The sequence below is a fragment of the Lolium perenne genome, chromosome 1, assembly GCF_019359855.2.
Source record: "Lolium perenne isolate Kyuss_39 chromosome 1, Kyuss_2.0, whole genome shotgun sequence".
Classification (NCBI taxonomy): Eukaryota; Viridiplantae; Streptophyta; class Magnoliopsida; order Poales; family Poaceae; genus Lolium; species Lolium perenne.
The window spans coordinates 176,004,449-176,076,537 of record NC_067244.2 but is presented as its reverse complement, the minus strand read 5'-3'; the positions used below and the strand labels follow the sequence as shown (position 1 = coordinate 176,076,537).

The following is a 72,089-nucleotide window of genomic DNA, read 5'->3' as shown; positions in this document are numbered from 1 at the left end:
CGTTTCTTGGAGTATCATAGTGATGAAGAAGTATCCAAGAGATGTATCCAATACTTGTTGGGTCAATGATGAGATAAAATATTGATGTCATTATATTTTTGTGGATTATGCTTTAGTGACTACCGCTTTTACACTGAATAGAGCATCATCATGATCCGATGAAATGACACCATACAAGTTATGGCATGGGTATAAACCCTAATAGTCCTTTCTTTAAATTTTGGTCTAAGAGTTTACAACCAAAATCGGATGAATGTCTTTGTTGGTTATCCCAGAGAATTTAATTGGGAATTCTTCCCATGAGACAAAGACAAAAGTGTTTGTCAATGTTTCTTATTTCCGAGAAATTGTTTCTAATGAAGTATTTGAGTGGGAGGACAATATAATTTGATAAGGTTTATGAACCTGAGCATAATGATCAGAGTAGCGCAGCATCGAATTGGTTTCGAAGCGGCCACGACGATCATGGCTCCCATGACTACAAAGTGTTTTAGCCATGGAGATCGAAGTACATATTGAACCTTGTAGATATGGTTTACTTTGTGATCAAATAAATGATTTGTGGACAAAGGATTGATTTTGAACAATGATAAACCAACTACAAATAAAGAAGTTATGATGGGCCCTCACTCCGTTAAAATGGCTATACACCATGAAATCCAAGATAGATGAATACTTTTTGAAAGTAATTGGATCTTTGAAATTGATGGACTTGGATGAAATATCATTGAAGAAGCTCAACTTGTCGAAAAGTTGTTTACGACAAAGTTCAAAGAGTTGACTACGATAAGATTAGATCTTCCGTAGCAATGCTTATAGTCTATGTGGATTATTCTAGTAATCACTACATATTTCTTTTATGAGATATGCTAGTAGGATGGCAAAATACACTACTTAACAGAAGTATGTATACAAGATACAACCAATTGTTTTGCTAGTCCGTAGAATACTAGATAGGAATACGAACTTCAATTGGATGAAGTGAGTATTACGGAGTTGGAATCTTCACCAGATGAAATAGTCAAAGAGTTTTTGATTTCATCAGAAATGATGAAGAGGCTTGCATTTGCAAGAAATTAAGTGGGAGCGCTGAGACATATTTATAATACTTTATGTAGATGACATATAGTTGGTTATAAATAATGTAATTATATACTTGATTAAAATGTTTCATTGAAAATTAACTTCAATGAAAGGATATGGACTAAAACATATTTAGTGTCAAGATCTATGAAGATAGATTGAAACACATGATAAGTTTAAGTCAAAGTACATAGAATGGATATTGAAATAGTTCAATATAGAAATATTAAGAAAATGTTCTTGTCATGTGAAGTTTTAACAAGACTTGAGTGTATATGACACTCAATGAGTAAAAACACATGAGTGACTTTAGATCACGAATAATATGTACACAATCAGATATCTTGTGCTCTAAAATGTTATGAGCATATACCAGAATGATTCATGAGATGATCATTGAAAAACAGTAAGAATATTCTTGAAGTACTTAAGAAGAACCAAGAATATATATATATATATAGTTTTGTATGGAGAAATGACAAACAAATCGCTGTAAGATGTTGCACCGATATTTGTTTTGTCACATATAAAAATAAAATTTCAATCTCAAATTAGACTAAGTGTTGTTTTAAAAGGTAGCACAATGAGCTAGAAGTTGTCTATGCTAGATTTAGAATAGATCTAAATATTGTGACGGATTCTACAAAAGAAGGCGAGTATGTCATTGTTTTGACAATGACAAAGGATGTTAAGTCAAGAGGTTCTTTGAGAACTTGGTGTAGTTCCGACGTAGTCGAATTTTGAAGCTATATTGTGTGTGACAATATAAGTGACATATTTCAGACAGCGGAATTAAGGTTCCACCAGAAGATCAAACATATATAATGCCAACTCGTTTGGAAATGAGTGATGCGTTGAGACGCAAATGAATTACAAAATACATACGTTAATGACCGTGTCAGATCCGTTGACTAAAGCTCTCCCTAGGGCAAAGCATGACCAACACCAGAATGCCATGGGTGTTAGGTATATTACAATGTAATCTAGATTATTGACTCTAGTGCAAGTGGGAGACTGAAGGAGATATGCCCTAGAGGCAATAATAAAGTGGTTATTATTTATATCTTAATGTTTATGATAAATGTTTATATATCATGCTAGAATTGTATTAACCGAAACATTAGTACATGTGTGATATGTAGACAAACAAGAAGTCCCTAGTATGCCTCTTAAACTAGCTTGTTGATTAATGGATGATTAGTTTCATAATCATGAACATTGGATGTTATTAATAACAAGGTTATGTCATTGTGTGAATGATGTAATGGACACACCCAATTAAGCGTAGCATAAGATCTCGTCATTAAGTTATTTGCTATAAGCTTTTGATACATAGTTACCTAGTCCTTATGACCATGAGATCATGTAAATCACTTATACCGGAAAGGTACTTTGATTACACCAAACACCACTTTGCGTAAATGGGTGGCTATAAAGGTGGGATTAAGTATCCGGAAAGTATGAGTTGAGGCATATGGATCAACGATGGGATTTGTCCATCCCGATGACGGATAGATATACTGGGCCCTCTCGGTGGAATGTCGTCTAAATGTCTTGCAAGCATATGAATGAGTTCATAAGAGACCACATACCACGGCACGAGTAAAGAGTACTTGTCGGGAGACGAGGTTGAACAAGGTATAGAGTGATACCGAAGATCAAACCTCGGACAAGTAAAATATCGTCGCGAGACAAAGGGAATTGGTAATATATGTGAATGGTTCATTCGATCACTAAAGTCATCGTTGAATATGTGGGAGCCATTATGGATCTCCAGATCCCGCTATTGGTTATTGGTCGGAGTGAATACTCAACCATGTCCGCATAGTTCACGAACCGTAGGGTGACACACTTAAAGTTGGATGTTGAAATGGTAGTACTTGAATATGGAATGGAGTTCGAATATTTGTTCGGAGTCCCGGATGAGATCCCGGACATCACGAGGAGTTCCGGAATGGTCCGGAGAATAAGATTCATATATAGGATGTCATTTTATGTGAAATAAAATGTCGCGGAAGGTTCTATGGAAGGTTCTAGAAGGTTCTAGAAAAGTCCGGAAGAAACCACCAAGGAAGGTGGAGTCCACATGGGACTCCACCTCCATGGCCGGCCAGCCCTAGATGGGGTGGAGTCCCAAGTGGACTCCACCATAGGGGGCCGGCCACCCCCCACATGGGAGGTGGAAATCCCACCTTTGGGTGGGAGTCCTAGTTGGGCTAGGTTTCCCCCTCTTATGGAAGGTTTTGGTTTCGGGTCTTATTCGAAGACTTGGACACCAACACTTGGGATCCACCTATATAATGAGGGGCCAAGGGAGGGGGCCGGCCTACCCCAAGACCATAAGCTGGCCGCCCCCCTTGAGTGGCCGGCCACCCCCTCCCAAACCCTAGCTTTGCTCCTCCACTCCATATTGCCCGCGTAGCTTAGCGAAGCTCCGCCGGACTTCTACACCGCCACCGACACCACGCCGTCGTGCTGTCGGATTCAAAAGGAGCTACTACTTCCGCTGCCCGCTGGAACGGGGAGGTGGACGTCGTCTTCATCAACAACCGAACGTGTGACCGAGTACGGAGGTGCTGCCCGTTCGTGGCGCCGGAACCGATCGTGATCAAGATCTTCTACGCGCTTTTGCAAGCGGCAAGTGATCGTCTACCGCAGCAACAAGAGCCTCATCTTGTAGGCTTTGGAATCTCTTCAAGGGTGAGACTCGATACCCCCTCGTTGCTACCGTCTTCTAGATTGCATCTTGGCTTGGATTGCGTGTTCGCCGTAGGAAAATTTTTGTTTTCTATGCAACGTTATCCTACACCATAATGGCTCCCACATATTCAACGATGACTTTAGTGATCGAATGAACCATTCACATACATTACCAATTCCCTTTGTCTCGCGATATTTTACTTGTCCGAGGTTTGATCTTCGGTATCACTCTATACCTTGTTCAACCTCGTCTCCTGACAAGTACTCTTTACTCGTACCGTGGTATGTGGTCTCTTATGAACTCTTTCATATGCTTGCAAGACATTAGACGACATTCCACCGAGAGGGCCCAGAGTATATCTATCCGTCATCGGGATGGACAAATCCCACTGTTGATCCATATGCCTCAACTCATACTTTCCGGATACTTAATCCCACCTTTATAGCCACCCATTTACGCAGTGGTGTTTGGTGTAATCAAAGTACCTTTCCGGTATAAGTGATTTACATGATCTCATGGTCATAAGGACTAGGTAACTATGTATCAAAAGCTTATAGCAAATAACTTAATGACGAGATCTTATGCTACGCTTAATTGGGTGTGTCCATTACATCATTCATATAATGATATAACCTTGTTATTAATAACATCCAATGTTCATGATTATGAAACTAATCATCCATTAATCAACAAGCTAGTTTAAGAGGCATACTAGGGACTTCTTGTTGTCTACAAATCACACATGTACTAATGTTTCGGTTAATACAATTATAGCATGATATATAAACATTTATCATAAACATAAAGATATAAATAATAACCACTTTATTATTGCCTCTAGGGCATATCTCCTTCAGCCCTTGTCACTCAACCATTGGATATGGTAAGGGTGAGGATGCTTGCGGAGAGTGAGGTTGAGCTTCTCACACAACTCGGTGCTTGCAAGGTTATGGCAACTTCCACCATCGATGATGACCTTGATCGATTTGCCACCAATTCCGGCACGGGTTTGGAAGATGTTGCACCGTTGTTCTTCCATAGCTTGAGGTTGCGTTGTTAGCACCCTTGTGACCACAAGTGAGGGACTTGGGTCATGCTCACATAAGAGAGGATCTTCTCCACTTTCTTGCTCATAAGCTTCTTCACTTTCCACGGCGGCTTGCACAAGGGCCTCGTATTCATCTTCATCGAGCGTCTCAATGTCACCATTCTCCATAGTGATCATAACCTTGGTGTTCTTGCACTCAAACAATTTGCGGCCTTGGGTGCCACACTTGAAGCAAGTGACACTAGAGGGTCCCGTGGATGCCTTAGAGGAGGCGGTGGAGGAGACCGTTTGCTTCATGCGACTTTGGATAGTCGGTTTCTTGGATGTCGTAGATGACACGTCGAGCTTGGCACTTGTAGTAGGAGGAGTTGATGTAGTCGGAGGAGTTGATGAAACGAGCTTGGAGGAGAAGTAGGTCTTGACCTTGGAGTACTTGATGTCCTCAATCACTTGGCGCTCGGCCTTCGATGCTTGGTGGACCAACTCAACCATGTTGGAGTATGGTTGGAACTCCACAATTCTCTTGATGGGGTAGTTGAGGCCATTGAAGAAGCGAGCAATGTTTTGTTCCTCGGACTCTTGGATGTTGGCTCGCATCATAGTTAGCTCCATCTCCTTGTAGAACTCCTCAACGGTCTTGGTGCCTTGCTTCAACTTTTGGAGCTTGTTGAAGAGGTCGGTCATGTAGTGAGTTGGGACAAAGCGAGCATGCATCTCTTTCTTCATTTCTTCCCAAGTGTCAATTGGAGGTTCACCCTTTTCTTCCCTAAGAGTGAGTACTTGCTCCCACCAAGTGTTTGCATAATCCTCAAACTCAAGAGACGCCATAGCCACTTTCTTGGCACCGGAGTAGTTGTGGATGCGGAATATCTTGTCAACCTTGAGTGCCCATGAGAGGTAGGCCTCGGAATCTTCTTCTCCCTTGAACTTTTGCATGGTGAACTTGAGCCGTCGAAACATGTTCTCTTCATCCTCCAAGGTTCTTCGGCGAGGACGGATGCCTTCTTCTCTTGCGGCTTGAGGTGGGATAGGGAGTCTTGCACGACCAACCATAGCATTGGGTTGGCGTTGAAGGTGGACACTAGCTTCACTTGGTTCACGGTGATGATGCTGTTGAAGATCTTGTCGAGGTTGTTGGCGAGGCTCATTGTTGGCCCTCTCATCTTGATCATGTGGTGGATCTCCTCTTCCACGTTGATCATGGCGAGGATGGCGCCGAAGGTCTCGTCGAGGTGGATCTTGAGGACCTTGGTCTTGGGGTTGGCCGTCACGCCCATGGTGGGTATGGCGGTCCGCTTGGTGACGATCTTGTTGTAGGACGCTGATACGTCTCCGACGTATCGATAATTTCTTATGTTCCATGCCACATTATTGATGATATCTACATGTTTTATGCATACTTTATGTCATATTTATGCATTTTCCGGAACTAACCTATTGACGAGATGCCGAAGGGCCAGTTGCTGTTTTCTGATGTTTTTGGTTTCAGAAATCCTAGTAAGGAAATATTCTCGGAATCGGACGAAATCAACGCCCAGCATCTTAGAATCCCCGGAAGCATCGAGAACACCCGAGTGTCGCCAGAGTGGACCCACAGGGGGCCCAGGAGGTAGGCCGGCGCGGCCCAGGCCCTGGTCGCGCCGCCTTATGGTGACACCGCCTCTTCGACCCTCTGACGCCGCCTCTTCGCCTATTTAAGCCCCCTCGACCTAAAACCTCGAGACGGAAAAGCCACGGTACGAAAAACCATCCAGAGCCGCCGCCATCGCGAAGCCAAGATCTGGGGGACAAAACTCTCTGTTCCGGCACGCCGCCGGGACGGGGAAGTGCCCCCGGAAGGCTTCTCCATCGACACCACCGCCATTTTCATCACCGCTGCTGTCTCCCATGAGGAGGGAGTAGTTCTCCATCGAGGCTAAGGGCTGTACCGGTAGCTATGTGGTTCATCTCTCTCCCTATGTACTTCAATACAATAATCTCATGAGCTGCCTTACATGATTGAGATTCATATGATGATGCTTGTAATCTAGATGTCATTATGCTAGTCAAGTGGGTTTTACTTATGTGATCTCCGGAGACTCCTTGTCCCACGTGTGTAAAGGTGACAGTGTGTGCACCGTGTGGGTCTCTTAGGCTATATTTCACAGAATACTTATTCACTGTTATGAATGGCATAGTGAAGTGCTTATTTATATCTCTTTATGATTGCAATGTGTTTTGTATCACAATTTATCTGTGTGCTACTCTAGTGATGTTATTAAAGTAGTTTATTCCTCCTGCACGGTGTAATGGTGACAGTGTGTGCATCGTGTTAGTACTTGGCGTAGGCTATGATTGTGATCTCTTGTAGATTATGAAGTTAACTATTGCTATGATGGTATTGATGTGATCTATGCCTCCTTTCGTAGCGTGAAGGTGACAGTGTGCATGCTATGATAGTACTTGGTTTGGTTATGTTGATCTGTCATGCACTCTAAGGTTATTTAAATATGAACATCGAATATTGTGGAGCTTGTTAACTCCGGCATTGAGGGTTCGTGTAATCCTACACAGTTAGTGGTGTTCATCATCCAACAAGAGAGTGTAGAGTCTAGCATCTATCTATTTATTCTGTTATGTGATCAATGTTGAGAGTGTCCACTAGTGAAAGTATGATCCCTAGGCCTTGTTCCTAAATACTGCTATCGCTGCTTGTTTACTGTTCTACTGTATTTCTACTGCCTGCAATATTACCACCGTCAACTGCACGCCAGCAAGCACTTTTCTGGTGCCGTTGCTGCCGCTCATACTTATTCATACCACCTGTATTTCACTATCTCTTCGCCAAACTAGTGCACCTATTAGGTGTGTTGGGGACACAAGAGACTTCTTGCTTTGTGGTTGCAGGGTTGCATGAGAGGGATATCTTTGACCTCTTCCTCCCTGAGATCGATAAACCTTGGGTGATCCACTTAAGGGAAACTTGTTGCTGTTCTACAAACCTCTGCTCTTGGAGGCCCAACACTGTCTACAAGAATAGAAGCTCCCGTAGACATCAAGCACTTTTCTGGCGCCGTTGCCGGGGAGGAAAGGTAAAAGGCACTCATACTTCGGTTCTAGGTAACAGTACTTTTCTGGCGCCATTGTGTGTGTGCTCGAAGCTATTTCATTTAGATCCTGCAATTGCATCTTTTTGTTTCTTGTTTACACTAGTTAGGCATAATGGAAAACAACAAAAATATGAGAGATCTTTATGAACTTTATCTTGAATTAGGACATCATGTGTTTGAAGAGAGAATTAAAAAACCCATGGAACTTTATATGCATGCTAATGGGAATGTTATTAATATGAATGCTTTGAACACTATTGTTGCTAATGCTATGGAAAATTCTAAGCTTGGGGAAGCTGGTTTTGATGAGCATGATCTTTTTAGTCCCCCAAGCATTGAGGAGAAAATTTACTTTAATGATACTTTACCTCCTATTTATGATGATTATAATGATAGTAGCCTTTTGGTGCCGCCTACTATGGAGAGTGAATTTGATTATGATTACAATATACCTCCTATATTTGATAGCTACTTTGTTGAATTTGCTCCCACTACAATTAATAAAATTGACTATGCTTATGTGGAGAGTAATAATTTTATGCATGAGACTCATGATAAGAATACTTTATGTGATAGTTATATTGTTGAGTTTGCTCATGTTGCTACTGAAAGTTATTATGAGAGAGGAAAATATGGTTGTAGAAATTTTCATGTTACTAAAATGCCTCTCTATATGCTGAAATTTTTGAAACTACACTTGTTTTATCTTCCTGATCTTGTCACTTTGCTCTTCATGAATTTATTTGTGTAGAAGATTCCTATGCATAGGAAACATGTTAGGCTTAAATTTGTTTTGAATTTGCCTCTTGATGCTCTCTTTTGCTTCAAATACTATTTCTTGCGAGTGCATCATTAAAACTGCTGAGCCCATCTTAATGGCTATAAAGAAAGAACTTCTTGGGAGATAACCCATGTGTTTATTTTGCTACAGTAACTTTATTTTATATTTGAGTCTTGAAAGTTGTTACTACTGTAGCAACCTCTCCTTATCTTAGTTTTGTGTTTTGTTGTGCCAAGTAAAGTCGTTGATAGTAAGGTTCATACTAGATTTGGATTACTGTGCAAAAATAGATTTCTTTGCTGTCACGAATCTGGGCAAAATTCTCTGTAGGTAACTCAGAAAATTATGCCAATTTACGTGAGTGATCCTCAGATATGTACGCAACTTTCATTCAATTTGAGCATTTTCATTTGAGCAAGTCTGGTGCCTCAATAAAATTCGTCTTTACGGACTGTTCTGTTTTGACAGATTCTGCCTTTTATTTCGCATTGCTTCTTTTGCTATGTGGGATGTATTTCTTTGTTCCATTGACTTCCAGTAGCTTTGAGCAATGTCCAGAAGTGTTAAGAATGAATGTGTCACCTCTGAACATGTGAATTTTTGATTATGCACTAACCCTCTAATGAGTTTGTTTCGAGTTTGGTGTGGAGGAAGTTTTCAAGGGTCAAGAGAGGAGGATGATATACTACGATCAAGAAGAGTGAAAAGTCTAAGCTTGGGGATGCCTCGGTGGTTCATCCCTGCATATTTCAAGAAGACTCAAGCATCTAAGCTTGGGGATGCCCAAGGCATCCCCTTCTTCATCGACAAATTATCAGGTTCCTTCTCTTGAAACTATATTTTTATTCGGCCACATCTTATGTACTTTGTTTGGAGCGTCTGTGTGCTTTTGTTTTTGTTTTTGTTTGAATAAATGCTTGTGTGGGAGAGAGACATGCTCCGCTGTAGCATATGGACAAGTATGTCCTTAGGCTCTACTCATAATATTCATGGCGAAGTTTCTTCTTCGTTAAATTGTTATATGGTTGGAATTGGAAAATGCTACATGTAGTAAATTGCTATAATGTCTTGGATAATGTGATACTTGGCAATTGTTGTGCTCATGTTTAAGCTCTTGCATCATATACTTTGCACCTATTAATGAAGAAATACATAGAGCTTGCTAAAATTTGGTTTGCATAATTGGTCTCTCTAAGGTCTAGATAATTTCTAGTAAAGAGTTTGAACAACAAGGAAGACGGTGTAGAGTCTTATAATGTTTACAATATGTCTTTTATGTAAGTTTTGCTGCACCGCTTCATACTTGTGTTTGTTTCAAATAGCCTTGCTAGCCTAAACCTTGTATCGAGAGGGAATACTTCTCATACATCCAAAATACTTGAGCCAACCACTATGCCATTTGTGTCCACCATACCTACCTACTACATGGTATTTCTCCGCCATTCCAAAGTAAATTGCTTGAGTGCTACCTTTAAACAATTCAAAATTTATTACCTCTGATTTGTGTCAATGTTTTATAGCTCATGAGGAAGTATGTGGTGTTTATCTTTCAATCTTGTTGGGCAACTTTCACCAATGGACTAGTGGCTTCATCCGCTTATCCAATAATTTTGCAAAAAGAGCTGGCAATGGGATTCCCAGTCCCAAATTAATTAACAAAAAAATAGACACTCCTCCATGGTATGTGATTGTTGGACGGCACCCGAAGGATTCGGTTAGCCATGACTTGAGAAAGCAAAGGTGGGGAGGAGTGTCATCATAATAAAACTAAAATAAAAAGGCACTCCTTCATGGTATGAGATTGTTGGCAGGCACCCGAGGATTCGGTTAGCCATGGTTTGTGAAAGAAAGGTTGGAAGGAGTGCCACCCAAAAATAAAAATAATTCATGGGAGCCGCTCTTTGAAGGTTTGTCTGGCAAGGGGGTTAGAGTGCCCACTACCATTCGTTGACAACAACAAACACCTCTCAAAATTCTACTTTTATGCTCTCTTTATGTTTTCAAAACCAAAGCTCTAGCACAAATATAGCAATCAATGCTTCCCTCTGCGAAGGGCCTTTCTTTTACTTTTATGTTGAGTCAGTTCACCTATTTCTCTCCACCTCAAGAAGCAAACACTTATGTGAACTGTGCATTGATTCCTACATATTTGCATATTGCACTTGTTATATTACTTTGCATTGACAACTATCCATGAGATATGCATGTTACAAGTTGGAAGCAACCGCTGAAACTTAATCTTCCATTGTGTTGCTTCAATACCTTTACTTTGAATTATTGCTTTATGAGTTAACTCTTATGCAAGACTTATTGATGCTTGTCTTGAAGTGCTATTCATGAAAAGTCTTTGCTATATGATTCATTTGTTTACTCATGTCATTTACCATTGTTTTGATCGCTGCATTCATTACATGTGTTTACAATAGTATGATCAAGGTTAGGATGGCATGTCACTCCAGAAATTATCTTTGTTATCGTTTACCTGCTCGGGACGAGCAGAAACTAAGCTTGGGGATGCTGATACGTCTCCGACGTATCAATAATTTCTTATGTTCCATGCCACATTATTGATGATATCTACATGTTTTATGCATACTTTATGTCATATTTATGCGTTTTCCGGAACTAACCTATTGACGAGATGCCGAAGGGCCAGTTGCTATTTTCTGCTGTTTTTGGTTTCAGAAATCCTAGTAAGGAAATATTCTCGGAATCGGACGAAATCAACGCCCAGCATCTTAGAATCCCCGGAAGCATCCAGAACACCCGAGAGTCGCCAGAGTGGACCCACAGGGGGCCCAGGAGGTAGGCCGGCGCGGCCCAGGCCCTGGCCGCGCCGCCTTATGGTGACACCGCCTCTTCGACCCTTTGACGCCGCCTCTTCGCCTATTTAATCCCCCTCGACCTAAAACCTCGAGACGGAAAAGCCACGGTACGAAAAACCATCCAGAGCCACCGCCATCGCGAAGCCAAGATCTGGGGGACAGAACTCTCTGTTCCGGCACGCCGCCGGGACGGGGAAGTGCCCCCGGAAGGCTTCTCCATCGACACCACCGCCATCTTCATCACCGCTGCTGTCTCCCATGAGGAGGGAGTAGTTCTCCATCGAGGCTAAGGGCTGTACCGGTAGCTATGTGGTTCATCTCTCTCCCTATGTACTTCAATACAATAATCTCATGAGCTGCCTTACATGATTGAGATTCATATGATGATGTTTGTAATCTAGATGTCATTATGCTGGTCAAGTGGGTTTTACTTATGTGATCTCCGGAGACTCCTTGTCCCACGTGTGTAAAGGTGACAGTGTGTGCACCGTGTGGGTCTCTTAGGCTATATTTCACAGAATACTTATTCACTGTTATGAATGGCATAGTGAAGTGCTTATTTATATCTCTTTATGATTGCAATGTGTTTTGTATCACAATTTATCTGTGTGCTACTCTAGTGATGTTATTAAAGTAGTTTATTCCTCCTGCACGGTGTAATGGTGACAGTGTGTGCATCGTGTTAGTACTTGGCATAGGCTATGATTGTGATCTCTTGTAGATTATGAAGTTAACTATTGCTATGATGGTATTGATGTGATCTATGCCTTCTTTCGTAGCGTGAAGGTGACAGTGTGCATGCTATGTTAGTACTTGGTTTGGTTATGTTGATCTGTCATGCACTCTAAGGTTATTTAAATATGAACATCGAATATTGTGGAGCTTGTTAACTCTGGCATTGAGGGTTCGTGTAATCCTACACAGTTAGTGGTGTTCATCATCCAACAAGAGAGTGTAGAGTCTAGCATCTATCTATTTATTCTGTTATGTGATCAATGTTGAGAGTGTCCACTAGTGAAAGTATGATCCCTAGGCCTTGTTCCTAAATACTGCTATCGCTGCTTGTTTACTGTTCTACTGTATTTCTACTGCCTGCAATATTACCACCGTCAACTGCACGCCAGCAAGCACTTTTCTGGTGCCGTTGCTGCCGCTCATACTTATTCATACCACCTGTATTTCACTATCTCTTCGCCGAACTAGTGCACCTATTAGGTGTGTTGGGGACACAAGAGACTTCTTGCTTTGTGGTTGCAGGGTTGCATGAGAGGGATATCTTTGACCTCTTCCTCCCTGAGATCGATAAACCTTGGGTGATCCACTTAAGGGAAACTTGCTGCTGTTCTACAAACCTCTGCTCTTGGAGGCCCAACACTGTCTACAAGAATAGAAGCTCCCGTAGACATCAAGCAGACGCTCATGTGGACGAGCATGGCGATGGATCTCTCCGCGCCTAGAGTTGGAGCAAGAGTCTTCATGACGAGCTTGTGGGCGATGAGGTCGATGATGGTCTTCATGCCTTGAAGAGGAGCTTGAGGACGAAAAGCCACCATGAGAGTAGTAATCTTGTGGCGAGCTTGATGACGATGAAGTAGAGCGGTGTCAGCGATGGCGACCCAAGTTGGTAATGGCGCGCTCGAGGCTATCCATGCGCCGCTCCATGTTCGCATCATTGGCCGCCATTTGGCCATTCAAGTTGTCTGTAGCTTCACGAAGGAGAGCCAAGTCTTGGTTCACGGCGGAGAAGTTGTGAGCCACCTCATCGTATTGCTCATCGATGCGCGTCTCGAAGAGGGTGAGTTGCTCCTTGAACTCTTGTCGTTGCGTCCATAGGTTGTGTTGAGTAGCCAACCTCTCGGTGTTGCGGAGGATTTCTTCATCCCTTGTGGTATCTCCGTTCCTATCCATGATGGAAAGACAAGAACTATGTTGTGTGTGTTAGTGGAAGGAGACTACCTCGCACTCTTACCAAGGTAAGATAGTATTGAGGCAATCCACCAAGTCAAAAGCAAGATCAAGTGTATCGGGACACACGCAAAACCACACGCAAAAGCTAGCAAATATGGTGTTAGGCGAGTGTTGTGGAAAACCAAAAGACAAATCCAAGATCGAGTATGTTGTTAAAAGTGGGTAAGGTCCAAAAATCCAAATGTCGATGTGAAGATCACTATAAACACGGAAAAGTTGTGGAACACACACACGGGATAAGCGGGGTTAGTGCAACCAAAAGTGAGCGGACAAGTGTATGTATAAGTGCTCGGTGTCACACTAACACAAGGAGAGCCAAAGCTTCGGTTGCAAAGGAAGAGACAACAAGATTCACACGTGGCCTCTCTTCTCTTATCTCTCTTTTGCTTAAAAGCTTTTTCTCTTTTGTATATGGTGGCACTTGCACTCGTTTGTATCTATGGTGGCACTTTAACACTTTTTGTATGTATGGATGTATGGTGCGACTTGCACTATTTTTGTGTTTTTGGGGCTTTTTCACACACTATGTTAGCGTTAGCCTCGCTTTTGCTATCTTGCCACACGAGTGTTTGCTTGGATGCTTTACTCAACACGACACACACACCTCACAATGCGGGGCCACGTGCAATGTCTCGCAACACTAAACAAGCAATGCTCGATGGGATAGATCGCAAAAGGAAGAGGGTTACAAGGGAAAACTGCAAGTTATACCTGCGATGATGGTGGTGGTGGTGATCGCCGGGAATCGAGCTCGAAGGAGGGCGCGGAGCTGCGCCCGGTCTGGGGCCGGTTGGACCGAACCGAGGACCGGATGGATCCGATTGCCGCCCGGTCGACCGGGTTCTGGGCCGGCCCATCCGGTCTGGGGTCCGGTTGACCGGGTCTCAACCGGGTTCGTCGATTTCTCTCTCCTGTTCTTCCCCAAACCAAATCCAAAGAGCAAATCGATGGGAAAACGATGGAATTGGAGGCTCAAAGTTGGGGAAATAGTAGATCAAGCACAACAACACCAGATCCACGGACCAAAACCACTCAAAACGCAACCAAATCACAGATCGGTCAAGAGGCAATTTGGGGCTATTTTTGGGGATTTTTTGGAAAATTTTCTAGAAACGAAATCGGGTGGGTGGAGGGTCAAATCCGCGGTAACCAAGAGCTGCTGATACCATATGATGAGATCTAAGATCCCGGGAGTGGCCCGATCTAGCGATTTGACCCCGAAGACCAAGGGGAGAGGTGGGAGAACGCGAGGGACACGAAGAACACGAAGAACGCCGGTACTCACGCACGCACGCCAACCCGATACACCCGATACTTACCCCCGTGGCTCGATGGACCACGCCAATAGAATCTCCTGGAAGAGGCACGCGGCAGAATTCCCGGAGAGAGATTGGGGTTGGAGAAGAAGAGCTTGATGAGGGAGAGAGAGTAACTTGTACTAGAATCTCACTCAACAAGATCCAAATCAACAACCAGGATGCCTTGATTACAGAGGGATGATAACCCTAGGGAGACTAAGCTCAAAGGTAGGTTTGAGTTCAAAACAAGTCTAAGGGGTAAAGGAGGGGTCCAGGCTACTTATATAGGCATACATGGCCAGCAAGGGCGAACAGGTACGCGAATGGATAACTTAGGCAGTTTGGTGGGTCATTCCCGTCAAACCCGGTTTGGGTCCGGTCTGACCGGGCCTATGACCGGGCGGTCCGGTCCTGGGTCCGGTCGACCGGGCGCCAACCGGGAATCTGCGAGGTTTCCGGTTTCCTTCCGGTACGATGGAGCTGCGCCCGGTTGGGCGCCCGGTTGACCAGGCCTGGGACCGGGTTGTCCGGTTGTGGGGCCGGTCTGACCGGGTCCTGGACCGGCCAGCTCTCTTCTCTTCCTTGGAGCGCTTCAAGCGACGTCGGGTTCGGCTTCGTGATCATCTCCATGTCCAGCTGCTTCTCTCCTTCCCTTGACCTTGGCGTGTCCTCCTCTCCGGGGTCTTGATGCGCCTTGTACCTAATGACACATAGCACATCAGCATGAGGTAGCATTCCATCCAAATGGGTACCAAGATCAAGAGTGGTGAGGAGCGAGTTCACCTCATCATGTAGAGCTTTAACTCGGGCTCGTGTCATCGGTCCACTTGGGGGACTTGTTGGTCTTGGTGTGGAGGTGTCCGAAGGCCACCCCACATCAATGCGGGGTCGCGGGAAGTCCTAGTGATTGGCTATGAGTTATACCTAGCCCCATACCAAGGAATTGTGGACGAGCCTGCAACTTGGATGTGCAACAAGGATAAGATCTCTTATGGGTACAGAAACACACATCTGCAGAGTGTATCAAATTGTGGCTTGTCAATCCCTATTTCGGGTTTGGAACTGCGAACGCTGCTGGAAAGAAACTCCATGAAGTTCTAGACACCCGGTGAAGGCTGACGGACATAGTTCTTCAGAATAAAAGAAACCTTTTGAAGAAATGATTACAAAAACTTGCATTGCCTATGAATTTGTAGTCCATGGCTGTAGTTCGTGCATTAAACACCTCTTTCCTATGATGAACTTGCTACATGATATAAACAGTGAAGGAGGATCTACAGTGAAGCTTGAAGACAGAGGAGTCAACCATTTCAAGAGAAATGACTCTGCTAGCGGAGTCAACAAAGTCAGCCACTCCATGATATAAACCTAGACCATGAGTAGAAGGGAATCAATTCCCTAATCCTAGAACCTAAATAGGTAGAGTTGATCTATAGCTCTGTAGTAAGCCAAGTATCTCTATAGATATAGTTCGTGATAGGTTAGACTACGAGTTGTTCTTATGAATATTATTTATCGTTTTACCTCATTGTAAAGTAGGAGGCTTTGTTGATCTTCTGTAAAAAGTCTGTGTTATAACTCTATAGACATGCCTTGGACCTGCATATGTTTCTGTTGTAGCACTCTGAGGGATGTAATACTAGTGGAACGATGTTTCATTGGTGTTATGTCAACGACTTGCATACTACACCATGCAGTGGTATGCTGGGTGACCACACTTATTTCATCCATGGATGGAACGGGTTGGTTCTTAGAAATCTTGATGTCCTTGTTGCAGGGCCGGAAAAATTAGGGGCCCGGATTTTCTATATAGGCTTACTATACATTGTAGAAAAACGATTTTAGATGGGCTTGGGGCCATAGTTGGATCTTTTCTTTTTCGATTGAATTCCAATCCAGCCGGCCATGACTTGAGTCAGATATGGTTCTGTTCCATCTAGTACCAAACGTGAGTTACATGGAACATCGCCAATTAATACGTCTCCAACGTATCGATAATTTCTTATGTTCCATGCTACTTTATTGATGATACCTACATGTTTTATACATACTTTATGTCATATTTATGCATTTTCTGTCACTAACCTATTAACGAGATGCCGAAGAGAAAGTTGCTGTTTTCTGCTGTTTTTGGTTTCAGAAATCCTAGTAAGGAAATATTCTCGGAATTGGACGAAATCAACGCCCAGGATCTTATTTTTCCACGAAGCTTCCAGAAGTCCGGAGAGGAAACGAAGTGGGGCGACGAGGCCGCCACACACCAGGGCGGCGCGGCCCAAGCCCTGGCCACGCCGGCTTGTGGTGTGGGCCCCTCGTGGCGCCCCTAAACCTACCCTTCCGCCTACTTAAGCCTTCGTCGAGAATAACTCCAGTACCGAGAGCCACGATACGGAAAACCTTCCAGAGACGCCGCCGCCGCCAATCCCATCTCAGGGGATTCAGGAGATCGCCTCCGGCACCCTGCCGGAGAGGGGAATCATCTCCCGGAGGACTCTTCACCGCCATGGTCTCCTCCGGAGTGATGTGTGAGTAGTCTACCCCTGGACTATGGGTCCATAGCAGTAGCTAGATGTTCGTCTTCTCCTAATTGTGCTATCATTGTTGGATCTTGTGAGCTGCCTAACATGATCAAGATCATCTATCTGTAATGCTACATGTTGTGTTTGTTGGGATCTGATGAATATGGAATACTATGCTATGTTGATTATCAATCTATCTATGTGTTGTTTATGATCCTGCATGCTCTCCGTTACTAGTAGAGGCTCTGGCCAAGTTTTTGCTTGTAACTCCAAGAGGGAGTATTTATGCTCGATAGTGGGTTCATGTCTCCATTAAATCTGGGGGAGTGACAGAAACCTCTAAGGTTGTGGATGTGCTGTTGCCACTAGGGATAAAACATCAATGCTATGTATAAGGATGTATTTGTTGATTACATTACGCACCATACTTAATGCAATTGTCTGTTGTTTGCAACTTAATACTGGAGGGGGTTCGGATGATAACCTGAAGGTGGACTTTTTAGGAATAGATGCATGCTGGATAGCGGTCTATGTACTTTGTCGTAATGCCCAATTAAATCTCACAATACTCATCATAACATGTATGTGCATGGTCATGCCCTCTTTATTTGTCAATTGCCCAACTGTAATTTGTTCACCAACATGCTTATTCTTATGGGAGAGACACCTCTAGTGAACTGTGGACCCCGGTCCATTCTTAACATCAAATACAATCTACTGCAATACTCGTTCTACTGTTCTCTGCAAACATCATCATCCACACTATACATCTAATCCTTTGTTACAGCAAGTCGGTGCGATTGACAACCTCACTGTTACGTTGGGACAAAGTACTTTGGTTGTGTTGTGCAGGTTCCACGTTGGCGTCAGAATCCCTGGTGTTGCGCCGCACTACACTTCGCCGCCATCAACCTTCAACGTGCTTCTTGGCTCCTACTGGTTCGATAAACCTTGGTTTCTTACTGAGGGAAAACTTTCCGCTGTACGCATCACACCTTCCTCTTGGGATTCCCAACGGTCGCGTGATGTACGCGTATCAAGACTGTTTTCTGGCGCCGTTGCCGGGGAGATCAAGACACGCTGCAAGGGGAGTCTCCACTTCCAATCTCTTTACTTTGTTTTTGTCTTGCTTTACTTTTATTTACTACTTTGTTTGCTGCATTATATCGAAAACACAAAAAAAAAATAGTTACTTGTTTTACTTTACTTAATATCATGCATGTTTTTATTTCACTAGTTAAGCATAATGGAAAGTAATAGTGAGCTTTTGAAGCTATTTCCTGAGTTAAGACATGGATGGTTTGATGCGAAAATTAAAAAACCCATGGAACATATTAGTATGAACACTTTGAACACCATTGTTGCTAATGATATGGAAAATTCTAAGCTTGGGGAAGCTGGTTTTGATGAGCATGATCTTTTTAGTCCCCCAAGTATTGAGGAGAAAATTTACTTTGATGATACTTTGCCTCCTATTTATGATGATTATAATGATAGTGGTCTTTTGGTGCCGCCTGTTATGGAGGATAAATTTGATTATGATTACAATATGCCTCCTATATTTGATGATGAGAATAATAATGATAGCTACTTTGTTGAATTTGCTCCCACTACAACTACTAAAATTGATTATGCTTATGTGGAGAGTAATAATTTTATGCACGAGACTCATGATAAGAATGTTTTATTTGATAGTTATATTGTTGAGTTTGCTCATGATGCTACTGGATATTATTATGAGAGAGGAAAATATGGTTGTAGAAACTTTCATGTTACTAAAACACCTCTCTTTTTGCTGAAAATCTTGAAGTTGCGCTTGTCTAGTCTTTCTATGCTTGTTGCATTATGCTTCATGAACTTGTTTATTTACAAGATTCCTTTTCATAGGAAGTGGGTTAGACTTAAATGTGTTTTGAATTTGCATTTTGATGCTTGATACGTCTCCGACGTATCGATAATTTCTTATGTTCCATGCCACATTATTGATGATATCTACATGTTTTATGCATACTTTATGTCATATTTATGCGTTTTCCGGAACTAACCTATTGACGAGATGCCGAAGGGCCGCTTGCTGTTTTCGCTGTTTTTGGTTTCAGAAATCCTAGTAAGGAAATATTCTCGGAATCGGACGAAATCAACGCCGAAGATCTTAGAATCCCCGGAAGCATCCAGAACACCCGAGAGTCGCCAGAGTGGACCCACAGGGGGCCCAGGAGGTAGGCCGGCGCGGCCCAGGCCCTGGCCGCGCCGCCCTATCATCTCACCGCCTCTTCGACCCTCTGACGCCGCCTCTTCGCCTATTTAAAGGTCCCTGACCTAAAACCTCGACACGGAAAAGCCACGGTACGAGAAACCTTCCAGAGCCGCCGCCATCGCAAAGCCAAGATCTGGGGGACAGGACTCTCTGTTCCGGCACGCCGCCGGGACGGGGAAGTGCCCCCGGAAGGCTCCTCCATCGACACCACCGCCATCTTCATCAACGCTGCTGTCTCCCATGAGGAGGGAGTAGTTCTCCATCGAGGCTAAGGGCTGTACTGGTAGCTATGTGGTTCATCTCTCTCCTATGTACTTCAATACAATAATCTCATGAGCTGCCTTACATGATTGAGATTCATATGATGATGCTTGTAATCTAGATGTCATTATGCTAGTCAAGTGGATTTTACTTATGTGATCTCCAGAGACTCCTTGTCCCACGTGTGTAAAGGTGACAGTGTGTGCACCGTGTGGGTCTCTTAGGCAATATTTCGCAGAATACTTATTCACTGTTATGAATGGCATAGTGAAGTGCTTATTTATATCTCTTTATGATTGCAATGTGTTTTGTATCACAATTTATCTGTGTGCTACTCTAGTGATGTTATTAAAGTAGTTTATTCCTCCTGCACGGTGTAATGGTGACAGTGTGTGCATCGTGTAGTACTTGGCGTAGGCTATGATTGTGATCTCTTGTAGATTATGAAGTTAACTATTGCTATGATAGTATTGATGTGATCTATGCCTCCTATCGTAGCGTGAAGGTGACAGTGTGCATGCTATGTTAGTACTTGGTTTGGTTGTGTTGATCTGTCATGCACTCTAAGGTTATTTAAATATGAACATCGAATATTGTGGAGCTTGTTAACTCCGGCATTGAGGGTTAGTTGTAACGGCCCAGGAAAAACACCCTATTAGATTTTATTTGTTGTTTTTCTTTTTATGCATCAACATGCATCATGCATCATATCATCCATGTTTTAACAAATAAAATTATTTCGTAAAACCCTATTTCAATATTTTTTCCTCTCATATGGTTTATGTAATAAAACTCCTCTTTCTATTCATTTAACAAACCCTGAAACAAAACTATCAAAACAAAATAAAATTGTCATTTTAAATATTTTGTTTTCTCTCTCAGATGGATCTATATAAAACCGTCTCTCAATTTGTTTCTCTCTTTGATTTCTATCCTTCTTCCTCTTTTCCTTTATCTTTGTGTATCTTGCTATCTCTTTGCAAATTGCAACTTCCTGGATTTTGGAGAAATGACCGGCTGCTCACAGTCTAGTCCATCTCCTGCTTTGTATCCACCTCCACCATCAGCCCAAATCAAACCAAAGCCCACCTTAGCCTATTTTAATCCACCGAAGCAGCCCAACCTCGACCGAACCCCCCTGGCATCCTCTTCTTCCTGTACGGCAGCTCATCCATGGTGTCCACGTTACCCTGTTGACTGATGGGACGGCCACCACGCATCGTTCCCCCTCCTATAAAATCAACCGGTGCTAGCCCTGCAACCCTAGCTCGCTGCTCCTTCCTCCCCGCCGCCACTTTCTCCTCTGGTGGTTTGTTTCCCTGGTTCTCCGCTCCTCCTCTATCTCGCCTCCGGCCGCTTCATCCCGCTCGACTCTGCCAAGATCGACGTCGCCGGCAGCAGCTCCTGCAGCCTCACGACGCAAACGTCCTCGACCTCCATGCTCGCCTCCTCGGTCTCCAAGATCGTCCCGCGTTCGGCGTCCAGAACACCGGCCAGCCTCCGCTGCTCGCGGCCGCGCGCCGTCAAGGTCGTCTCCGACGTCTGCGACCCCGTCGACAGGAACTGCGTCTTAGCCTTGTGTCCTCCACCTCCCCGAGCTTCACCAACGCCACCTGGGCCTCCTTCGTGCTCGTCCGCGTCTCAACTCCAACCAGTACGTCCGTCAAGTTCTCCGGCGCTGCTCTTCGTCGACCTCGCGTGCACCGCCAAGCTCTGCGAACGCCGGCGTCTGCTCGACCAAGATGCTCCCGACGTGCTCTACCGCGCGCGCGTCCTGCGCGTCGTCCCGGTCCCGGCGCCTCGGCAAAGTCTCCGTCATCGCTCCATCACAGACGTCCACGACCATGTCCGCCCTCAGCAGCCGCGAGCGCTCGCTGTCTCTCTCGGCCTCTTCGTCACCAATTCCATCCGGCTTCTCGAGGACGTACGTGGCGCTCCACGCCATCCCCTTCACAGTGAGCATCGCTTACCCATCTAGCTCTATCCCTCTGTTTGCTGTCGTTCCTTGCATGGTCGGCATGGAAACGAGTTTGATCTCGTGTTGATGCTGCTGTTGTATTCGCGCATGCAGCAGGCCAGCAAAGTCCGTCAGTATCCAAGCCACGGCATGGCCAAGCGCAGACCGCCGTCGACGCCTCTGGCCGGCTGGCTCCGTCTGCTCCCGTCGCTCCTCCATCCGTGGGAATCGCGTGCAGCAGGAGGCAAAGAGCTGCTTTGTTGGTTCAGTTTGATGCAGTACGTGATCTCGCCCAGCTGGTTCGTTCCATCCAATGCATGCATCAATCCCGTGATCCATTCCCAGCACATGCAAAGCCATCCATTTTTAATCCTTTTATTCTTTGTTCTGCTGACAGATGGGTACCACCCGTCAGTGTCTTGGGCTAATCTTCCTCCGGTGACAAATATAGTAGCATCCAGTACCAGTCAGCTTCTTCTTTGGTCCCGCAGGTCAATCTCTGAGACAAGCTTTTTCAGAGTAACAAAGGTTTTACAGTTTTTTCTGAAAATTGCATAAAATGCCTAAACTTGATAAATTCATATCTCTCAAACTATAACTCAAAATAAAATGTTTTATATATGAAAGTTTATCACAAAAATATGAAGAACATTAATATACCATCTATATGCTTGTTTGCATCTCGCATCATGTCACGCGTTGATAGTTATGCATGTTCACCCCACATATATGCGGAGTATTTCGGATGTCCACCTAAGGTTTCCCCGCTCCGTTTAATATTGAAGTAGCTCACCCCTGCCTTCTTATGTCATGCTAATCAACCATTAAATTTGCCGGTAGAAATGCTACTCCAACCTTAATTTGTTTGACCGGGGTTCCGACTCCGATTAATTTGGATAAGTTGCATCGCCGCATCATGTTTGCCATATCATGCATGTCATGCATATCATCTTGATCATGCTGGATCTTCTTTATCCGTAGAAGTAAGACTTGCATCCATTGTTTGTCCAGTATTTGCTTCTTCCCGGATAGGATCGCGAAGTGGTGTTGCGAGATACGACGAGTTCTCCGGATGTTCCTCGGCAAGCTTTAACAGGCAAGCATTTTCCCCTATACTTCTGCCCCTGCAGAAGTCGCTCACCTATTTTATTTTGCCTTCTCCCTTATGCTATCCTTGAGTTGCGTTCTTGTCACGTATCCCTTCCACTTGTTACCTCAAGCAGCCTATACTGCCTCCACCAAACCACCTACAACTATTGTTTGGTTATCGGGTCTGCCTTGCGAGTCGTAGTGCATGCTAGTGCTGTTTTATCTCGTTACCGTTACCGCAATCTTATCGGGTTATCTGTTGGGAAATCATGACACATGCTACATGGTTATATCTGTGGAAGTATCATGGTTACTTGTTAATAATTGTTAAGCGGAGACATCGGTGGGTCAGTTGCTCGTTTTATGGCGGCTCACTTGTGTTTCTTTAAAGCTTAGGACCCGAGTTCCTGTTATCTGTTCCGAGACTGAGCGCTCTAACCACACGTGGGTATGCTTCTGGGTCTCCCCTCGACCACTGCCGGAATCTACAGCTTTGTCCAGTGGCCACAACTAGTTCGTAATGTTTTACCATTTGTTATTGCGTGCATGCCAGCTTGTTACTTATTTACTTTGGGAAGCCCCTGGGTGCCTTGTATCCCTTGTTTCTGGTATGCACGTATAGGTGCGGCACGAGCGTTTATTGCGTGCTGAAGCGGGTCATTCGCCCCAGTGTGTGTTTTGACCCTCGGAAGTCGTGGTCGCAAACAGCTAGGTCCGTCTCGGAGAGTCGGCCGGACTTCGATTCGGGTTCAACTTAGTTAGGTGGCTTCCTGGACATTGTTGTCGTGAAGGAGAGTGCGAGTCGTGATATCCTTCCCTTGCTAGGTTGGGTTGATCGTGCGTGTGGGCACATTTGGGCACCCCTGCAGGGTAAAATCTTATCGATAAGCCGTGTCCGCGGTTATGGACGACTTGGAGCTGTATGACTCGACCATAGACAACTTACACCTGTTATTTATTAATAATAACTTGCGTAGTAAGGTAGTACAACTTCAACAATAAATGGTTAAAACTGGTCAACCGTGTGAGTGCCCTTGTAAGTACTTCTTGGCGAAGGGGGAACGCATCGGCTGTGTTATGTTTGTAGAGTATAGAACTGTTAGTTATGCGCTCTCTCACCTTCTCTGATAGACGACTGTTGTAGAGTGTCTCTATAGGTTTTTAGTGCTTGCGCGCTGCCGCTTAACCCCACCATATTGCCTATGACGTTCCTCTTGCGTCTTCTAAGTCCCCTGCGTGCCTCAAGTACAAAGGACGACTGGTTGACGAATGCTTATACGTCTTGAAGTCTTGTTAAGTACGAACCCGTACTTATTGCTGCTTCTACGGGATATAACCGGGCAGGTATGAAGATATGTTCGATGAAGACGACGTTAGCAAGGTTACCCTTCCGGCTTGGCCTGGGCAGGGTTATGGACGCCACTGGTTATCTTCAGGACTCTTAGTCCAATTTGTATCTTGTCCGTACTCGGATGTATTTGATCTTTTGTATGGTTTGGATCTTTGTATGTACCTATTTGTATCTTGACTCGTTGGAGTCGTTGTTGTAATATATATTTGTTTCTTGTGGGCTCTATTGTAATCCTGTTGTAATGTTACCGCTCGTGATTGATTCCACCCGCATCGCGTGCATGCTTCGGCGTGTACGAGGCGCTTGGTGGTGCGTCTCCTAAAATCGATATCGGCCGGATTTCGGCGAATTCACTGGGATCCTCATGGTACCGGTTTTGGGGCGTCACATTAGTGTAATCCTACACAGTTAGTGGTGTTCATCATCCAACAAGAGAGTGTAGAGTCTAGCATCTATTTATTTATTCTGTTATGTGATCAATGTTGAGAGTGTCCACTAGTGAAAGTATGATCCCTAGGCCTTGTTCTCAAATACTGCTATCGCTGCTTGTTTACTGTTCTACTGCATCTGTACTGTCTGCAATATTACCACCATCAACCACACGCCAGCAAAGCACTTTTCTGGCGCCGTTACTACTGCTCATACTTATTTATACCACCTGTATTTCACCATCTCTTCGCCGAACTAGTGCACCTATTAGGTGTGTTGGGGACACAAGAGACTTCTTGCTTTGTGGTTGCAGGGTTGCATGAGAGGGATATCTTTGACCTCTTCCTCCCTGAGTTCGATAAACCTTGGGTGATCCACTTAAGGGAAACTTGCTGCTGTTCTACAAACCTCTGCTCTTGGAGGCCCAACACTGTCTACAAGAATAGAAGCACCCGTAGACATCAAGCACTTTTCTGGCGCCATTGCCGGGGAGGAAAGGTAAAAGGCACTCATACTCCGGTTCCAGGTAACATTACTTTTCTGGCGCCATTGTGTTTGTGCTCGAAGCTATTTCCTTTAGATCCTGCAATTGCATTTTTTTGTTTCTTGTTACACTAGTTAGGCATAATGGAAAACAACAAAAATATGAGAGATCTTTATGAACTTTATCTTGAATTAGGACATGATGTGTTTGAAGAAAGAATTAAAAAACCTATGGAACTTTATATGCATGCTAATGGGAATGTTATTAATATGAATGCTTTGAACACTATTGTTGCTAATGCTATGGAAAATTCTAAGCTTGGGGAAGCTGGTTTTGATGAGTATGATCTTTTTAGTCCCCCGGGCATTGAGGAGGAAATTTACTTTGATGATACTTTACCTCCTATTTATGATGATTATAATGATAGTAGTCTTTTGGTGCCGCCTGTTATGGAGGATAAATTTGATTATGATTACAATATGCCTCCTATATTTGATGATGAGAATAATAATGATAGTTACTTTGTTGAATTTGCTCCCGCTATTACTAATAAAATTGATTATGCTTATGTGGAGAGTAATAATTTTATGCATGAGACTCATGATAAGAATGCTTTATGTGATAGTTATATTGTTGAGTTTGCTCATGATGCTACTGGACATTATTATGAGAGAGGAAAATATGGTGGTAGAAATTTTCATGTTACTAAAACACCTCTCTATATGCTTAAAATTTTGAAGTTGAGCTTGTCTAGTTTTCCTATGCTTGTTACTTTGCTTTTCATGAACTTGTTTATTTACAAGATTCCTTTTCATAGGAAGCATGTTAGACTTAAATGTGTTTTGAATTTGCTTCTTGATGCTCTCTTTTGCTTCAAATACTATTTCTTGCGAGTGCATCATTAAAACTGTTGAGCCCATCTTAATGGCTATAAAGAAAGAACTTATTGGAGATAACCCATGTGTTTATTTTGCTACAGTAATTTTGTTTTATATTTGTGTCTTGGAAGTTGTTACTACTGTAGAAACCTCTCCTTATCTTAGTTTTGTGTTTTGTTGTGCCAAGTAAAGTCTTTGATAGCAAGGTTGATACTAGATTTGGATTACTGCACAGAAACAGATTTCTTTGCTGTCACGAATCTGGGCAAAATTCTCTGTAGGTAACTCAGAAAATTATGCTAATTTACGTGAGTGATCCTCAGATATGTACGCAACTTTCATTCAATTTGAGCATTTTCATTTGAGCAAGTCTGGTACCTCAATAAAATTCGTCTTTACGGACTGTTCTGTTTTGACAGATTCTGCATTTTATTTCGCATTGCTTCTTTTGCTATGTGGGATGGATTTCTTTGTTTCATTGACTTCCAGTAGCTTTGAGCAATGTCCAGAAGTGTTAAAAATGATTGTGTCACCTCTGAACATGTATATTTTGATTGTGCACTAACCCTCTAATGAGTTGTTTTGAGTTTGGTGTGGAGGAAGTTTTCAAGGATCAAGAGAGGGAGATGATACAACATGATCAAGGAGAGTGAAAGCTCTAATCTTGGGGATGCCCCGGTGGTTCACCCCTGCATATATCAAGAAGACTCAAGCGTCTAAGCTTGGGGATGCCCAAGGCATCCCCTTCTTCATCGACAACATTATCAGGTTCCTCCCTTGAAACTATATTTTTATTCGGTCACATCTTATGTACTTTACTTGGAGCGTCTGTATGTTTTTGTTTTTGTTTTTGTTTGAATAAATGATTGTTTGGGAGAGAGACACGCTCCGCTGGTTCATATGAACACATGTGTTCTTAGCTTTTAATGTTCATGGCGAAGGTTGAAACTGCTTCGTTAATTGTTATATGGTTGGAAACGGGAAATGCTACATGTAGTAATTGGTAAAATGTCTTGGATAATTTGATACTTGGCAATTGTTGTGCTCATGTTTAAGCTCTTGCATCATATGCTTTGCACCTATTAATGAAGAAATACATAGAGCGAGCTAAAATTTGGTTTGCATAATTGGTCTCTCTAAGGTCTAGATAATTTCTAGTATTGAGTTTGAACAACAAGGAAGACGGTGTAGAGTCTTATAATGTTTACAATATGTCTTTTATGTGAGTTTTGCTGCACCGGTTCATCCTTGTGTTTGTTTCAAATAACCTTGCTAGCCTAAACCTTGTATCGAGAGGGAATACTTCTCATGCATCCAAATCCTTGAGCCAACCACTATGCCATTTGTGTCCACCATACCTACCTACTACATGGTATTTCTCCGCCATTACAAAGTAAATTGCTTGAGTGCTACCTTTAAATGTCTATCCTTTACCTTTGCAATATATAGCTCATGGGACAAATAGCCTAAAAACTATTGTGGTATTGAATATGTACTTATGCACTTTATCTCTGATTAAGTTGCTTGTTGTGCGATAACCATGTTCCTGGGGACGCCATCAACTACTCTTTGTTGAATATCATGTGAGTTGCTATGCATGTCCGTCTTGGCTGAAGTAAGGGAGATTTACCACTTAATGGTTAGAGCATGCATATTGTTAGAGAAGAACATTGGGCCGCTAACTAAAGCCATGAATCATGGTGGAAGTTTCAGTTTTGGACATATATCCTCAATCTCATATGAGAAAAATTAATTGTTGCTACATGCTTATGCATTGAAGAGGAGTCCATTATATGTTGTCTATGTTGTCCCGGTTTGGATGTCTAAGTTGAGAATAATCAATAGCGAGAAATCCGATGCGAGCTTTCTCCTTAGACCTTTGTACATGCGGCATAGAGGTACCCCTTTGTGACACTTGGTTAAAACATGTGCATTGCGATAATCCCGGTAATCCGAGCTAATTAGGACAAGGTGCGGGCACTATTAGTATACTATGCATGAGGCTTGCAACTTGTAGGATATAATTTACATAATACATATGCTTTATTACTACCGTTGACAAAATTGTTTCTTATTTTCAAAATAAAAGCTCTAGCACAAATATAGCAATCAATGCTTCCCTCTGCGAAGGACCATTCTTTTACATTTATGTTGAGTCAGTTCACCTATTTCTCTCCATCTCAAGAAGCAAACACTTTTGTGAACTGTGCATTGATTCCTACATACTTGCATATTGCACTTGTTATATTACTCTATGTTGACAATATCCATGAGATACACATGTTACAAGTTGAAAGCAACCGCTGAAACTTAATCTTCCTTTGTGTTGCTTCAATGCCTTTACTTTGAATTATTGCTTTATGAGTTAACTCTTATGCAAGACTTATTGATGCTTGTCTTGAAGTACTATTCATGAAAAATCTTTGCTATATGATTCATTTGTTTACTCATGTCACTTACCATTGTTTTGATCGCTGCATTCATTACATATGCTTACAATAGTATGATCAAGTTTATGATGGCATGTCACTCCAGAATTTATCTTTGTTATCGTTTACCTGCTCGGGACGAGCAGAAACTAAGCTTGGGGATGCTGATACGTCTTCGACGTATCGATAATTTCTTATGTTCCATGCCACATTATTGATGATATCTACATGTTTTATGCATACTTTATGTCATATTTATGCATTTTCCGGAACTAACCTATTGACGAGATGCCGAAGGGCCAGTTGCTGTTTTCTGCTGTTTTTGGTTTCAGAAATCCTAGTAAGGAAATATTCTCGGAATCGGACGAAATCAACGCCGAAGATCTTAGAATCCCCGGAAGCATCCAGAACACCCGAGAGTCGCCAGAGTGGACCCACAGGGGGCCCAGGAGGTAGGCCGGCGCGGCCCAGGCCCTGGCCGCGCCGCCCTATCATCTCACCGCCTCTTCGATCCTCTGACGCCGCCTCTTCGCCTATTTAAAGGTCCCTGACCTAAAACCTCGACACGGAAAAGCCACGGTACGAGAAACCTTCCAGAGCCGCCGCCATCGCGAAGCCAAGATCTGGGGGACAAGACTCTCTGCTCCGGCATGCCGCCGGGACGGGGAAGTGCCCCCGGAAGGCTCCTCCATCGACACCACCGCCATCTTCATCAACGCTGCTGTCTCCCATGAGGAGGGAGTAGTTCTCCATCGAGGCTAAGGGCTGTACCAGTAGCTATGTGGTTCATCTCTCTCCCTATGTACTTCAATACAATAATCTCATGAGCTGCCTTACATGATTGAGATTCATATGATGATGCTTGTAATCTAGATGTCATTATGCTAGTCAAGTGGATTTTACTTATGTGATCTCCGGAGACTCCTTGTCCCACGTGTGTAAAGGTGACAGTGTGTGCACCGTGTGGGTCTCTTAAGCTATATTTCACAGAATACTTATTCACTGTTATGAATGGCATAGTGAAGTGCTTATTTATATCTCTTTATGATTGCAATGTGTTTTGTATCACAATTTATCTGTGTGCTACTCTAGTGATGTTATTAAAGTAGTTTATTCCTCCTGCACGGTGTAATGGTGACAGTGTGTGCATCGTGTAGTACTTGGCGTAGGCTATGATTGTGATCTCTTGTAGATTATGAAGTTAACTATTGCTATGATAGTATTGATGTGATCTATGCCTCCTTTCGTAGCGTGAAGGTGACAGTGTGCATGCTATGTTAGTACTTGGTTTGGTTGTGTTGATCTGTCATGCACTCTAAGGTTATTTAAATATGAACATCGAATATTGTGGAGCTTGTTAACTCCGGCATTGAGGGTTCGTGTAATCCTACACAGTTAGTGGTGTTCATCATCCAACAAGAGAGTGTAGAGTCTAGCATCTATTTATTTATTCTGTTATGTGATCAATGTTGAGAGTGTCCACTAGTGAAAGTATGATCCCTAGGCCTTGTTCGCAAATACTGCTATCGCTGCTTGTTTACTGTTCTACTGCATATGTACTGTCTGCAATATTACCACCATCAACCACACGTCAGCAAAGCACTTTTCTGGCGTCGTTACTACTGCTCATACTTATTTATACCACCTGTATTTCACTATCTCTTCGCCGAACTAGTGCACGTATTAGGTGTGTTGGGGACACAAGAGACTTCTTGCTTTGTGGTTGCAGGGTTGCATGAGAGGGATATCTTTGACCTCTTCCTCCCTGAGTTCGATAAACCTTGGGTGATCCACTTAAGGGAAACTTGCTGCTATTCTACAAACCTCTGCTCTTGGAGGCCCAACACTGTCTACAAGAATAGAAGCACCCGTAGACATCAATGCTCTCTTTTGCTTCAACTCATATTTCTTGGGAGTGCATCATTAAAATTACTGAGCCCATCTTAATGGCTATAAAGAAAGCGCTTATGGGAGACAACCCATGATTTTACTACTGCACTTTTATTTTATATTTGAGTCTTGGAAGTTGTTAATACTGTAGCAACCTCTTCTTATCTTAGTTTTTTCGCATTGTTGTGCCAAGTAAAGTCTTTGATAGTAAGGTTCATACTAGATTTGAATTACTGCGCAGAAACAGATTTCTTGCTGTCACGAATCTGGGCTGAATTCTCTGTAGGTAACTTAGAAAATTCTGCCAATTTACGTGAGTGATCCTCAGATATGTACGCAACTTTAATTCAATTTGAGCATTTTCATTTGAGCAAGTCTGGTGCCTCTTAGAAATTCGTCTTTACGGACTGTTCTGTTTTGACAGATTCTGCCTTTTATTTCGTATTGCCTGTTTTGCTATGCTTGATGGATTTTTCTATTCCATTAACTTTCAGTAGCTTTGTGCAATGTCCAGAAGTGTTAAGAATGATTATGTCACCTCTGAACATGTAAATTTTGATTGTGCACTAACCCTCTAATGAGTTGTTTTGAGTTTGGTGTGGAGGAAGTTTTCAAGGATCAAGAGAGGAGGATGATACAATATGATCGAGGAGAGTGAAAGCTCTAAGCTTGGGGATGCCCCGGTGGTTCACCCCTGCATATTTTAAGAAGACTCAAGCGTCTAAGCTTGGGGATGCCCAAGGCATCCCCTTCTTCATCGATAACATTATCAGGTTCCTCTAGTGAAACTATATTTTTATTCTATCACATCTTATGTACTTTGCTTGGAGCGTCTGTATGCTTTTGTTTTGTTTTGTTTGAATAAAGTTGGATCCTAGAATTCATTGTGTGGGAGGGAGACACGCTCCGCTGTTGCATATGGACAAATATGTCCTTAGGCTTTACTCATAGTGTTCATGGCGAAGGTTGAATCTGCTTCGTTAAAATTTTTATATGGTTGGAAACGAGAAATGCTACATGTGGTAATTGGTAGAATGTCTTGAATAATGTGATACTTGGCAATTGTTGTGCTCATGTTTAAGCTCTTGCATCATATACTTTGCACCTATTAATGAAGAAATACATAGAGCTTGCTAAAATTTGGTTTGCATAATTGGTCTCTCTAAGGTCTAGATAATTTCTAGTAAGGGTCGAACAACAAGGAAGACGGTGTAGAGTCTTATAATACTTACAATATGTCTTTTATGTGAGTTTTGCTGTACCGCTTCATACTTGTGTTTGTTTCAAATAACCTTGCTAGCATAAACCTTGTATCGAGAGGGAATACTTCTCATGCATCCAAAATCCTTGAGCCAACCACTATGCCATTTGTGTCCACCATACCTACCTACTACATGGTATTTCTCCGCCATTCCAAAGTAAATTGCTTGAGTGCTACCTTTAAAATTTCTATCCTCTATCTTTGCAATGTATAGCTCATGGGACAAATAGCCTAAAAACTATTGTGGTATTGAATATGTACTTATGCATTTTATCTCTTATAAGTTGCTTGTTGTGCGATAACCATGTTCCTGTGGACGCCATCAAATACTCTTTGTTGAATATCATGTGAGTTGCTATGCATGTCCGTCTTGTCTGAAGTAAGGGCGATTTACCATGAGTTGAATGGTTTGAGCATGCATACTGTTAGAGAAGAACATTGGGCCGCTAACTAAAGCCATGATCCATGGTGGAAGTTTCAGTTCTGGACAAATATCCTCAATCTCATATGAGAATATTAATTGTTGTTGAATGCTTAAGCATTAAAGAGGAGTCCATTATCTGTTGTCTATGTTGTCCCGGTATGGATGTCTAAGTTGAGAATAATCAAAAGCGAGAAATCCAATGCGAGCTTTCTCCTTAGACCTTTGTACAGGCGGCATAGAGGTACCCCTTTGTGACACTTGGTTAAAACATATGTATTGCGGTAATAATCCAGGTAATCCGAGCTAATTAGGACAAGGTGCGGGCACTATTAGTATACTATGCATGAGGCTTGCAACTTGTAGGATATAATTTACATGATGCATATGCTTTATTACTACCGTTGACAAAATTGTTTCTTGTTTTCAAAATCAAAGCTCTAGCACAAACATAGCAATCGATGCTTCCCTCTGCGAAGGGCATTTCTTCTACTTTTATGTTGAGTCAGTTCACCTATTTCTCTCCATCTCAAGAAGCAAACACTTGTGTGAACTGTGCATTGATTCCTACATACTTGCATATTGCACTTATTATATTACTTTATGTTGACAATATCCATGAGATATACATGTTACAAGTTGAAAGCAACCACTGAAACTTAATCTTCCTTTATGTTGCTTCAATGCCTTTACTTTGAAATTATTGCTTTATGAGTTAACTCTTATGCAAGACTTATTGATGCTTGTCTTGAAAGTACTATTCATGAAAAGTCTTTGCTATATGATTCAATTGTTTACTCATTGCATTACCATTGCTTTGATCGCTGCATTCATTACATGTGCTTACAAATAGTATTGATCAAGATTATGATGGCATGTCACTTCAGAAATTATCTTTGTTATCGTTTACCTACTCGGGACGAGTAGGAACTAAGCTTGGGGATGCTGATATGTCTCCAACGTATCGATAATTTCTTATGTTCCATGCTACTTTATTGATGATACCTACATGTTTTATACATACTTTATGTCATATTTATGCATTTTCCGGCACTAACCTATTAACGAGATGCCGAAGAGCTAGTTGCTGTTTTCTGCTGTTTTTGGTTTCAGAAATCCTAGTAAGGAAATATTCTCGGAATTGGACGAAATCAACGCCCAGGATCTTATTTTTCCACGAAGCTTCCAGAAGTCCGGAGAGGAAACGAAGTGGGGCGACGAGGCCGCCACACACCAGGGCGGCGCGGCCCAAGCCCTGGCCGCGCCGGCCTGTGGTGTGGGCCCCTCGTGGCGCCCCTAAACCTACCCTTCCGCCTACTTAAGCCTTCGTCGAGAATAACTCCAGTACCGAGAGCCACGACACGGAAAACATTCCAGAGACACCGCCGCCGCCAATCCCATCTCGGGGGATTCAGGAGATCGCCTCCGGCACCCTGCCGGAGAGGGGAATCATCTCCCGGAGGACTCTTCACCGCCATGGTCTCCTCCGGAGTGATGTGTGAGTAGTCTACCCCTGGATTATGGGTCCATAGCAGTAGCTAGATGGTCGTATTCTCCTAATTGTGCTATCATTGTTGGATCTTGTGAGCTGCCTAACATGATCAAGATCATCTATCTGTAATGCTACATGTTGTGTTTGTTGGGATCTGATGAATATGGAATACTATGCTATGTTGATTATCAATCTATCTATGTGTTGTTTATGATCTTGCATGCTCTCCATTACTAGTAGAGGCTCTGGCCAAGTTTTTGCTTGTAACTCCAAGAGGGAATATTATGCTCGATAGTGGGTTCATGTCTCCATTAAATCTGGGGGAGTGACAGAAACCTCTAAGGTTGTGGATGTGCTGTTGCCACTAGGGATAAAACATCAATGCTATGCATAAGGATGTATTTGTTGATTACATTACGCACCATACTTAATGCAATTGTCTATTGTTTGCAACTTAATACTGGAGGGGGTTCGGATGATAACCTGAAGGTGGACTTTTTAGGCATAGATGCATGCTGGATAGCGGTCTATGTACTTTGTCGTAATGCCCAATTAAATCTCACAATACTCATCATAACATGTATGTGCATGATCATGCCCTCTTTATTTGTCAATTGCCCAACTGTAATTTGTTCACCCAACATGCTTATTCTTATGGGAGAGACACCTCTAGTGAACCGTGGACCCCGGTCCATTCTTAACATCAAATACAATCTATTGCAATACTCGTTCTACTGTTCTCTGCAAACATCATCATCCACACTATACATCTAATCCTTTGTTACAGCAAGCCGGTGAGATTGACAACCTCACTGTTACGTTGGGACAAAGTACTTTGGTTGTGTTGTGCAGGTTCCACGTTGGCGCCGGAATCCCTGGTGTTGCGGCGCACTACACTTCGCCGCCATCAACCTTCAACGTGCTTCTTGGCTCCTACTGGTTCGATTAACCTTGGTTTCTTACTGAGGGAAAACTTGCCGCTGTACGCATCACACCTTCCTCTTGGGGTTCCCAACGGTCGCGTGCTGTACGCGTATCACCAATTCACCCAACGCACCGATTCCCTACCATCTCGTAGTTCGTGGCTATCGCCCAGACCGCCTGGGTCCTTCCCTCGCTCTCGGTGATCTTGACCGCGGGGCGATCTGCTGACTGCTTCCCTCCTCCAAGTTGCGATGTTGCCTGCTAGTCCGCCGGACGTCAGCCAGCGCAGTCCCATTCTGGCCATCCTCAATCCGGCATGGGATTAAGATAGAAGGCAAGAACACCTGCCGGAGTTCTCTTGAAATTCTACTATATGCTCTAATTCACGTTCTAAATTTTGATTAGTTGTTGTTGTTCTTATTTATACCAGCGAGGTTAACTGATTATGGCGCCTGAATGCGGTGCTAAGAAAAGAAAAAGTAGAGAACAAGAAAAAAGTTAATAGAATCACAGAGAGAGTCTATGTTTAAATTTTTGAAGAGCAACGCGAGCACTTCGAGCAATCCAGATGAGTTGGCGCTAGTTGTTGGGGGGCATACTAATGTTGATGTAGAGGACGATGTTGGTACAGAGGATGGCGTTCACGTTAACGCGGATAGTGACAATGTGAGTGATCATCATGATAAATCTGCTAGTGCTGATGATGAACCAGTTCCAGTTAGTGTGGATATTTATGACCCGACAAATTAGGCTACTCTTGGTAACAAATAAAGGGACATATTAGTGGAGAAGGATCATATCAAAGAAGAGAATATTACGTTTCCTTCAAATTCTAAGATGATACATTTTTCATATTTGCTTTACTCTAGACAAATGCACAATGGAGAGGTACGTGATCGTAGATGGCTAGTTTATTCAAGAACTGTTGACAACGTGTTCTATTTTTCATGTAAGTTGTTCAATCATATCAACTGTAAGAGTTCTTTGGCGTATGATGCGTGTTGTGATTGGAAACATATCACCGAGAGACTCAAAGAACATGAAGTTAGTGTGGAGCATATCACAAGCATGATCTTGGAAGGAATTGAGAACTAGACTGAATAAACCTAAAACAAACTCAAAGTCCATGTCCATGGATATTTCCGTGACTAACCCTCGTCATCAGCATAGAGCCATATCTTGAATTCTTGGAAGCAAACTCTCAAGATCTTGATAATATCATATTCTTCTCTTTAAATCGATGATCTTGATGCCAATACTCAAGGTATATCTTTAACTTCACGGCATCCACACTTGAATCAAACACATGGACTACAAAAACTACCTATGAAATATTCTTTCAAATGAAATCAATGAAAATAGTAACCCATATAGATTGTCATTAACTACCAAAAACACACATAGAGACAATGTACCCTTACAACTATACCCAATGTGTACTCACTTGTGTTGCTCCAGGGGATACCCTTAGATCTGGGTATCCTTGATCGAAAGATGGCGGCGCTTTCGGCATCTCTCTATCTCTTGAGGACATCATTTTTGGAGGAGTAGTTGGATGGTAGAGGCAAGAGGTGGAGTGGTGTGCATGTGACATGCCGATAACAGTGAGTCTTGACGATGTTGTGTAGCAGGGCCTCAGTGACGGACAAGATGTGATGGACTCACGCAAGGTGGATGCGCTGTGTGGCACCATGACGACGTCGACAGCATGGATGACAAGGGGTATGCATATCTTTGTTCCGACGATGATCTTGTGGTTGACAGTGTTGAAGGCTTCTGAAGCGACTGCACGAGGTCCTCGCCGAGGGTCTTTTTACAAGGGACATGTGATCCTCTTTTATCATAGAGTGACTCAGTGATTCCTGCAGTAATTAGCTGGTCGGGCGTTGTGGTATTTTAAGACATAAGGCCTTGACAACATGTTCTTCACCCATTTTCGAGTTTGTAGGTGTTGAGTGGTGGCTTTGGGTTCTTTAATATATGCTTTTACAGTAGTAGTATAGGTGTTGAGTGGCGCCTTTTCGAGTTTTGTAATGTATGATTTTGACAGATCTTTGGTGAATAAAATCTAAATAAAGGTGTGTGCATATTTTCCGTGGCATATTTTTCAAAAGAAATGTTTATCCTTATTAATCAAGATAGCTCTCTATATCGGCACAAAAAAATGTAATTTTATTTGGAGAGCGACATTTTCCATGCACAGACCCATCCTTTCTCTCTCACAATTTTCAGATATGTGTCACTTTATTCCTGTCGTTGCACACTTTAGCTGTAAACTTTAAAAATCCATAACTTTGAAACCAGAAGTTCAATTTGAAAATCGTTTGAATATTTTGGTTTCTAGTGAAGAGAGCTACAAAAAAGCTAATATTAAATATATTTTGATAGTTTTTGAAATTTAACTACTAAAACTTGATGAAAATGATGAAAAATGGTGAAACTTTACTTTGAAGCAATCAAGTTTTATTGTTTATCATTATGTTTAATTGTGTTTCAGAAATTAAAATTAAAATTTTGACGAAAAGAACCGTATTTAGGCTTATTTACATATCATTGAAATAATTTCACAGGTTTAAATAAATTGCCAATTTGATATATATTTCAATAGATATGGCTCTTTTAAATCCTGGCACTAAAAATTAAATCCATGTACTAAACAAAAAGAGAGAGTACTATATGCATGCAAAAGATTCTCTACAAATACAAATCTCAAAGCAACCACATAAAAATTAATGGTGCATACATGAACGGGATGTTTCGTACATGGGACAGATGTTTTTTCGTTTTTATATTGGGTGTTTCTAAGGCTTAGTCGACTGAGACTTAACTTATCTCTCAATCGAATTACATTAGTGTGTTTTAATATGGATCTAAATAAAGTGTAAACACGAATCTTTAACTTTTGAAACAAAATTCAACGGTGAAGCACGTGACTGAGACATAAGCTACATCTCAGTTAGCTGAAACTTAGTAATTTTTTTTTTCCAGTAGTTTAACAAAGTTGCTGACATTCCCAACCATGAGCGGAAAAAGAGCTTAACGCTGCTCCGTGCTATGGTAGACCGACTCTTGTATCGCTTGTCCCGCTAGCACTTCAAGGAATTGTGGCACCGGTGGCATCTCGATGTCCGTCAACCCCTCTAGCACCTGCACCACCTCCGCCATCGTCGGCCGAGCGTCGATGTCGCGCTGGATGCACCAGCAGGCTATCTTGCACAACCTCCTCATCTCGTCGGCGCTGGCGTCCCCTTCCAGCTCGGGATCCAGCAGCGCCATCATGTCCTCCTCCTTCGCCAGCCTCCGCGCCACCAGCAACGGGAAGAACGCCGTCGTCGTCGTAGCTTGCTCCTCCGCGCCTGTCGCGCATGCCGACGACGACGCCACGAACCGCCTCTCCCCTTGCTCGAAGTTCCTCCTCCCGGACACGATCTCAAAGAGCATCATCCCGTAGCTGAACACGTCGGCCTTGGCCGTGATCGCCTCGCCACTGATCCACTCAGGCGCCAGGTATCCGACGGTCCCCCGCATGGTGGTGATCACCCGGCTGAAGTCCCGGCCGACGAGCTTGGCGAGCCCGAAGTCCGCCACCTTGGGCGCGAAGTCGGCGTCGAGGAGGATGTTCTCCGGCTTCACGTCGCAGTGGATGATGCAGTCCCGGCACCTCTCGTGAAGGTAGGCGAGCCCCTTGGCGACGCCGATCCCAACCTGGTACCGCACCTGCCAGCTCAGGACGTAGAACGTCTTGCGGAACAGGTGGCGGTCGAGCGAGCCGTTGGGCATGTACTCGTACACCAGCAGCTTCCGGTCGGCGCCGCCGTCGGAGCAGAACCCGAGCATGCGGATCAGGTTGACGTGCTGGATGGTGCCCAGCGTGCTCACCTCCGCGCGGAACTGCTTCTCGCCTTGCCGGAGCCCCTCCAGCTTCTTGACGGCCACCACGGTGCTGTCGGAGAACTGACCCTTGAACACCGACCCGAAGGCGCCGGCACCGATCTTGTCAGTGAAGTTCTTGGTCAGGTACTGCAGGTCACTGTACTTGTAGCTCACACAGCCATCGCCGACGGCGAGACCGTTGACTCTCGCTGTTCTTCTCTTCCTTGTCGTATGAACTAGAAGAATGGAGGCGGCGACCACGAAGCAGGCGATGCCAAGTGCACCGGCGGCGATCTTGATGTTCCGCCACTTGTGGCTTCTCGCGCCTGGGATCTCCGACGCGGCCAGCCGGAGGTAGAGGCTTCCCGCGCCGGCCTGGTCATCGCCGATACCGGCCTGCAAAGTTTGCAGGTCGCCATGCCACAGGAAGCAGCTGGTGTTGTACGCGTAAGCGGAGCACGTGCAGTCCCCAAGGCACGCGCTCTGGCAGTCGCCGGTGCTCGCCGCGCCCACTACTCGACCGTCATCCGGGAACCCAATGCCATCCATGCGGAGGAACTTGTCCTGGCCTTCCTTCTTCAAGCCGGTAGCAGTGTCGACGCCACCGCTGCTGTTCTTGGCGCACTGCAGCTGGGCGTTACGCACGCAGCCGTCGATGTAGTCGCCGGAGCCCCAGTTGGCTGGATTCCGCGGGCGGAAGCCCCGGGCACAGTCGCACGCCGTGGCCTCGCCGGCGCTGCAGACGCCGAACGCGCCGCAGCCGCGGGGCACACCGCACCGTGCCTTGGGCTCGGCGTACACCAGGTTCCACCCCTGCGTGGCCTCCACCCAGAACCACCCCTTCACCTGCCCCGACACGTCCATCACGAACCGGTACACCGTCGTGTTGACGGCGAAGTTGTACGTGAAGTAGCTCTCCTCGTCGTTGTCCACGAACGCGAAGCTGTACCCTGAGCTGCCGCTCGACGCTGCGACCTCCGGGGCGCCGGTGAAGAACTTGCCCGTCCAGTTGCCAGTAAGCCAGTACTCTCGGGTGCCGTTGGCCACCAGCACGTACTGCGGCGCCCCGGACGGGTCGAGCTGGAGGGCGTACATCCCCGGCGCGGGGTCGCCGCGCGCCCTCCACGAGAACATCCCCTGTATTTCGCCGGTGCGCTTGTCGCGCCTGAGCTTCCCGCCGGGGAGCCACGTGTCGCCGACGTGGTCGAAGCTCTGCCACAGCACCGCGGAGGCGTTGGACGCTGGCGATAACACGAGGTTGCCCGTGTCGAGAAGGACGGCGACCGTGTCTGTTGCGTTGGCTATGGCGCTGGTGTTAACTTTCGTGGACCAAGCGATCGAGCCGGTGCCGTCAAATAGAGCGAGGTTGCCGTCGGGCGTGATGGCGAGCCGTGACGAGGATGGATCGAAGACCGGCGTGTCGCGGTTGGCCACCCAAACCGGCGTCTGAACGGCGATGTTGTGGTACCAGATTCCCATGTACCAGCTTCCGGCGGCTCCTCCGTCTGGCAGAAAATAAAAAGAACATAGCGATAAGTATCACATCGATCACACCGAACATACACGGTCGAGCAATGTCATGCAGATATGCATCGTGGACTCACCAGGCTGGAAGAATCCCATGGCGAACTTGCGGCCGGGAGAGACGAGCGTCTGGCCAAGGGTGAGCGGCCGGCCCACGGCGACCGTGTCCGCCGCGCGCACGACACCCACGCAGAGCAGCGCGAGAAACACGCCCAGGAGAAGCGCCCCTGATTCCATCTCGTCGGCTGCTGTTGCGAATTAAGTCGATCGGCGACCAGAACCTGTATCTCTTCTCCTGCCAGTGCAATGGCACCAGCTATTTGAACACTCAGTCGATATCAGTCGAGCGGCACGGTGGCGCGTCCAGCCGTCCATCTTAGTGAGGCTGCCGAGTGTTAGTCAACCACAGAAACTGTTGCTGCGGAGGAACGAGTCGCGGTGGATTTTAACCTGTTAGACCGGCGAAGGGAGCGCCTAGCATTACTGTGATTGGTGGATTTTGCGTGTCTCTCCGGAGGTAGGCGATTGCTGAACATTCAAGCGCTCTTAGCTGACCACCAGATGATTGACTGGTCTCTCTGCTTCAGCTTCTAGAGTCCTGGCTGCTACCGAAGGTGTTCTGCTCTATCTATGCAGCCGACGGCTCCTCCCCACGAAAAGAAATAGGCGGCGACTTTGTACGGGCAATAGGTACCTTGATATTTTTTTAAAAAAATCGAAAACTTGATTTCAAAGTTTCAAAAACATATCAATTGTTCACTACGAGGATGCAACTTTGCGTGAAATACCACAGGACTATCTATTTGGCAATCGAGTGTTTTCCTTTTGGCCATCACTCGAAAAATTAAACCAATCAGAACATGACAGCTGTCAAATGTCTGCAGTCAAAAAAGACCCAAAAAGTTGTTTTCTGGTTCTTCTGTCCGGCCCTTTGTCTGACAAAATAGGAACTGGTTTTCCTGAAAAGCGAAATTTGTAATGTTCATGACATGAAGCCTACGCAAAAAGGGAAAATCTACAAATGTACAAATGTATTACAGAAATTACCAAATTACCATTGTTTGTTTGAAATGAATGTACCATGGGTGGTTTGGAAATTCTTTCTGTTTCTGGATTATCTGTAATTACAAAAATATAAGACTGAGTCATAAGAGATCTACCCTCAAAAGCTAGCTAGCTAGTTAACATATGCATACACTGCATTTTACAAATGTGTACACTGTAGAAACATATGTATAGTTAGATAATGTCATAAAAGATGGCCGCCTAGCCAGAGAGAACAACTAAAATTCACCACAGTTAGAATCTACCATGATGTATTTACATTCCATATACAATGCACACACAGGATGTACACTGCATATACACTGGATTTACATGAGGATCTACTGGAAAATTTGATGTATTTACACTGGATTTACATGGGTGTCGTTCATGCAAATATTTTTTCAGATTTTCAGATTTAGCTTGTATATTGAGACTAGACAGTGCAAAGTGACTGCCCACTCATCTGAATTTTAACTGACGAAAAGAGCAAGTGTTAACTGAAACTGAACAGATACAAAGAAAGAAGAAAGGTGTGCGTCTCCTGGTGATTTCAGCCGTGCTCTGCTTAAATTTGACCAAGGAACATCACAAACGTTTGGTTTTGGTGATGTTTTAAAACTGGGCACAAAACCTTGTAAAAACAACAAAAAGTGAAACAGGATGCCATTCGTTTTGACTAGATAGAAGTGAGGTTTTTAACCTGCTGGATCATTTGATCGTGGTGCATAGCTAGCAATTGGAACAAGGAATTGTGCTTGTGTATGTGGAACGCTTGCAAGAGAACGGGGAACACGAAAACAAAAAGGCAGCCAGACTGCTGCTGGTACTTGGTGCTGATCTCGAGTGTCCAGGAACAAAAAGAAGAGATCCAGCCAAATATACACAACAACGAACGGATAGGAAAAGGGACGCGGCTGTTCTTGTGAAGCAGAGCTGGAGGACGCCCAGTTTACTGATGAAACTGTCGACGACAACGAACGGAGCCATGGTGTGTTGAGACCTGGGTTGGTGATACAGAGAGATAACTGCGTGGATGTGCGAAAACAACAGCAAAGCGCAAAAGTAGTAGGGCCTGAACATGGACAGTCATGGTGGCAACGAGCTCCTGCTCATTCATTTCATATATGCACAACAACGGCTAGAATGCTTATGCATTTCATATATATACAACGATCCCTAGAATGCATATCATTCGAAATATACACACCTAGAATGCAATATACACTGCATGTACACTTGATTTACACTATATTTACATGAGATTTATGGGAAAAATTGATGTAAATTGATATGGGAAAAACAGAGAATATGTACCAGGTTTGTCAAGCGGTGTATGATCTTTATGTTTGGATAATAGCTTCGCCAAATGTTGGTATTTACCGGATGCAAGCTTCCCTTTACTTATAGTACCTTTGTTAACATAAAAAATAAAACAGTGCATGTATAATCAGTATGAAGCAACAGACAAGAGCACTGGAAAAAAAGAACACATCTGCGGGAGTAACAAACTTACCACTATCTAAGTCAGGAATGTCTGTCGTATCAAAAATGTTATGTCGCTTGTTTGGTTCTTGAATCCCTAGTCAAATTTTAATGTTAAACTATGTATAATTTATATTTATGTGTAACCTAGAAGAAAAATATAGAAAACAAGCACAAATGAAAATTAATACCTTCGTTGCGAACTTTTGTCGCCTTATCATTGTCATTGTTATTTGCTGGTTTCAGATTTCTTGTAGTTGGATTATTGTTTTGCATTCCGTGAGGAAATTTGAATTGAAAAAGATTTCCTGTACCAATTAAATCAACAAAAATGAGACAAAAGGAACTCGTAGGAGGTGGCAGAAAAGGTTGTGTAGCAAAAGTTCTTACAAAAAAATAAAATGTGGAAAAATATGAAACTAACCTATTGAATTGTTGCTGCATGAAGGCTCAGGAGCATGCTGGGAATTTTGCAAACAACTAAGCACGTCGCATACTAAAGAATGTGACCAGGCTTCAAAATCTTTAGGTTTCCCAATATTGTTGGTGTGTATGATTTGTACAATATCATCAATGACCTTTTAAAACACAAAGGAGGGACAATGAAAAATACTAGTACCATAACCAGTGAGGATAATAGGTAAACAATTTAAAAGAAATAGAATAGTACAATTACCTCATTAGTAAGGAAAGATGAAAACAAAGCCTTAAGCTTGCCATTGAGGTTGAAAGGAGAACTAAAAGTTTTTGAAAACTTCTTGCATGAATCCTTTCCAATTGACCTTTCGACCTTGAAGAAAAATAAGTTGGTAAAAAGCAAATGTGTAAGATATAGAACACTAGCATGGTATTTTCAGAAAAAAGAAAAATAAAAATACATTTAGAGAACCTGGTAAACTGAGGCAGGAACCAATCGCTTTAATGGCCTTTTTCCAAATGAGTTCCTGCTAGTTTTATCCATCTCAGAGTATTTCCTAATTCTGTTACCTTTCCAAACAAGTATTCGTGGATACTCATTGGGGAGTGAATTTAATCCAAATTCGACACTATCAAGATATGAAACCTAAGAAAGAAAACAAATTCGAAGTTAGTGCATTAAAAATGGACAACTAGGACAGCTATTATACGATAAAGGACCAGAATAAAACACTCACAGCTAGAGCATAGTGGCACCCCCCAAAAGTGATTGTGCGTTTTGATAATTTCTTTGTCGCCAGCTTGAAACTTCGTATGCTAGTAATTAGCCAGTCATATACAAACTTGGACAGATCATATCTCGCAAAACTTTTACAATCTTTGAAAATGTGAAAGTACTGGGTGCTTGGTAATAGGCTTGAGTTTGGACACAAGAAGCTTGTGAAACAAACTGACAAGAAGCAAATGAAAATATCTTCATCTGACAACTCTTCCCCGGAGATTAGCTTGTTGGCAAAGAAGTTGACATTTGGAATGGAAGTTACTTTGAAATGAGACAACATAAATTCACGGCCAGCTTCGCAATCAGGGACAAGCTCAATTCCACCAATAGGAAGATCCAAAATATTATGGATTGTTTGCTTATTAACAGGAATGAATTTCTTTGTTAACTGAATTTCTGAGGAATTGGTGTCAAAAACACTTGCTATCCATTTCACAAATCTAAGAGGCACATCTATTTTTACAAACTTCAACATGCATTCCATTCCATAGAGTTTGATTACAGAAATCTGCTTATCAGTCAATGCTTTGATTACAGTTGAAAACAATTTTCCAGAGTACCTTGTACACACTTTACTGTCTGCATTCTCCATCCTTGACTTCTTAGACTGCAAGTTAAATACATGTGGAAAGTTAAAATCCATTAAAAATCAGATTCTACTTGCTCAGAGATGCTGCTTTGCACACCAGAGAAAGTTAAATACATGTTGTAAATGAACTAATAGAAAATTTTGGAGACACACCTGATTATGCAGGTATTGGATTATCACGGATGTTGCTTTGCATTATTTTCCGTTTAAGGATCTTAACTTTCTTCAAAATAGAAACAAAAACAGGTACTCAAAAATAAGTTATATCTCAATGAATAACTTACATATAATTTTCACATGTGCATATTTAAGTGAAGAACTAACATTTTCATGTAAAACTCGATAAGTGCCTTATCGAAATTGCTATCTCTCACATTGTCCTGTTAAAAACACAACAAGAGCACAATTTTTTTTGTTAAAATGTTAAACAGTATACTATCTCTGCATTTACACTAAAATACATGCATGGGCAGTTGACCAGAGGGAGTACAAAAATGCATATACACAAAAGAACCTTAGACACAGGATTGCAGAAGCTTTCTTCATTGTCTTCTGATAAATCATCTTCTGATAAACCATCTTCCTCTATGTTTGTACTTGCAAAGTTTGTGTGAAGTCTACCCATAGCTGTACATAAATTCAAATAATAGATATAAAAAGCTCTACGATTGTATATATGTACACTGTATATATAGTGTAAATACAAGAATATACACTGTATCTATATTCTTGTATCTACACTACATATACACTGTATCTATATTCTTGTATCTACACTACATATACATTGTATATATTTTTGTATCTACACTACATATACACTGTATCTACACTACAGCTATATACACTGCATATACACTTGTATATACACTACACATACAGTTGTATCTACACTGCATATACACTTTATCTGCATATTGCACCGCTCCTTCCGATGGCAACAGCACAAGGAAAAAGCTGAAGCTGCTCTACTCCTACCGTGATCGTCTTCAACGACACTAGACAAGGTGAGGCTGATCTACTCATATACACTTGTATATACACTTGTATATACACTACACATATAGTTGTATCTACACTGCATATACATTTTGAGAGTGGATTTATTGCCACCCGGTGGCACTGCCCCCCGTGTGGCTGCCGTCCGATGACTAGCTGGAGATTCGTTCTGCACTGCTAGCAGACCAACCCGTTGCAACTAAAACTTAATGAATCACGTTGAAAATTGAATTAGAACCTAATTATACGTTCATGTGGCAGAGAACAGCAGAGCCATGCAGCGTAAAACCCGGCGCTGGCTTGTGTAAACTGAAGGAATAAATGAGTCAAGCGTCCCTCTTAATTTCCAATGCGCGCACAGTGTTATAGTCAGCGTTGCAGCAGCTCTGCATGCATGCATCTTGGTCTGTGCAGCGCGAAGAGCTCCAGCTGCTGGTACTTGATCGAGCATGGTGCTGGCCGCCTGCGAATTTGAAGAACTCGAGCACGAAACCACCGCCGGACACGCGGGCGGCCTGCACGTCACCCTTCGCGAGTTCATCGGAGATCTTGTTGTAGCCCTCCGTGTTGCAGAGGCTCTCATCGTCCTCAAGCATGCATGCAGCACACACAATTGTGGGCGGAGGCCAGAACACACGTCTTGAACGGGAGGGAGGGTGAGCTTCCTCTCCGGTGGCTTGAGCGCGACCAGAGCGGGAGAGGCTGAGAGAGGGACCAGGGCTCCCTCGGCGGCAGCCGGAGCACGCTAGAACTGGAGGGCTGGCGGTGGTGTCCGACACTCATCTGGCCGGAGTGCACCAGGATACAAAGGTTGGCAGTGGTGTCCGTCACTCATGGCGGCGAGCTGGTGGCGGTCAACACCAAAGCGGGCGGATATGTCTCTATTTATGCCATGACCGATGGAGACACTAAGAGGAGGATATACATATGCTAACGTCAGTGATGGCCATCTCGCCAAAGCCGGCCTCCGCTGACGTGCAAAATGTAGAACTCGCCGCGTTTGCCCTCTCGCTGGAGCGTAGGATCTTACCGACTGCTGTTGAGAGAAATGCAAGCATGAAGCGCTGCTGGTCTTCTCATTGTTGTGCATGCATTTTACATTTAATGCTTCCATGATATCTTCTGTAAAAAGGTGATCAGTTCGCTCTTTGCTTCCATGATATTTGTCCACTTCAGTAAAAAAAATAAAAAAAATGTTCATGGCCGACGCTCGGTAAAAAACATCATGTGGATTAAAAGAGGCAAAAAGGCAAAAAAAAAAACGGTGCATGCATACAATATACATTGATGGCTGACATGCACTCTGTCTCTTGTCTCTGCATGAGACTTTTTTTTTTGCGAGAAGAAGACAGATTCATTGATACTTTGTTCTTACAGAAAAACCCAGGAAACAAAGGAAATTACAACGAAGTCCTCCTGAGCTCCAGCTTCGCCGGCGACCAGAACGAGAGAGAGACGCGCCGCTACCTCTGCTCGTCCACACGCCAAGGATCGACGAAAGCATCCCCAAGGCAACTGGGAAGTCCCCGCTCACCGCCCCCGGAGGGGTAACGCCCTGGACCAACGGCTCCGCCGCAAAGCACCACGCCATCTTCTTCAACATCTTGAGAGGTGAAGCTAAAATGCATCCAGACCGAATCTATATGATGGATCGGACGACAGCTAGAGGGGAGGCATTGCCACCGGGTGGCAACACCATATTTACCTATACACTTTATCTGCAAATTGCACCGCTCCTTCCGACGGCAACGGCACAAGGCAAAAGCTGAAGCTGCTCTACTCCTTTTTTTTTCGAAATGGGATTACCCCGGCCTCTGCATCGGTTGATGCACACAGCCCTTTATTAATAGAACACGCAAAAAGTTTACAATTCAAGGATCATCGAAATTCGCTACAAAGATCAACCATCGAAAAAAGAGGGAAAAACTAAGCGAGCTAGGCATGCTGCAATCTTCTAGTAGGCCGCCAAGTAGCCTGGTAGAAAATATCCTGGGCAACCATTCGAAGGCGGTTGCATCCAGAAACCATGCACTCCCGCTGATCCTCCGGGAGTAGGAAACGCCAGAGCTGAATCCAGTGTACCATAGTGTGGATAACCTGCAAGAAATTAGTAGAATCTTTTCTGTTAAAAACAATATCATTTCTGCAATTCCATATTGACCAACATAAAGCGGAAACCCCAATACGAATCCTAGCTTTATCAGTTTTGTCAGTTCCATTAAGCCAATTCCCAAACATGTTTGTGATATTGGTAGGAGGTGGAATATTATATGCAGCAAAAACCACTCGCTAGATAAGCTTAGCAAAAGGGCAGGAGATAAACAGGTGTTCAACTTATTCCTCCTTGTCACAAAAAGAACACTTGGTATTTCCATTCCAATTTCGCTTTGCTAGATTATCGCGAGTCAAAAGGACCTTCTTGCTAAGGAACCACATGAAAATTTTAATTTTGAGTGGGATTTTAATTTTCCAAAGGTATTTACGAAGATATCTGGTCTGTCCATTTATCATATCACCATACATAGATTTAACAGTAAATTTCCCAGATTGAGTTAGCTCCCAAACAAACCTATCTTGTTCTTCATTTAAATTTATCTCCATTAATCTTTGGCACAGGTGTACCCATTGATCCCATTTATCACCAATAAGTCTTCTCCGAAAACCAATATTTAACGGAGTTGAACTCATAACATTTGCTACTGTATCATGTTTACGATGAACTATGTTGTATAATTGAGGATATTGTGATGCAAGAGTCTGATCACCCAGCCATTTGTCTTCCCGAAACCGCACACCCTCTCCCGATCCAATCTCAAATTTTCCTCTACTAAAGAAATCCCCTTTAACTTTCATTAGTCCTTTCCAGAAAGGTGAATCAGTAGGTTTACTTTCAACTTCCGCCAAGGTTTTCTGCGAGAGATACTTGTTTTTTAAAATCTGTTGCCACAAGCCCTCTTCGGAAAGTAGTTTGAATAACCATTTACTAAGTAGGCAAGAATTTTTAATCTCCATAACTTCAATGCCAAGACCACCTTGGTCTTTAGGCCTGCAAATCATGCTCCACTTAGTTAGCCTGTATTTCTTTTTGTTTTCCTCACATTGCCAAAAAAAGCGTGATCGGAAAAAGTCTAATCTCTTTCTTACCCCTTTAGGTAAATCAAAGAAAGATAACATAAACATTGGTAAACTAGTGAGCATCGAATTAATCAATACAAGGCGATCCCCATATGATAATAATTTGCCCGCCCAACACCCAAGTTTTCTTTCAAATCTACTTTCCACTGGATTCCATTCAGAGTTTTTTAATTTTCTATGATGAATTGGGATACCCAAATATCTGAAGGGCAAAGAGCCTGATTCACAGCCAAATAGTTGTTTATATTGCTCTTCTTCCTCCTTAGCTTTCCCAAAACAGAAAATCTCACTCTTATGAAAGTTTATTTTAAGACCAGATAATTCTTCAAAGAATCGTAGAATAAGTTTCATATTTAGCGCCTTTTCAAAATCATGCTCCAAGAAGAGTATCGTGTCATCAGCATATTGCAGTATGGATATTCCACCGTCAACTAAATGAGGGATAAGACCACCTATCTGACCATCCTCTTTCGCTCTTGCTATAAGTATGGCCAGCATATCTGCAATAATATTAAACAACATAGGTGACAACGGATCACCCTGTCGAAGACCCTTCCTGGTTTGAAAATAATGACCAATGTCATCATTGACTTTGATCCCAACACTTCCTCCCATAACAAATTGTTTGATGAGATGACACCATTTAGGATCAAAACCTTTCATACGCATAACTTGTTGAAGAAAAGGCCATTTAACCTTGTCATATGCCTTCTCAAAATCAATTTTAAAAATCACCCCATCCATTTTCTTCCGATGAAGTTCATGAATGGTTTCATGTAGGACAACTACTCCCTCCAGAATATGTCTTCCTGGCATGAATGCCGACTGTGTAGGGCTAATAACTTTTTCAGCAACAGTATTAGCTCTAATAGTAGCGACTTTCATGAATATTTTAAAACTCACATTGAGAAGACAGATAGGTCTGTATTGCTGAATTTGAATTGCATTCTCCTTCTTAGGAAGCAAGGTGATAACACCAAAGTTCAGCTTGAACCACTGTAATTCCCCTGAATGCAGTTGTTTGAACATTGACATTAAATCATCCTTGATTACTTCCCAGAAGGTTTGGTCTACTCCTACCGGACCGTCTTCAACGACGCAAGACAAGGTGAGGCTGCTCTACTCATATACACTTGTATCTACACTACACATACAATTGTATCTACACTGCATATACACTTTATCTGCATATACACTATGATTGTATATATACTCTATTTACATTGCATATACACTACATTGTATATTTACTTTCTGATATATACAATGCATCTACGATATATATAATAAAACAGATAGCATATACATCAAGAAAAGATCCTACAGCTCATGAAACAACTGGCAGCAAGAAAACATACACAACGCATCTAGAAATTCTACACTGACATGTTTGCATATATACACCGCATCTACGACAGTATCTACACACCTTTATATGCACTGTATTTACGTCATGGCGATGCATATAGACATAGCATATACATCACTAGGTATATAGCTGCAGATATCACTGCACACACAACACAGAGTACTTGCTATATACCCCCTGCACTTGGCATGAAAAATCACCTCCATAATCCCTTTACATACACCACCAGCATCGACGGCGCTCCACAAAAAAGCGAAACACAGGAAACACCCATACTACACACGATTGGAGGAACTTGAAGCAAAAAGCGTCTAGTATTCAATTTTTTCATTTCCAGGCAACAAGTGCAGCAGCATACCATTCCCCATTTCTCCTCTATGTATAGTACAAACCAAAATCGAACATAAGTTGAAAGCTCGGCCGTTGCCTCTCCTTTGTGACTGAGTCCGGAACTGAGTCACTGAGCACAACCCGCAGTGCCAAAAATTTGCAAAGTGAAATGGGGAATGGTATGCCAATTATTGAATTGAACAACTGTTTCGGCTGAACTAAACGGAACTATAACACACAAGCACACTTTCAGAACTAGTCTAAGAAAACAAAGAAAACAAGGGTTATGCCGGTGGTGTGAATTCATCCCAACACTCAACAAAGAAAACAAAGAGCGCACACCGACAGAACAGGCTAGTGGTCAGCTCAACAAGGTTTATGCATAACAGTTTTTCCAATTACTTGCCATGATACCGCATAAGTAAGTAGGTTCGCATAATTTCTTCATATAACACTTCTCACTTAGTCACATGGTATGTATACTTGACAACACTAATAACACACCGAAAGTAACTAGGCTTCCCTGAGACGTCGCTTATGTCTTCAGAACTTGCTAAAGAACTCGCAAATGTGTTCTGAAACCTCATTATGCTTCTCCTGGTTCTGCATAAAAATTGCAGCTAGCTACTGACAAACAACAGAATGCCAAGTGTAATGTTCAGAAAACTGCACATAGACATCAACAAAACCACAGAAAAACAAAGACATAATCAGGATCAAAACAATTCAACATATAACTCACACCACTAGTGGAAAACTGCTCTTTTGCACCGGTTCAAAAGGCCCATATGCACCGGATGGCCAACCGGTGCAAACCATCCGGTGCAAAAGGCCCCCCTTTTGCACCGGTTCGGTTACAAACCGGTGCTCTAGGGGGCACCACGTGGCCGTCTGTGGAGAGTCCGGCGGGGGACCTTTTGCACCGGTTCGTAATACGAACCTGTGCAAAAGGGTTGTGCCGCGGCAGGGTTTTGGTGCCATTCCCTGCCGCGGTAGACTCTGCCGCGGCAGAGAATTGCACTAAAGCAGCTGCCATGGCGAGCTCGCCGCGGCAGGAATTTTCACTAAAACGCTGCCGCGGCAGACTCTGCCTCCATTCGAAACACGGTATAATATTAATGCAGACAATTCAAATATATATATAGGAAACCATTATATTACATATATCGATCAAAGTGAAACACGTTCATGCATATATATATATATATGTCTACATCAACTTTGATATTGGCGGTTGTCCACATAGTGTTCTCCGTCTGGAGCTATGACTTGCTCAAGTAAGAACCCCGCCAGTTCTTCTTGAATTGCTCGTACACGCTCTGTTGCTAGAAGACCGTCCCGCAACCGGTCGATCTAATAATTTGAAGAAGGTACGATGTTCAGTATATATATATGTGTGTATGTGAATAAAACACAAGGTGATCATAAAATAAAGCCATGAATGTTGTTTAATTACTTACATCAAGTTGTTCCAAAATGTCCCTCACATGGTGGGTATTCTGGCGGATGAACTCGCAAACGTAGAACCCGCATAAATTATTCCCGTGCTCTTGCCTCAAGCACTTTACGAGAACAAAGTTCAATCAAAATAATATATATATAATCAAGGATGATAATAATTGTATTGAAACTAGAATCAAAGAGATGCGCGGCCTAGCCATTAGTACTTACCGGTACATGTTTTATTCGAAGTTCTTTATTCTTTAAACCCGGAGCTTTGTTGGTGAACCGTTTCCAAGCCTTGTGCAGGATATCAGCCATGTCCCCCCACGCCTCAAGGGGTTTACTCTTCGAGTCCATGACTTCTACTATCCCGGTGTCGGGTTCAATGACTAGCAGGATATAGTGAAACCTGCGGACACACACATATATATATATGCATAACTCATCAATTACACTTAACACATGGAGTAAGCGAAAAAGATTTAATGTGTGAAGAGAGTAACACTCACGCGAAGTTGTAAGGAAATAGTATTGCCCTTTTGTATGAGTTTTTCCTTAAGACATGTACCAAGTTATTCTCCGTGTCCTTGGGAGAGTTGTCGACAGTATACCCATTCACGGTATATGGGTCAACGAACCCAAGATCATAGATTTGCCCCTTGCGGCATTCGCGAATCTTCATTCTGCATAATACAGCGAGAGTATGGTTATATGCATGCAATAATGGACGAGCCGCGGTAGAGACTTAATTACATAAATAATACTTACAGACAGTATGCACTCAGCAGAGATTTGTCGAGGGCGTCTTGGTTGAATAACTGAAATAATTCACAAAATTCGATGTTCATCACGTCAGTTCGCCCGTAGTGCTCATCTCTTATTGCCACCATGATCCAGTTCTGACCGTTCTTACATGCATCCAAGTACCAATTATGTAGTCTTCGCAGCTGTGTTGATAGATTAGGCAACTCCGCAGCTCTGACAAGAGGTTCCCCGTATGTGTAATGGTATGCTAATTGGACATCGTCCGTGTACATGAATTCGATGCGGCTTAAGTACTCAGGAATACTCATACCGGCCGCATCTGCCTCATCTTTGTATAGTTTTACCATCGTTGGATCAAGGCACGCTAGGACATCGGGATACACTTGGAGCGGGGGGCACGAGTTTTTCTGGGCTCCAAGCTGGGGAACTGGTTTCCCATCCACCTTACTTTTTTCCCACCGCTCTCTTGCTAACACATTTGACTTGCGAATAGACCGGTCATAGTTCGATGAAAGACTTGGCTCAGGTTGATGAAGGTTCTTCAGCAGTTTCAACTTCTTTTCCAGAGATATAGCTGGCTCCGGCTCAAGCTGGGGCTTTTTCAGTTTCAACATTTGTTGCTTATGCTGTTCAGCTACGATCTTGGCATTTTCCTCAACTGTATAGTCATAAGGTCTCTTGGGAGCAACCTTAGGCACTCTTGGGAGGGGCTCTTGTTTGCGTCTCGGTGATTTGTTACGACTCAGCTGTGTCGTAGCGGTCCGCCTAATTTTCCTCTTAGACTTGGGCGGCGGAGAAGGCTCACGCGGCGGCGGAGATGGCTCACGCGCCGGCGGGGAAGGCTCACGCGGCGGCGGAGATGGCTCACGCGCCGGCGGGGAAGGCTCACGCGCCGGCGGGGAAGGCTCACGCACTGGAGACGGCTGCATCGGTGGAGAATGCTGGCTCGGTGGAGACCTTGTTGGCACCTTCCAACCCGGAATCATAATGAATTCCTTTCGCCATAGAACTGTAGTGTTCTTGGCCTCTCCCAGCTCTAGCAAATCCCCTTCACCGGCAGGGTGGTCAAGCCTCAGCGGCCCATACCCATCCATAACTTGATCCACCCCGGCAACAGCGTATCCAGGTTGAACCGGATTGAAGTGATATCTTTGATCAGGTAAGGCGGTAAGACATAGCCGATCGCCGCCTTGAGCGTTAAGTAGCCCATCATTTGGAAATGTAGCTCACAAGGTGTTGACTCTGTGATAAAGTCCACAGGGTAGAGATCAGGAGGCATCTGCGGATCCACAGGGGAGGGAGGAGCCATCTGCGGATCCACATCTGCATCATCACCAGGCAGCTCCGTGGAAGCCACGCTGCTCTTCCGCTGAGATCCCTGGCCGGTAGCATCGAATGCAACTTCTTCTATCCGCGGATTAGGTTGAGGTTGGGTGACTGTGACTGAGCCTGACATTATCATCCTCACTTGCTCCTCTAGCTTAGCAACGCGTTCTTGAACCACATCCTTTTGCCTCTGACGGCTTCTATCGGGATATTTCTTCGTTTCTGCAGGAAACCCAATACACCACGGCTTGCCACCTGGTATGGTTCGTGTTCATCCTGGGTGTTCAGGATTCCCAAGGGCGCGTGTGAGCTGGTCCTTCTCTCTTTCGGGACGGAACTTCCCCTCTTCAACTTCCTTTGCAGCATTTCTAAAGGCTTCAATGGGAAGTGGGTTTTCCCGATGTCTTTGTGTATATATGCAGAACCCTTGTGCGTCCAACGTGCCCCCATGCGCGTAAAACCAATCCCTTGACCGCTGGTTCCATTTCCGTACCTCTGGCTGGATCCCCTTTGCAATTAGGTCATTCTCCCATTTCTCCCACTTAGGTCTGCCAGCCTTGTAGCCTCCTCGCCCCATGGTATGGAAGTACATCTTATTAGCAGCATTTTTCTTGTTGGTGTCTGACCTTGTCTTTGCCCTCTCCGATGTCTTGTACTTCACAAATGCCTCCCAGTGGTCGTTTATCTTCTCATAGGGGCCCTTGAAATCTGGAGTCTTCTTTTTCTTGACAAAGGACTTGTCCAATTTCTTCTTGTAGTCGATGAACTGCATTGCCATCTTCCTAAGAGCCCACTTCTTGACTCTTCGTTGTATGCTATTCAGCTCGGGATTCTTAGGGTCTGGCCTTTTATTATCACTATCAGAGTCAGCTGGCTCCGGAAATATGAAATTTACCATGAGTTTCCTAAACATCAGATTTTTGGATCTCGTATCGACGTAAGTAACTCCTTCGTCTGCCTTTGCAGGTTTCTTCCATTCTTGAGTGGTGATTGGGATGGTGTCCCTAACAATAACTCTGCATTGACTTACAAACTTTTTTGCGTGATGCTTGGGAGGAATCGGTTCGCCGTCTATAGCGATTTCTGTGATGATGCACCTTTCATGCTCTTCCATCTTTCTGGCCGCGCCTCGTTTAGTTCTGCCAGTAGAGTGTGTTGATTGGGAGGTCTAAAAGAAGAAACAACGTTAATATATGTATATGCACATATCTGTAGGCTTGGTTAATTAATATATATACACCTCGGCGTCGTGAGCTTCTCCCTCGCAGTCGTCACCTTCTCCCTCACCGGAGCCGTCTCCACGGTGGTCTTGCTCATCTTCCTCATCGGAGCCGTCTCCTCGGGTTCGCTCGTCTCCCTCGCCGGATTGGTTTACGTAAATAGAGGTGATATCGTCATCATCACGGATAATCTCCTCGACGAGGTATTCTTGTTCTAGGTCTCTTTCCATAGTTTCTGCAAAGACTTAAAAGTTATTCTAATGCTATAAACACAACGAAGCTAGATTCTGCAAAGACTTACAAGTTTCTGCAAAGACTTACAAGTAATTAAGAATAATGCTCAATACATGATCAAAATATTAGAGTTATACATATATATATATATAGGTACTAATTAAGGATAATGCTCAATACATATATAGTTCTTAACTAAGGATCGATAATATAGTGCTGAAAGCAGATAGTGCAGTTACATGCATACATAGATCGATAATACATCAATCACTACTACAACCACTCAACCGCGCAGACCGGGTCCTAGAGGGCGCCGACCGGGTGCTGAGCCGCGCTGGGTGTACCCCCAAAGCCACGGAACAACAACGGGAGCATAGCTAACATGAGATCCCTGCATAACGCTCCATCCGGTCCTATACATGTTGTCTAACGCATACATGTAACGGCGAACGTGCTGGTCCTCCGCTTCAATGCGCTGAGCTACCTCCTCCGGCGGGGCCGACTCCCTCTGAAACGAACGTGGCCCATAAGACCTCCACCAGAGAATATCCGGGTCGACGACGGGACCCGGATTCCGCACCAAGGTGCGCGCCCCGGAAGATAACACCTCCCAGTGCCACCCCGGCGGAGCCCAGTCCCGGACTTCCCCCATCTGCTGCATCTCCTCTAAAACTGTCCTAGCTCCAGGACGCGGAGGCCGCGGTATTGTATGTAAACTAATATTGAATTTGAATGAATTACTTATGAACATATAAATTTGACTACTACTTCTGTAAAAAAAATTTGTCTAACATATATTTTCTAACTACAATTTTCTAACATTTTTATCTAACATATTCTAACTACAATTATCTAACTACAATTATCTAACATATTCTAAATTCTAACTACAATTATCTAACTACAAATTATCTAACATATTCTAAATTCTAACTACAAATTATCTAACATATTCTAAATTCTAACTACAAATTATCTAACATATTCTAAATTCTAACTACTAATTATCTAACATATTCTAAATTTCTAACTACAAATTATCTAACTACTTCTAAATTCTAACTACCATATTCTAAATTCTAACTACTAATTATCTAACATATTCTAAATTCTAACTACAAATTATCTAACTACTTCTAAATTCTAACTACAATATTCTAAATTCTAACTACTAAATTTTCTAACTAATTAAAACAAAAAAAAAACAAAAAAAAAGACAAGGGGCCGGGGGCTCACCTTGTTGCCGCGGGCGGGGGCGGCGGCGCAGCGCGGGGGAGGCGGCACGGGCGGTGGCGGCGCACAGGCCGGCGGGGGCGGCACGGGCGCGCGGAGGAGAGGCCGGCGGCGCGGGCGCGAGCGCGGAGGATCGAGAGGCGGCGGCGCGGGCGCGGAGGAGAGGCGGCCGGCGGCGGCGGCACCAAAAATTTGGGCAGCACCTCCCCTAATTCTGTGTTCCTCGCGCGAATGGAGAAGAAGGGGCGCGCGCGGGGAAGAAATAAAGGGGCCTTTTGCACCGGTTCCAGCCACGTACCGGTGCAAAAGGCCCAAATTTTGACTGAATTTTTTCCTTCTTTCCTCCTTTTTTTCGCGGTTTCCGCCACGACGCCGAGCGGTTCCCACCACGACGCCGCGCGGGATATGTTCCCGCCACGACGCCGCGCGGGATATGTTCCCGCCACGACGCCGCGCGGGATATTTTCCCGCCAAGACGCCGTGCGGGATATTTTCCCGCCACGACGCCGCGTGGGATATTTTCCCGCCACGACGCGCAGCGCGGGATATTTTCCCGCCACGACGCGCAGCGCGGAGATTTCCCGCCTAAACACCCTTTATAAATAGTACGCCCCCGTCTCTCCCATTTCACTCATCACCAAACCCTAGCCCATTGCACAATGCCCCCAAAGCCGCACCCGCCGCCGGTGGAAGTGGACCCGCAGCTCGCGGAGATAGAGGAGTGGGAGGAGCTGCTGCGGCAAGAGGCGGCAACCAGGAGGGCAGCAGTGGATGAGGTGGACCCGCAGCTCGCAGAGATAGAGGAGTGGGAGGAGGCGGCGCTAGCGGCTACCATAGAAGCATTTGAGAGGCAGAGTCTCCAGGAGCTGCATAAGCGGCCGCGTGTGACGGATCTAGATAGTGAGGAGATGCATAAGCGTCGTCGTGAGGAGGAGCTGCGGCAGGAGGCGGCAGCCAGGAGGGCAGCAGCGGATGCGCGGAAGAACTAGTAGAAGTTGTTATTTTAGTTTAAATTTAGTTAATGTTGAATTTCAATAAAGCAGTGTTGTCGTTGTTTTAGTTTAAGTTTAGTTAATGTATCTTGTTAAATTTCAATAAAGTCGTTGTCGTTTTATCCCGGTTAATGGCTGGAACCGGTGCTAAAGACGGTTGATTAGTTTATATACCCCTTTTATCCCGGTTACTGGCTGGAACCGGTGATAATGATGGTGGATTAGTTTGTATATCCTTTTATCTCGGTTCCTGGCTGGAACCGGTGCTAAAGATGGGGGGGCTAAATCTGGGGGAGGCTTATCTGTTATTTGCCTTATCTGGGGTGGTTTCATCTGGGGGGAGGGGATTATCTGGAGGCACACACCGCTATATATAGCCCCCTCCGGGGAGAGTACAGAGAACAAAGAGAGAAGATGCAACGACCAAGAAGGAAAGAGCCTCTCCGGCGAAGTTTCTCGAAGATGTCTTAGATGGCTGGCCGTCTTAGACATCTTCGGAAACTTCGCCCGAGAACTCTTCCCGCAAGCTGCTAGTATATACCCAACAAACAGTAGCTCAGGGTAAGGAGGGGAGAGCATAGAGAGCTTCCAGGGAGCTTGTATATAACCCGACGACGGCGACCTCGAAGGAAAGAGCCTCTCCGGCGGAGTTTCTCGAAGATGTCTTAGATGGACGGCCGTCTTAGACATCTTCGGAAGCTCCGCCCGAGTAACTCTTCCCGCAAGTCCCGCTCGGAAGCTGCTAGTATACACCCAACAACCAGTAGGTGAGGATAAATTTCCAAACATGTGTATCTAGAAAAATAATAAACTTGGATAATTGCATTTAGTTCAAACGACCAATGTTACTGATACATATCACAAAAAACGCTTCACAATATGAGCTCAAGGTACAGGATAATAATTAATACATTATGATCGCTTCGACCGTAACCATGGAGTATCTTCAGCATTTAACGCGATGGTTGGATCAATGTTCACTGTGAAGGGCGGAATTTCAGCAAACTTATTATAATCTTCTGACATGTCTGTCTTGTCCTCGACTCCCACGATGGTTCTTTTCCCTGAAAGAACTATGTGACGCTTTGGCTCATCGGATGAGCTCGTTTCCTTATGTTTTCTTTTCTTTGGTCTAGAGGACATGTCCTTCACATAGAAAACCTGAGCCACATCATTGGCTAGGATGAATGGTTCGTCTCTGTAACCAAGATTGTTGAGATCCACTGTTGTCATTCCGTACAGCTGGTCTACCTTTACCCCTTTTCCATCCAGCTTGAACCATTTGCACCTAAATAAAGGGACCTTAAAAGAAGGTCCATAGTCAAGTTCCCATATCTCCTCTATGTAACCATAATATGTGTCCTTTTTGCCACTGCTAGTGTTTGTTGCATCAATGCGGACACCACTGTTTTGGTTGGTGCTCTTTTTATCTTGGGCGAACGTGTAGAAGGTATTTCCATTTATCTCGTACCCTTGGAAAGTCACTATAGTCGAAGATGGTGACCCGGCCAACTGATCTACAATATTGTTGTTATTAATGAGATGTTCTCGGAGCCAACCGCCGAATGTCTGCATATGTTTATGCGTAATCCAGTCTTCAGACTGCCCCAGATGTTCTGAGCGCACAATATTCTTGTGATCAGTGATATACGGGGCCACCAAGGTGGAACTTTGTAGAACTGTGTAGTGTGCTTGAGTGAAAGAAATGCCGTCCCTACATATCATTGATTTCCTTCCTAGCGTGCCTTTTCCACTTAGTCGCCCCTCATGTCGCGATTCAGGAACACCAATCGACTTAAGGTCAGGAATGAAGTCAACACAGAACTCGATGACCTCCTCTGTTCCATAGCCCTTGGAGATGCTTCCTTCTGGCCTAGCACGGTTATGAACATATTTCTTTAAGACCCCCATGAACCTCTCGAAGGGGAACATATTGTGTAGAAAGACAGGACCGAGGATGGCAATCTCTTCGACAAGGTGAACCAGGAGATGTGTCATAATATTGAAGAAAGATGGTGGAAACACCAACTCAAAGCTAACAAGACATTGCACCACATCCTTCTGTAACCTTGGAAGACTAGCTGGATCGATTACCTTCTGAGATATCGCATTAAGGAATGCACATAGCTTCACAATGGGTATTCGAACATTTTCCGGCAGAAGCCCCCTCAGTGCAACCGGAAGCAACTGCGTCATAATAATGTGGCAGTCATGCGACTTCAGGTTCTGGAATGTTTTCTTCTCCATATTTATAATTCCCTTTATATTGGAGGAGAAGCCAGATGGGACCTTGATACTGTAAAGGACTTCAAAAAAGATATTCTTCTCTGCTTTGGTAAGAGCGTAGCTGGCAGGACTTAAGCGACTCCCTGTATCCTTGTAATCCTGTTCTTGCTTGTCTTTTGGGACTTTCATACGATACTGGTCCTCCCGTGCTTCTGGTGTATCTTTTGTCTTCCCATACACGCCTAAGAAGCCTAGCAGGTTCACGCAAAGATTCTTCGTCACGTGCATCACGTCGATTGAAGAGCGGACCTCTAGGACTTTCCAATAGGGTAGATCCCAAAATATAGATTTTTTCTTCCACATGGGTGCGTGTCCGGTAATGTCGTCATTCAGAACAGATTGACCGCCAGGACCCTTTCCAAAGATTACTTTTAGGTCCTTGACCATATCAAGTAAAGCATCACCGGTACGGAGTTCAGGCTTCACCCGGCGATCTGCCTCACCTCCGAAATGATTGCCTTTCTTTCTGACGGGGTGCCTCTTTGGAAGAAATCGACGATGCCCCAGGTACACAACCTTCTTACATTTATGCAAATAGGCACCTTCGGTCTCATCTAAACAGTGCGTGCATGCATTGTATCCCTTGTTTGTCTGTCCTGAAAGGTTACTAAGAGCAGGCCAATCATTGATGGCGACGAAAAGCAACGCTCGTAGGTTAAATGACTCCTGTTTGTACTCATCCCATGCATGTACACCTGGTTTGCTCCACAACTGTAAGAGTTCTTCAAATAATGGCTGTAGGTACACATCAATGTCGTTGCCGGGTTGCTTTGGGCCTTGGATGAGCACTGACATCATAATGAACTTCCGCTTCATGCACAACCAAGGCGGAAGGTTATAGATACATAGAGTTACAGGCCAAGTGCTATGACTGCAGCTCTGCTCCCCAAAAGGATTCATTCCATCTGTACTTAGGCCAAACCTTAAGTTCCTCGCGTCATCTTCAAAATCCGGGAACTCTCTATCGATTGTCCTCCACTGCGACCCATCAGCGGGGTGTCTCAGCATCTCGTCTTTCTTACGGTCTTCTTTGTGCCATCGCAACAACCTGGCATGCTCTTTATTTCTGAACAGACGTTTTAACCGTGGTATTATAGGAGCATACCACATAACCTTGGCAGGAACCCTCTTCCTAGGGGGCTTGCCCTCAACATCACCAGGGTCATCTCGCCTGATCTTATACCGAAGTGCAGTGCATACCGGACATTTTTCCAAATTTTCATACTCAGCGCGGTAGAGGATGCAGTCATTAATGCATGCATGTATCTTCAGCACCTCTAATCCTAGAGGGCAGAGAACCTTCTTTGCTTCGTACGTACTGTCAGGCAATTCGTTATTCTTTGGAAACCTCCTCTTCATTATTTTCAGTAACTTCTCAAATGGCTTGTCACATATACCAGCCTCTGCCTTCCATTGCAGCAACTCCAGGGTGGCACCGAGCTTTGTGTTGCCATCTTCGCAATTTGGGTATAACTTCTTTTTGTGATCATCTAACATGCCCTTTAACTTTCGCTTCTCGTTTTCTGTTTCTGCATCTCTGTGTGCATCGGCGATGGCCCGACGAAGATCATCATCAACGGGCTCATCTGATGCCTCTTTATCTTGATCACCTCCTCCTGCATCTTCATCTTCATCATACCCTGTTGCAGTATCACCGTAGTTAGGGTACATATCATCATCCTCTTCTTCTTCGTCGTCTTCCATCATAAGCCCTCTTTCTCCATGCTTGGTCCAACAATTATAGCTGGGCATGAAACCTTTCCAAAGCAGGTGGGAGTGAATGACTTGCCATTCAGGGTATTGCTTCAAGTTATGGCAATCAACACATGGACAACACATAAAACCATCCGCCTGTGGGTTTTCCTGAGCCACACGGATAAATTCTTCCAGGCCCGATCTGAACTCGGGTAGACGTCGGTCAACGTACATCCATTGCCGCCGGTTCATCTACATCAAATAATTAATTAAGTTTATCAATAAACAATTACAAAACATCATAATATTTATAAATAGTGGAAATTAGCACCGTACAAATGAAAGGGTTAAGTTGTTGCTTAAACCTTGATCGAGGAGGAAAGAAAGAGGAGAAAGCTTAAGTGTCGCTCCGGCACCTCATCTCATTTTTGTTGGGTGTAAAATCAAGCGGCATCACTCTCTCACACATTTCATCGAGCACCTTATGTGCATGCCAAAGAGAAGCAACTTAGCACTCAACACACACACACCTTCTCCTAGCAAAATGAAGTGAGTGGGCTGTTTGGCCGGGTAGCTGATCGAGCTGAAATAGGGCTGGGGACCTTTAGCACCGGTTCGTGTTCCGAACCGGTGCAAATGTTCTATCTTTTGCACCGGTTCGTAACACGAACCGGTGCTAAAGGTTCCTCGGCTGACACGTGCCTGGCGACGAACCTTTTGCACCGGTTTGTGTTACGAACCGGTGCAAAAGATAGATCATTTGCACCGGTTCGTGTTCGAACCGGTGCTAAAGGTCCCTCGGCCGGCTGCGCCCCACGAACCGGTGCTAATGACCCCTTTTAGCACCGGTTCGTGCCAAATCTGGTGCAAATGACATCTGGGGCAAAAAACCAAAGCCCTTGTTTCTACTAGTGCACACATTCAAAACTTCCAACTACCATGTATTGATCTCTGAGATGTTATTTAAAACAAGCCACGGCTACAACGATACATACAGCACGACAGAGACAGTAAAACAGGACATGAGACTAGAGCTACGATACACAATGGCAAGTCTGAAAAATGAGAAACGGTGATGGTTGAGTGGGCAATCTTATGCATTAGCATATTAACACCAGTTTGAAGCTTGTTAGACATCAACGATAATTTGGTGAAATGGACAAATGGACTTTGCTAATGCGCAGACAGAGAAAATATTGATTCCTCAGTCCCAGCTGCAGTACGCCACCGCAGACCACACCCCGAGCCAGTGCAGCGGCCTGGAGGGGGCATCTGGTCATCCGGAAGCTTCGGCAGTCAGACTATCTCCGATTCCTGGTACTGAAATCGACTCGTCATGAACAAAAAACAAAAATCCACGAAAATCAGCCGACGAAAACCTCGCCACCCACAACACCAAACACCTAGACGGCTAGAAAATGCTACACGCAGGTCGCCTACACACTCACGAAGTCGTTGATGGCTAGAATAGCGAGGGATTTGGGGTCGACGCTTACCTTGAGGACGAGCTCGACGCACAGCAATGGAGATGCCGCCCCAAGCCCGAGGCCCCGCAGGCCCCACTCCCACGCGCAGGTTGCAGAAGGGCGCAGCGACCGCTCGACCACGGCGGACGGGCTCGTCTCCGACCACGGCGGCTATTTTTCCCCTTCTGCGTCGCTCTCTCCCCTTCCCCGCCGTGATTTGGGTCGAAATGAATTGGGTCCAAATGAGGATCCCGTTGAAGCCAATGTGGGGCCCCCGAGCAAAAAAACGGTGGAAACAAAACCAAGAAAAGAAAAAACCGTTCACAAAACCGGTCAAAACCTGTGTGAGCCAAAACATGACTTTTGCCGGATGAAAAAAATACACACTAGAAAATTCGAGTGATGGCCAATTAGAAAACAACCGAGTGGTAAACAGCAAAAGTGAATACCTAGTATTACATGCACAGCAAAAATAAAAAGTCTGACAAAGTTTAGAAGTTTCGAACTTTGCACTGTTCACCATACCTCAGGTATGCATTCTTGCCATTTTTTGTGAGCCTAATATATAAGGTAATTCGTACTGAAAATTCATACACCGGTAAAATACAACTTTGACCACATCCTCGCTCTTTTTGGGGAAATTTTGGAACTTTCAAATTGGGTTTTTGAATTTTGGAAGAAAATCTTGTGCTGCAAAAGGATGCACTCCTATAAGGCTATAACTAAATGCTAAGAGTCAGATTGTTTTCTTCTTCTAGAATACAACACGAAAAGGTGTATCATTGTAATCGAGGGAAGTGCTTTCTACCAGTTCTGTCACAAAGATGAATTTATTTCTCATCTTATCTTTGAATGTGTAGCAGCAAAGTATATCTGGAGTACTGTTGGCATGGCCATGGGAGCATCTGATAGGCCTAGGAGTTTCACTCAGTTTTCTGGTGGTTCTCCCAATATGTTCCGGCTAGTAGAAACACCCAAATTGCTAGGTTGGCTGCTATTTGCTGGGCTATTTGGAAATTAAAAAGTAGAGCATTTTTGAAGAAAAAACTCATCAAATCTCCTAACGAGTTAATTAGTTTCTCTCCTATCTTTTATGAATTACTGGGCAGGTCTCGATAGTCCTTCTAATGCAGAGAATATCAGATCTGGCGTGGACGATCTCCTCCGCTTAGTTGCTGCTGCTACGTCTTCTTCGTCTGAGAGACAAAGTGCCAGGAGAGACATCCGACTGATTGAAGGACAAATGGCAGATCCTGATGCTGGTGATATGTATACAGATGAGAATGACGCCTAATCAACTGTTGCTTTTACCCCCTCCCCCCGCTCCGGGAGTATCTTCGTTTCGACCCGGAAGATGAGTTTGTTTAGATGTGTGCCTCTGGCTTTTGATGTGTGGCTTTTGATGAGTTGTAATTTGGTTCTATAAACCCTCTGAACGCTAGCAGTAGGCGGCGATCCCCCTCTTTCTTTTGCCTGCTACATTTGAACACTTGTTTTTCGTTATCTTGATGATAATGAAAATCGATCCCATGTTGAATCGCTTGGAAAAAAATTGAGGGAATAACCAAGCGAATAGAGAAACATCGTTCGCCTTACAGCGACAATCCAAAGCTAGCATCACGTACCCACGCTTCAATGCCACACAAAGTTCACGCTTTGATAAAACCGGCCACGGCTCAACCAATGTCTATCACCTCCGAAGATAGACAACTTCACCCGAACTCCCAAATCAACATACCATCCGCCCTCGTGTGTCTATTGAGTCGGTGAGTGAGTGGCATGACTTGGACTATCCTAAGGAAGGTACCACCTTGGAATCACCGCCAACGATGTACATTGTGCACCGAAATCTCAACAACCGGTGCTCCTCGATGAAACCTTCATGGAGGGGAACAATGTCAGTAGGCTCCATGGTGGCCGGCACGTGACGAGGATATTGATGTCTACGCACGCTTCTATTCCTGTAGACAGTGTTGGGCCTCCAAGAGCAGAGGTTTGTAGAACAGCAGCAAGTTTCCCTTAAGTGAATCACCCAAGGTTTATCGAACTCGGGGAGGTAGAGGTCAAAGATATCCCTCTCAAGCAACCCTGCAATTACGATACAAGAAGTCTCTTGTGTCCCCAACACACCTAATACACTTGTCAGATGTATAGGTGCACTAGTTCGGCGAAGAGATAGTGAAATACAAGTAATATGGATGATTGTAAGTAGTAATTGCAATCTGAAATAAAGATGGCAGCAAGCAAACATGTAACAGAACTTGTTGGAAACGGTGTTTCAATGCTTAGAAACAAGGCCTAGGGATCATACTTTCACTAGTGGACACTCTCAACATTGATCACATAACTGAATAAGTAAATGCTACTTTCTACACTCTCTTGTTGGATAACAAACACCATTCATTGTGTAGGGCTACAAAAGCACACCTCAAGCCGGAGTAAACAAGCTCCACAACATCCGGAGTTCATATTAAAGTAACCTCTAGAGTGCATAATAAACCGTTGCAATTTAGACCGAGTACTAACATAGCATACACACTGTCAACAATAGCTATGAAAGGGGGAATAGATCGCATCAATACTATCATAGTAATAGTTAACTTCATAATCTAGAAGAGATTACAATCATAACCTACGCCAAGTACTACATGATGCACACACTGTCAACATTACATCATGGAGGAGGAATAGACTAATTTAATAACATCACTAGAGTAGCACATAGATTAATAGTGATACAAAGCTCATGATCACATAAAGATCACACCATGGGAGAGAGAGAGATGAACCACATAGCTACCGGTAGAGCCCTGATAACCCACAAGTATAGGGGATCGCGATAGTCTTCGAGGGAAGTAAAACCCAAATTTATTGATTCGACACAAGGGGAGGTAAAGAATACTTATAAGCCTTAACAACTGAGTTGTCAATTCAGCTGCACCTGGAAAAGCACTAGTAACAGGGGTGATGTGAAAGCAACAGTAATATGAGAGCAATAGTAAAAGTAACACAGCAGCGGTAACAGTAACACAGAGGCAATGGCACCGGAAAATAGTTGATACTACTTCCAATGACATATAGAACGAGTATATGATGATGAGAGATGGACCGGGGTTCCCAGCGATCTACACTAGTGGTAACTCTCCAATAACAAGTGACAAGTGTTGGGTGAACAAATTACAGTTGGGCAATTGATAGGATTCAAAGCATTAAGATAGAACATCAAGATTATTAATCATGTAGGCATGTTTTTCATATATAGTCGTACGTGCTCGCAATGAGAAACTTGCACAACATCTTTTGTCCTACCAGCCGGTGGCAGCCGGGCCTCAAGGGAATCTACTGGATATTAAGGTACTCCTTTTAATAGAGTACCGGAGCAAAGCATTAACACTCCGTGAAAACATGTGATCCTCACATCACCGCCATCCCCTCCGGTTGTCCCGATTTCTGTCACTTCGGGGCCTTTGGTTCCGGACAGCGACATGTGCATACAACTTGTAGATACAATCTAAGCAATAAGTATAGAGCTTAAATCTAAGATCATGCCAGTCGGGCCCTAGTGACAAGCATTAAGCATAACAAGATTGCAGCAACAATAACTTCACAAACTTTATAGATAGACTAATCATAATGTATCATCCATCGGATCCCAACAAACACAACACCGATTACATCAGATGGATCTCAATCATGTAAGGCAGCTCATGAGATCATTGTATTGAAGTACATGGGATAGAGAGTACCAACTAGCTACTGCTAGAACCCGTAGTCCATGGGGGAACTACTCACGGAGCATGATGGAGGCGGTGGCGTCGATGGAGATGGCTTCCGGGGGCACTTCCCCGTCCCGGCAGGGTGCCGGAACAGAGAGTTCTGTCCCCCGAATTGGAGTTTCGCGATGGCGGCGGCGCCCCTGGAGTCTTTCTGGAGTTTCGTCAATTGGTATCGCATTTTTAGGTCGAAAGGGCTTATATAGGCGAAGATGCGGCGCAGGAGGGGCACCAGGGCGCCCTCCCCATAGGCCGGCGCGGCCAGGGTCCAGCCCGCGCGGCCCTATGGTGTGGTGGCCCCCTGGCTCTCCTCCGACTCCCCTTCGGTGTTCTGGAGCCTTCCGAGAAAAATAAGATCTTTGGCGTTGATTTCGTCCAATTCCGAGAATCTTGCCCGAACAGCCTTTCTGGAACCAAAAACAGCAGAAAACAGGAACTGGCACTGTGGCATCTTGTTAATAGGTTAGTTCCGGAAAATGCATGAAATCATCACAAAGTGCAAGCAAAACATGTAAGTATTGTCATAAAACAAGCATGGAACATCAGAAATTATGGATACGTTGGAGACGTATCAGCATCCCCAAGCTTAGTTCCTACTCGTCCTCGAGTAGGTAAACGATAAAAAGAATAATTTCTGTAGTGACATGCTACTTACATAACCTTGATCATACTATTACAAAGCATATGAAATGAATGAAATGACTCAAGGCAATGATCTATAGTTGCTAACAAATAGATAACATATAGCAAAACTTTTCATGAAGAGTACTTTCAAGACAAGTATCAAAAATCTTGCATAAGAGTTAACTCATAAAGCAATAGATTCAAAGTAAAGGCATCGAAGCAACACAAAGGAAGATATAAGTTACAGCAGTTGCTTTCAACTTTCAACATGCATATCTCATGGATAATTGTCAACATAAAGTAATATGATGAATGCAAATAAGCAAGTATGTAAGAATCAATGCACAGTTGACACAAGTGTTTGCTTCTAAGATGGAAGGAAGTAGGTAAACTGACTCAATATAAAGTAAAAGAATGGCCCTTCGCAGAGGGAAGCATTGATTGCTATATTTGTGCTAGAGCTTTGGTTTTGAAAACATAAAGAGAGCATAAAAGTAAAGTTTTGAGAGGTGTTTGTTGTTGTCAACGAATGGTAGTGGGCACTCTAACCCCCTTGCCAGACAAACCTTCAAAGAGCGGCTCCCATTTTTTTTTTGGGTGGCACTCCTTCTAACCTTTCTTTAACAAACCATGGCTAACCGAATCCTCGGGTGCCTGCCAACAATCTCATACCATGAAGGAGTGCCCTTTTATTTTAGTTTTATTATGATGACACTCCTCCCCACCTTTGCTTTCTCAAGCCATGGCTAACCAAATCCTTCGGGTGCCGTCCAACAATCACATACCATGGAGGAGTGTCTATTTTGATTAATTAATTTGGGACTGGGAATCCCATTGCCAGCTCTTTTTGCAAAATTATTGGATAAGCGGATGAAGCCACTAGTCCATTGGTGAAAGTTGCCCAACAAGATTGAAAGATAAACACCACATACTTCCTCATGAGCTATAAAACATTGACACAGATCAGAGGTAATAAATTTTGAATTGTTTAAAGGTAGCACTCAAGCAATTTACTTTGGAATGGCGGAGAAATACCATGTAGTAGGTAGGTATGGTGGACACAAATGGCATAGTGGTTGGCTCAAGGATTTGGATGCACGAGAAGCATTTCCTCCCCGTACAAGGCTTAGGCTAGCAAGGTTGTTTGAAGCAAACACAAGTATGAACCGGTACATCAAAACTTACATAAGAACATATTGCAAGCATTATAATACTCTACACTGTCTTCCTTGTTGCTCAAACACTTTTACCAGAAAATATCTAGACCTTAAGAGAGACCAATCATGCAAACCAATTTCAACAAGCTCTACAGTAGTTCTCCACTAATAGGTTTAAACTACATGAAAAAACTTAATCATGATCTACTTGAGAGCTCAAAACAATTGCCAAGTGTCAAATTATCCAAGACATTATGAGGCATTTTCTGTTTCCAACCAAATAACCATAAGTATTGTAGCTTCCAACTTTTATCATTGAACATTAAAAGTAAAACGAAGAACAAGTGTTCATATGAAAAAGCGGAGCGTGTCTCTCTCCCAAACAAGGATAGCTAGGATCCGATCTTATTCAAACAAAAACAAAAATAAAAGCACACAGACGCTCCAAGTAAAGCACATATGATGTGACCGAATAAAAATATAGTTTCAATAGAAGGAACCTGATAAGTTGATGAAGAAGGGGATGACTTGGGCATCCCCAAGCTTAGACGCTTGATTCTTCTTGAAATATGCAGGGATGAACCACGGGGGCATCCCCAAGCTTAGACTTTTCGCTCTTCTTGATCATATATCATCCTCCTCTCTTGACCCTTGAAAACTTCCTTCACACCAAACTTCTCATAAACTTCATTAGAGGGGTTAGTACTCAAAAAACTTGAATTCAACTTTAGTCCTGTAGTGACACATTGCAAGAACTCAATAAAACATTAGCTACAGCTCTCCACGTCTAGAAAGCCTTGCTTAAAGTCTACAAGAGACAATGCAAAAAACAGAGACAGAATCTGCCAAAACAGAACAGCCAGTAAAAACGAATTTTAAAGAGGTACTTCCGTTGCTGAAATCAGAAAACTCAAAACTATTGAAAGTTGCGTACATATCTGAGGAACACGCACGTAAATTGGCAGATTTTTCTGAGTTACCTACAGAGAAAACAGCCCAGATTCGTGACAGATAGAAATCTGTTTCTGCGCAGAAATCCAAATCTAGTATCAACCTTCGATTAGAGGCTTCACTTGGCACAACATTGCAATAAAATAAAGATAAGGAGAGGTTGATACAGTAGTAAAAACTTCCAAAACACAACAAAACAGTAGCAAAATAAACACATGGGTTATCTCCCAAGAAGTTCTTTCTTTATAGCCATTAAGATGGGCTCAGCAGTTTTAATGATGCACTCGCAAGAAATAAGAGTTGAAGCAAAAGAGAGCATCAAAAAGCAAATTCAAAAAACATTTAAGTCTAACCCACTTCCTATGCATAGGAATCTTGTAAATAAACAAGTTCATGAAAAGCAAAGTAACAAGCATAGGAAAATAGAACAAGTGTAACTTCAACAATTTCAGCATATAGAGAGGTGTATTAGTACCATGAAAATTTCTACTACCATATTTTCCTCTCTCATAATAATTTTCAGTAGCTTCATGAATAAACTCAACAATATAAATATCGCATGCAGCATACTTTTCATGATCCATAAACTCATAATTTTTATCAAGCTCAAACATAGTGGGATCAAAACTTTCAAATCCACTTTTATCAATAATATAACAAGATGATTGATCAATCTCAAGAGATATGGGACTCATAGATAAAGTCAAGAACTTTCCAATCCCATTTTCATTAGTAGTATAATTAATATTATCAAGTAACATAGGACCATCATCTAGAGATTTATCATAAACATTTGCTAAGCAAAATTCTTTAGTACCATGCATTTCGACATCAGGCACAAACAAAGCATTATCATAAGATTTATCAAAGTAGCATGGATTATCATAAATAACAGTAGCATAATTATTCTCACAAGTTTTACTCATAGGTACTATTTCAAGAGAATCCACAGGAACATAACATTCAACCTCTTTCGGTAAGCATGGAGGACAATCAAATAGTGTAAGAGATAAAGAGTTACTCTCATTAGAAGGTTGGCATGGGTAGCTAATCCATTCTTCCTCCTTTTGTTCATCACTCTCCTCTTCTTTTTCATCTAATGAGCTTTCAGGTTCATCAATTTCCTCCTCTTTTTCATCCAATGAGCTTTCAGGTTCATCAATTTCTTCTTCCACCGGTTCCTGCAAATTGTGAGTGCATTCTTGTGCATTAATGAGTCTCTCTTTATAATCAATGATATAAGGATTATCAGTGTAACTTTCATTGCAAAAATTAAGGATAGAAGAGACATAATCTTTAAGGTCCTTACAAACAACACAAGTTTCATAATTCTCAACCATGAAGGATTCTATCTCAGAGGCTCCCATAAATATGACAAATTGTTCTACCTCTTCAAACCCAAAATGAATATAGCTATTCCGATTATAGTTCTTAATTAAAAATTCCTCACTAAAGCCACATTGAAATTTAAGATGTTTAGTGTCCTGTTGAGAGCAACAGTTTATATCATGGCGTTTAAGCAAGGTTTTAGCAATTGAATTCAATTTTTCTATCACAGCACTCATTACTTTACCAGTTCTTGATTCTCTATAATTATTATAATATTCTATAAGCTCCAAGTAGGTTGTAGGTTCTCCCATAACAGCAGTTTTTAATTTTTAGGTTTTTCAAATTTTTATGGATTTTTGGGTATATGAGAAAAATAAAACAAGACAAAAAGAAACTAAGCAAAAGTAAACTAAGAAAAATAATACTAGACAGAAATAAACTAAGCACAAATAAACTAGGCAAAAGTAAACTATGCAAAACAAAATAAAACAAAACAGAGAGAGAGAGGTAGAGTGTACTCCCCAGGTGAACTTATGAGTAGAGCTATGCCTCCCCGGCAACGGCGCCAGAAAACAGTCTTGATAACCCGCAAGTATAGGGGATCGCGATAGTCTTCGAGGGAAGTAAAACCCAAATTTATTGATTCGACACAAGGGGAGGTAAAGAATACTTATAAGCCTTAACAACTGAGTTGTCAATTCAGCTGCACCTGGAAAAGCACTAGTAACAGGGGTGATGTGAAAGCAACAGTAATACGAGAGCAATAGTAAAAGTAACACAGCAGCGGTAACAGTAACACAGAGGCAATGGCACCGGAAAATAGTTGATACTACTTCCAATGACATATAGAACGAGTATATGATGATGAGAGATGGACCGGGTTTCCCAGCGATCTACACTAGTGGTAACTCTCCAATAACAAGTGACAAGTGTTGGGTGAACAAATTACAGTTGGGCAATTGATAGGATTCAAAGCATTAAGATAGAACATCAAGATTATTAATCATGTAGGCATGTTTTCCATATATAGTCGTACGTGCTCGCAATGAGAAACTTGCACAACATCTTTTGTCCTACCAGCCGGTGGCAGCCGGGCCTCAAGGAAATCTACTGGATATTAAGGTACTCCTTTTAATAGAGTACCGGAGCAAAGCATTAACACTCCGTGAAAACATGTGATCCTCACATCAATGCCATCCCCTCCGGTTGTCCCGATTTCTGTCACTTCAGGGCCTTTGGTTCCGGACAGCGACATGTGCATACAACTTGTAGATACAATCTAAGCAATAAGTATAGAGCTTAAATCTAAGATCATGCCACTCGGGCCCTAGTGACAAGCATTAAGCATAACAAGATTGCAGCAATAATAACTTCACAAACTTTATAGATAGACTAATCATAATGTATCATCCATCGGATCCCAACAAACACAACACCGATTACATCAGATGGATCTCAATCATGTAAGGCAGCTCATGAGATCATTGTATTGAAGTACATGGGATAGAGAGTACCAACTAGCTACTGCTAGAACCCGAAGTCCATGGGGGAACTACTCACGGAGCATGATGGAGGCGGTGGCGTCGATGGAGATGGCTTTCGGGGGCACTTCCC

General features: G+C 43.5%; 3 protein-coding genes and 1 long non-coding RNA gene across 4 annotated transcripts; 1 reads left to right on the top strand and 3 right to left on the bottom strand.

The window, feature by feature from the left end:
- The first annotated feature begins 21,112 nt into the window (after positions 1-21,112).
- Positions 21,113-24,550, top strand: LOC127305479 (uncharacterized). Its single transcript, XM_051335927.2, has 4 exons — positions 21,113-21,785; positions 21,902-22,086; positions 22,185-22,278; positions 22,799-24,550. Exons 1-3 carry the CDS (start codon positions 21,269-21,271, stop codon positions 22,227-22,229), a joined length of 747 nt encoding a protein of 248 aa, XP_051191887.1. The 5' UTR covers positions 21,113-21,268; the 3' UTR covers positions 22,230-22,278; positions 22,799-24,550.
- A 12,841-nt stretch (positions 24,551-37,391) lies between these two features.
- LOC127313714 (G-type lectin S-receptor-like serine/threonine-protein kinase At2g19130) lies at positions 37,392-40,465 on the bottom strand. The gene is made up of 2 exons (XM_051344190.2): positions 39,913-40,465; positions 37,392-39,813 (listed from the first exon to the last, which is right to left on the bottom strand). The coding sequence occupies exons 1-2, from the start codon at positions 40,067-40,069 to the stop codon at positions 37,472-37,474; spliced, it is 2,499 nt and encodes an 832-aa protein (XP_051200150.1). The 5' UTR covers positions 40,070-40,465; the 3' UTR covers positions 37,392-37,471.
- A 237-nt stretch (positions 40,466-40,702) lies between these two features.
- On the bottom strand, positions 40,703-44,163 carry LOC127335250 (uncharacterized). Its single transcript, XM_071823608.1, has 8 exons — positions 43,516-44,163; positions 43,038-43,424; positions 42,786-42,939; positions 42,553-42,669; positions 42,393-42,458; positions 42,194-42,289; positions 40,888-40,950; positions 40,703-40,791 (listed from the first exon to the last, which is right to left on the bottom strand). Exons 4-8 carry the CDS (start codon positions 42,635-42,637, stop codon positions 40,703-40,705), a joined length of 399 nt encoding a protein of 132 aa, XP_071679709.1. The 5' UTR covers positions 42,638-42,669; positions 42,786-42,939; positions 43,038-43,424; positions 43,516-44,163.
- Positions 44,164-44,473: 310 nt separating this feature from the next.
- On the bottom strand, positions 44,474-62,845 carry LOC139833401 (uncharacterized). The gene is made up of 3 exons (XR_011749104.1): positions 62,672-62,845; positions 44,663-44,775; positions 44,474-44,528 (listed from the first exon to the last, which is right to left on the bottom strand). It is a non-coding gene; the product is annotated as an uncharacterized lncRNA (long non-coding RNA).
- Positions 62,846-72,089: the final 9,244 nt, after the last annotated feature.

What these genes read in the sequence shown, in the direction of transcription:
- LOC127305479 (XM_051335927.2), top strand. Translation starts at nt 21,269, where the DNA reads ATGCTCGCCTCCTCGGTCTCCAAGATCGTCCCGCGTTCGGCGTCCAGA. An exon ending in TCCACGCCATCCCCTTCACA is followed by an intron (nt 21,786 to 21,901) that starts GTGAGCATCGCT and finishes TCGCGCATGCAG; the next exon opens with CAGGCCAGCAAAGTCCGTCA. An exon ending in TACGTGATCTCGCCCAGCTG is followed by an intron (nt 22,087 to 22,184) that starts GTTCGTTCCATC and finishes TTCTGCTGACAG; the next exon opens with ATGGGTACCACCCGTCAGTG.
- LOC127313714 (XM_051344190.2), bottom strand. Translation starts at nt 40,069, where the DNA reads ATGGAATCAGGGGCGCTTCTCCTGGGCGTGTTTCTCGCGCTGCTCTGC. An exon ending in CATGGGATTCTTCCAGCCTG is followed by an intron (nt 39,814 to 39,912) that starts GTGAGTCCACGA and finishes ATTTTCTGCCAG; the next exon opens with ACGGAGGAGCCGCCGGAAGC.
- LOC127335250 (XM_071823608.1), bottom strand. Translation starts at nt 42,637, where the DNA reads ATGCAAAACAATAATCCAACTACAAGAAATCTGAAACCAGCAAATAAC. An exon ending in GACAAAAGTTCGCAACGAAG is followed by an intron (nt 42,459 to 42,552) that starts GTATTAATTTTC and finishes AAATTTGACTAG; the next exon opens with GGATTCAAGAACCAAACAAG. An exon ending in CATTCCTGACTTAGATAGTG is followed by an intron (nt 42,290 to 42,392) that starts GTAAGTTTGTTA and finishes ATGTTAACAAAG; the next exon opens with GTACTATAAGTAAAGGGAAG.